The 65,935-nt window shown below is 43.6% G+C and overlaps 2 protein-coding genes across 2 annotated transcripts; one reads left to right on the forward strand and one right to left on the reverse strand.

The window, feature by feature from the left end:
• Window positions 1-1,374: 1,374 nt before the first annotated feature.
• Window positions 1,375-58,819, reverse strand: LOC138752967 (uncharacterized). Its single transcript, XM_069915567.1, has 12 exons — window positions 58,671-58,819; window positions 58,039-58,171; window positions 57,628-57,733; window positions 55,770-55,930; window positions 50,411-50,473; window positions 47,448-47,561; window positions 45,514-45,629; window positions 44,654-44,751; window positions 44,350-44,509; window positions 25,800-25,975; window positions 20,665-20,781; window positions 1,375-1,668 (listed from the first exon to the last, which is right to left on the reverse strand). Exons 1-9 carry the CDS (start codon window positions 58,817-58,819, stop codon window positions 44,355-44,357), a joined length of 1,095 nt encoding a protein of 364 aa, XP_069771668.1. The 3' UTR covers window positions 1,375-1,668; window positions 20,665-20,781; window positions 25,800-25,975; window positions 44,350-44,354.
• LOC138754400 (tumor necrosis factor receptor superfamily member 9-like) lies at window positions 22,078-37,789 on the forward strand. The gene is made up of 7 exons (XM_069918627.1): window positions 22,078-22,223; window positions 25,156-25,266; window positions 26,063-26,206; window positions 28,622-28,709; window positions 30,077-30,213; window positions 32,738-32,872; window positions 34,102-37,789. The coding sequence occupies exons 1-7, from the start codon at window positions 22,145-22,147 to the stop codon at window positions 34,218-34,220; spliced, it is 813 nt and encodes a 270-aa protein (XP_069774728.1). The 5' UTR covers window positions 22,078-22,144; the 3' UTR covers window positions 34,221-37,789.
• Window positions 58,820-65,935: the final 7,116 nt, after the last annotated feature.

Consider the following 65,935-nt stretch of genomic DNA (forward strand, 5'->3'; position numbering starts at 1 on the left):
AAGGCGCCCAGTGTCAACGACCACACGGGCAGTAATTAGGTTAATTTTTTCTGCTATTTTCTTGAAATTTCAATCTAAAAACCATAACTGAATGCTGTCAAAACCCAGTGTTTCACAACATCTGAAAGGGTATGATGAGGCAAATATTACAGTTGAATCCAAAGGTAATCAGTAAACATGGGTCTGCATGAACAGCTACAACATGGTTATCCCTAATATTTCTGTCCAAATTCAGCCATATATACAGCAAGCACTTTATTATTACTGAAGGGAAATCAAGCTTATATTACTAAAGTCACCTCAACACCATTCTCAGAAACAGCTTCAGATAATTTGAATAATCTAAATCACTTTAAACTGTTCTCACAATGAAGTTTCTATTCATCTTCTTCACAGCAAATGCCACAGGACAATGGCTCTCAAATCTTTTTTTCCACTCACATAGCACCTTATGGCACAGATGTTCTATGGTTAGTAAGGGATTACTTATAGTGGTATGTGAATGGAAAAAATAGGTTGAGAACCACTCGCATAGGATCAATGACAGATAATGGCAAGAGAGAAAATCAAAACAGAAACCAAAAAGCAAAACTGAAAACACTCAGTGTACCAGGCAGCATCTGGGGAGAGAGAAAAACAGGTTAAAAAAAAGATCATTTGTCAGAAAGCAAGCACTGCATTCATGTTATTTCTTTTACATAGAAATTCCCCAAATACTTTTCAATGAATGGAGCAAATGACATAAGAAATAGGAGCAAGAGTAGGCCATCTGGCCCATCGAGCCTGCTCCACCATTCATAGCTGATCAAATGACAGGCTCATCTCCACCTACCTGCCTCTTCCCCATATCCTTTAATTCCCTTACTATGCAAAAATACATCCCACCTTTTTTAAAATATGTTCACTTAAGTCGGCTCCACTGCTTCAATGGGCAGGGAATTCCACAGATTCACCACCCTATGGGAAAAGCAGTTCCTCCTCATCTCCACCCTAAATCTACCGCCCTGTATCTTGAGGCTATGCCTTCTCAGTCTCGTTGGAGAATGATGACTCTCATAATCTTTCTGGAAGACCTGAGGAGTTGAGGATGACTTGCTTTCATTCCAGGGAACACCTTAGAGACAGCAGACGCTGGAATCTGTAACAAAGGGTAAACTGCTGGGCTGGAACCCTTCATCAAGACTGGGTCAAATCTTGATGCAGGATTCTGACCTGAAACGTTGACCATTCTTTTTCTCCCACTGATGTTGCTCGACCCACTGAGATTCTCTAGCAGATTGTTTTTTGCTCTTTCTTTGACTCAAATTCTGTGAGTTCTGACTGTAGAAATTTAGAAATTGTGTTTTAAAATAACCACACAGAAATCGTTATAAGTAAGACTCAACATGAGTTTATTCAGTCAAGAAGCTTCCAGAGAGCAGGATACAAGTTTAAGGCTATCAAAAGCCACTTTCAGGTGCTCAGATGCAGATAATGCGCTGGCAGACACAGCTGGGGGAGTGCAGTTGGGACGTTCAGGTGGTCGCGGAGAAGACGCCTTTCTGTCACCTGAATGTGCCAGCTGAAGAAGAGCCACATCCGAGTGAACGCCGGCTCCTGTGGATTACGGCCGTAGTCCCACTGCTGCTTTCAGGTGCAATGGGAGATTCTCGGAGCCAGAGATTATACCTACAGGAGAAGGGATAGGTAAGTACTCCTCCTGGCCGGGTTCTCCACTTTCAGGTGGCCACCTGACACCCGCCTTGGAATACAATAGGCAGCTTTACATCAGGGTATTTTGGCCTCCTGAAAGTGCCTAAACTCTCAGACAGGAATCAATTCTCACATCTTCTACTGAGTCATATCCTAATGCCTGACTACGACCTGTTAGAAGCGATCTAAAGGCTGCCATAAGCGTCCAGAACCACTCAGTCCCTGAATGGCATTGTTTCTGTTTTGAAATGTTGCCCACTATTGTTAACTTCAAGAATTTAAGATTACTATGAAACTAGCCCTTTACATGTGTAAATTGGTACCAGAAATCAGACAGGCAGAGAATAGACACTGATGTGTACTGTGAGTAATCCTTCCAGACTTTTAATTTTTTTGTATACCAGAAGGATGTTCTTAATTATAACTGGTACATGAGATTAAATGACCAACAACAAATCATTTTCCTGTCTTTAGGAAGAGGATATGCAAAATGTAAAATGTAAGCTGTAGCAATACCTTCAAAGAAATGTTATCCAATTTGTATGGATGAAAATCCCTTAAATATTGTACCCTATGATTGTGTTCTTTGAATGAGGTTCAAACAGTACTAGTGAGGTGACTGTCTACCCACCACTGGTACCCCTCATTCCCGCTGGCGTGACTCAATAAAGACTGTGATTTGGATTTTGTGGCTTGGTTGTATCTTGACAGGAGCTCGACTTTAACATGACATTGTTAATGAAACCAATGTGGGACCGACAAACTCTGACACATTGGGGCAGGAGCTGTTTTATGGGTGGGTAGTTTGGGAAAGGGTTCTTGGAAAGCCTTCTGCCATATGCGATTCTCAGAGTCATCCTAAACAGTCCTTTTTGAGCAGAAACGGGATTATCGTGATTCAGTGGGGATGTTAAACTTTTTACGAAAACATCCTTGAATTGTCCACCAGGTTATGGTGGGCCTCAGATTAAATGTTTGTTTCTGGAGGCTGCAGATGATTTGGCCCCACTGTGCAGATGAGTGGTAGAAACTTAAGGGGAGTTCATGCGAAAGGGGGGGTGGAGTTTGGAGTGGAAAGTTTCCTGGTGATAATCTCCTTGACCTTACATGTGGCTCATTAGGACAGAGGTGGTAACATCCTGTTCTGAAGGGATTATTTCTTTACCGGTATGAATATGGAGCCAGTTGATTTGACAATGCAGCAGGTGTGAAAAGATGTTAAAGCCTTTTTTTTAATTTCTTCAGCAGGACATTGCAAACTTTGTATATCATTCAAAAGTATGACGGGCTGCATTAAAAACTGCGACCAACACCTGACATGGTTTCCAGGTAGACCAGGTGAGAGGAGGGGCCAGTGAGAAGCGTACACGAAACTAAGCAAAGCAGAAGCAAAATGATTGTTAATTTTGGGAATGTGGTTTTGGCATAAATCCAAGCTTTCAATTAGAGTTCCTGCAGTCAGGCAGGTGAACTGGTTGGTTGGCAGCAGATGTTGGCCAGGTGGGTCTTTGAGGAGATCAGGAAAACAGGTTGGTCACCAGAATTTGTGCCTCATGGGATTGTTGTTAGATTGACAGCCATGAATATATGCATAACTCAGCTTGTAATAAGGAGGGCTGGAGAGAAAGGGAAGGTTGTGTTAACTCTTGTCTCAAAATAAGGATATTTTGTTTGACGTTTACTGATTAGAGACTCAGGCAGAACCAATAATAATTTAGCTATCTGCCTGTTTTAAATTTAGAGAGCAAGGAAAGACATTGGGAATGACCTTCACCATCAGAGTGGGTCAGAAGTTCAGAGACCTTTGCTTGATAAAATGTTTAGTACATTAAAAGGACCATTCTCTTGTATGCTTCTACAGATGACTTGAAGCTCAGACTTTGAATGGGGGCCATTGGTTCTGAAATGGGGGTCTGTAGAATGAGCAATCTATGACAATTCCCATTTGTCATAGATTTGTTCAGTTCTCGCAGATGCTTATTGAGGCTCAATACGGTAAGAATGATTGAGAAGAATTTTGGGGTGATTACACAGTCATGACAAGCCATGCAACTGCAGAGAAATGCAGGAGGAACTCAACAAGTCTCACAGCATCCAGAGAAAGTAAAGATATGTAATCGGCATTTTGGACCTGAGCCCTTCTTCAAGGTATGAAGGAGGCTGCACTCTCCATGCACCAACCCCAACTAAAAAAATTCCAATCTCATCCCATTGGAACGCCTGGCCTTCCACGCTAATCCCAACCAAAAAAGATCACAATCTCCCCCCCTCCCCACCCTTGGAATGCCTGGCCCTCTACTCTCTCTGCACTAACCCCAACCACCACTTCTCCCACTTTAAACCCTCTTCTGCCTACTCTGGACATTTATATTTCCAACTGCCGCCGAGACATCAACTGTCTCGACTCCCCTCACTCATTTCAATCTCACCCCCTTGGAATGCCTTGCCCTCCACTCCTTCAGCATTAATCCCAACTAAATATATGGACTCTGTGAGACCTGCCGAGTTTCTCCAGCATTTCTGTGTTTTACTACAGTGTCTGCAGACATTTAGATTTTAAGCCATGCATTTGGTTCAGATCTCTGCATTTTTTATGGTCTATTTTTCTTCTTCAGCAGCCAAATTTGAGGAGGATGCTTCAAGTCTCATTGAAGCCATAAAAGTCTACTTCTTGCTCTTCTCTTGACCTTCATGTACCATGAAAATCATACCATTGTTCCACTAAGAGGACAGAATCTATACTGAGATTTGAGGATTACACCTTCAGCCAATAGCAAGAGATGGCATCTGAGGACTGTAGCGATGACTATTCTAGTGTCTTACAGCAGTAAGACCCTTTGTTGAACTGCAATCAGGTTTGTCTCCCTTCTTGAAGATGGTCATAATCACCATGTCTTTGACATGTGCACACCTCCCCAAACCTAGGAGGTTGAGCTCTTGTCAGATGAATTTCCCTCTGCCATGATTTAGGACATCAGCTGGGATAATGTCTGGATGTACATCTTGTATTTTTTCCATTTGTTTTTTTGAGTTCTTTTCAGTCTGTAGCGGTAGTGAGAATGGACTGGACAGTTTGCCACGAGGTATCCGTGTCAAGGACAAATTTATGGTTGGGATGAATGGGTACTACCTGACTCTAAGGCTTTTAGCAGGGTGGGCCTTAGGTTGGACCAGTGATAATGTGGTGCCCAGTTGCTGGACTTGCTGTGCTTTGTCCACCCACTACATTGTTCACAGTGATTCTACTAAGTTTGACCTTCAAATGACTGCAGAGTTTATTTCCTTGTTTATTCAATCCAAAAAAACTTGAATTTGTGGTTAAATTAGTTCTCAGATCTCTTTGTCATTCTTGTTAAACTTCCCCACATAGTCTTAAATTTAAAAATTCAGGGCTTGGATGTTGTGTTGCAATATAGGAAATGTCCAATTTGCTTCATCATCTTCTCAGATTATCTGATTATGACAAGATAAAGTATTTTAAAAGATTATGACTGAGAGATAAGTAGAGACCAGGATGCCAAGAAGATTATCTGATTGATTTCAAGGTACTTTGATAAGATCTTTCACTTTCACAATTGAATGTCTAATCAGAAAGGAAGATCAGCGGCATCTGTCACTCCTTCATCCTCATTAGAATTAATTTTTGTACACATTCTTTTTGTTGGATTACTCACTCTGTCGCTCTTCTAAAGGTGCTGACTCTGTTTGAGGTTTTGGACCATGCTGTGGGTGTGGCGTAGATGGCAGGACCTCCCAGATATACAATGAATTTCTGCCCAGTTAAGGGTCCTGCAGATGAACTGGCCCTCGTTTCTATAGAGCACATGAGCAGAAGCCCTCATCCCACTTTCCTTCAACAACCCATCTGATAAGGTCTTTCAAACTTTCTTCTGGCACTAACTATAATTTCTGGGCAGACTCTAGTAAAGAGAGGCTGGATTTGTTCTACTTCCTTAATTCTATATTTACTCTATATGTTTCCCCTTCCCCTGGAGATGGTTTGCTTCTATTTTCTATTTATCATCACTTCATGGTTTGAAATAGCCATGATAATATCATCCAATCTGTAACCTTCATTCAATCTATCGCTCTGCAGCAAATAGTATAGACGTACGATCACTGGGAATCAGGTGCGAAGTCACGGAGGTCATTCCTTAATCACCAAAGCATGACAATGACCATACATTATTGGCAGTTTAAGGATGATGTCAGCAGAATACATGAGCATTCTTTATTGAATTTTCTTTGCTTCAGATTTCAGATTCAGATTTATTGTCAGAGTACATACATGAGATCGCATACAACCCTGAGATTCTTTTTACTGCAGGTGAGGCAGAATTACCATTTACTGTAGTGCAAAAAAATAAACTGTACAGCGTATACATGTAAGCAAATAAAGAACTGTTAACAGATAACGAATGTAAACAGATAACAAATGTAAACTGACTGTGTTACAGAATTAAAAAATCAATAAAGTGTACAAGTAAAAGTCCTGAAATGAGTCCCTGATTGAGTTTGTCGTTGAGGAGTCTGATGGTGGAGAAGGAGCACCTGTTCCTGAATAGGTTTGAGTCTTGCGGCACCTATACCTCTTTCCTGATGGCAGCAGCGAGAACAGAGCATGTGCTGGGTGGTGTGGATCTTTGATGATTGCTGCTGCTCTCCAATGGCAGCGTTCCCTGTAGATGTTCTTGATGATGGGGACGGTTTTGCCTGTGATATCCTGGGCGGTGTCCACAAACTTTTAGAGGGCTTTAAGCTCAGGTGTTCGCATACCAGACCACGACAGCACACTTTCCACCACACATCTGAAGAAATTTGCCAGGGTTTCTGGTGTCATACCAAACCTCCGCAAACTCCTGAGGAAGTAGAGGTGCTGACCTGCTTTCTTCATTATGCCATTTGTGTGTTGGCTCCAGGAAGGATCCTCCAAGATTGTGACTCCCAAGAACTTAAATTTGCTCACCCTCTCATTGACATTCATGGAATTGGTACAATAAAAGTTCACTAAGCCAATGTCAATTTGTTCAGAACTTCTGAAGGTTGGGCATCTGGCTCAGATATTCTAGAGGAGCCATTTTCAACCTTTTATTTGGCTATAGCCCCCTTAGGATTCTGCTCAAAATTTATGGGCCCTTTTCCTTTGAAGTAATCAAGTTTAGTTGGTTCCTTTGTAATTTATGCTGACCACAGTCCATGCCCCCCCCCCAAATGTGCTGTGCCCCCCCCCCCCCCGGGGTGTCCTCCATTGAGAATGGGTGGTTGAGAGCAGGAGATCAGAGTGCAAGCAGACAGGTGGCCATTGTGGGACATTCGGACTATGTAAGGTGGCTGGAATCTAGATTTTGAGCTAGGTGCACATCAAGAGCCCGCGTTCAATTCCTGAACATCAGCTGGCATGAAATATGCATAGGTTAGCACTGGACTCGGGAGCCGGAATACTTGTATATTTTTCTGCTCCCTTTTATGAGTTCACTGGAAAATTTGTTTAATTGCTGTTTAACATGTAAAAAAAAAGTGAATTAAAAGAGTTTTTTGGAAAGATATATATATATATATATATATATAGGTGTAACTTACAATAGACCAGAAAATCTGCTTGTCCTTCATGGCCGAAATTGCAAGGCTTGCCGCAATGTTGTTCACAGGTAAACCCCCCCACTACCATCGAGAACATCGATAGGGAATGCTGCCATCAGAGAGCAGCAGCAATCATTAAGGATCCACACCATCCAGCACAAGCTCTGTTCTCGCTGCCATCAGGAAAGAGGTATAGATGACACAGGGCTCACACCACCTGCTACCCCTCCACCATCAGACTCAATCAAACTCAAATCAGGGACTCACTTAAGGAATCATACTTGTGCATTTTGTTGATTTTTTTCTCTCCATATTGCAGTCAGTTTGTTTACATTTCTTTATTTGTTTACATTTTAACACTGTGTACAGTTTTTTTTTGCACTGCCAATTAGTGGTAATTCTGCCTCTCCCACAGGAAAAAGAATCTCAGGGTTGTATGTGATGTCATGTATGTTCTCTGACAATAAATTTGAAATGCGATAAACCTTCCAGATCCTGACAAATAATAGTCATGGTGTATGATATTTATGGGTCCATAATACATGTAGAATATACTTCATTACACTGATGGTGTCCAATAATGAAACCTTTACCTTTTACATTAATAGACTGACTCGCCAAGGCAAATAGCACCTTTGGAAGACTACACAAAAGAGTCTGGAAAAACAACCAACTGAAAAACCTCACAAAGATAAGCGTATACAGAGCCGTTGTCATACCCACACTCCTGTTCGGCTCCGAATCATGGGTCCTCTACCGGCATCACCTACGGCTCCTAGAACGCTTCCACCAGCGTTGTCTCCGCTCCATCCTCAACATCCATTGGAGCGCTTTCATCCCTAACGTCGAAGTACTTGAGATGGCAGAGGTCGACAGCATCGAGTCCACGCTGCTGAAGATCCAGCTGCGCTGGGTGGGTCACGTCTCCAGAATGGAGGACCATCGCCTTCCCAAGATCGTGTTATATGGCAAGCTTTCCACTGGCCACCGTGACAGAGGTGCACCAAAGAAAAGGTACAAGAACTGCCTAAAGAAATCTCTTGGTGCCTGCCACATTGACCACCGCCAGTGGGCTGATATCGCCTCAAACCGTGCATCTTGGCGCCTCACAGTTTGGCGGGCAGCAACCTCCTTTGAAGAAGACCGCAGAGCCCACCTCACTGACAAAAGGCAAAGGAGAGAAAACCCAACACCCAACCCCAACCAACCAATTTTCCCCTGCAGCCGCTGCAACCGTGTCTGCCTGTCCCGCATCGGACTTGTCAGCCACAAACGAGCCTGCAGCTGACGTGGACTTTTTACCCCCTCCATAAATCTTCGTCCGCGAAGCCAAGCCAAAGAAGAAGAATAGACTGACATGAGGAGAAGGAATTTACAAATAGTTTCTGCTTGTGAAACTCTTTCATTCTATTGAGATCTAACAAAGTTCCCAGTCTTCAATCTCCCAGAGCTCCTGTACAGGGGGAAGTTGGTTGAATGCTGAACGAGTTCTGAAGAGGGACCTCAGCAAAGGAAGGGTCTGGTGGTCAGAGACTGCAATTTGCGGCAGACCATGTTTGCAATATGAAGGGGTTATTCTCACAGTACAAAGTGCAGCCTCCCTCCGCCGCACTGCCCATGCTGTGACTTCACGAACAGGTCTACCTTCCCCTTTGCAGTGGCCTCCTCTCAACCCAGGCCCACAGCTCAAATAACTCTGTACGACTTTCCTGTTTGAAACCACAGTGGAATGGTTTCTCTCTCTCTTTTTTTACACAAACAGGAAACTAAATATGTCTTCAGAGCTGATAAAAATGAACACGAGGCATCTGACAGAGCAGTTGATCCACCCTGAAGATATGTTCCTACCATGTCCAGGGTTGCTGATTCACAATGATCCACAATTTGCATATCAACCTCCTCCACTACCCCCACACACCACCTCTGTCCTTTTACATCACACATAATTTCTGTTTCGTTGCTGCATTCATTACATTGCAACGTCAGAAAGTGGTTGCAGTGGGATGACGTCATGAGGCTTCAAGTTGTGGATTCAAATCTACCCCAGTGTCATTAACATGTTGTCTATAAAATAACCACCTTATAAAATAAATTAAAATAGTGCAAGAAAAAAAGGTCAAAATAAGGCAGCGCATGTTATTCGTTATTCATTCAGGAATCTGATGGCAGAGGAGATCTCTTTGCTCCTCTGCCCTCCTCAGTGCCCGACCATTTACTGTAGATCTCCTACCTTGGTTTGCCCCTCCAAAATGCATCACCTCACACTTGTCTGCATGAAACTCCATCTTCCATTTTTTGGTCCATTCTTCCAGTTGGTTTAATCCCTCTGCAAGCTTTGTAAACCTTTATCGTTGTCCAGAACACCTCCTATCTTTGGGTCATCAGCATACTTACTGATCCACTTTACCACATTATCATCTTATCATCCAGATCATTGATATGCACAACAAACACTGGCCCCAACACTAATCCCTGAGTCATACAATTAATCACAGGTCTCCAGTCTGAAAAGCAACCATCCACCATCACTCTCTGTTTTCTCCCACACAGCCGATTTTGAATCCAGTTTACAACCTCTCCATTGATACCTTTTGAACAAACCTCCCATATGGTACCTTGTCAAAGGCTTTACTAAAGTCCATGTAAATGATCTTTTATTGAATTTAGCATTTTAATCGCATAATGATGCTGACACATTACGATTGTTCAACTGACCTAAAAATGTTATGCAGTTGATTTTCGTTTGGACTCAGCATCTGATGCCTCTTGTGTCAGTGTCCAATAATAGTCGGTCAGCATTGATGGATTCCAGTTGCCCTGATATTGGTTTTCCATGGTCACAATGACTTGGTAAAACCTTTCACCATATTCATTACTGTCTGCACCAAGATCAGCAGGGAAGGAGTTCAAGTGCGAATATAGAAAGTGAATTTTCAATGACACGTTGCACTTTATGGTTGTCAGTATGTTTGTAGTAGCGAGCTCTCCACTGGCCACTGAGACAGAGGTGCACCAAAGAAGAGGTACAAGGACTGCTTAAAGAAATCTCTTGGTGCCTGCCACATTGCCCACCACCAGTGGGCTGATATCGCCTCCAACCGTGCATCTTGACGCCTCACAGTTTGGCGGGCAGCAACCTCCTTTGAAGAAGACCGCAGAGCCCACCTCACTGACAAAAGACAAAGGAGGAAAAACCCAACACCCAACCCCAACCAACCAATTTTCCCTTGCAACCGCTGCAACCGTGCCTGCATGTCCCGCATCAGACTTGTCAGTCAAGCCAAGCCAAAGAAAAGAAGTAGACTGAAAATATGACAGGAAATTACAAAAATGGGTTATCTATAGAATGGTACATGACAGGAACATTTTAAGGTGATTTTTTGTAATCACCCAAAAATGTTCTGGAAGCAAACTCTCCGTATACAGTGTAATTACACTTCTCTTGTAATTCATCAGTTGTAAGGAAAAGTGAAATGTTTAGAACCTGAATTTCTTTCCTGTATTAATGAGTGCTTCATTCTCTGAGTATTTAGCTCACCCAGGCTGCTAGTGCCTGTAGCTTCCACTGTGCACCCGATGCACACACTGGAAGGATTCATTCATCTTTTATAGTGAAAGCACAATGCTGGAGAAACTCAGTAGGGAAATGTATCTTTATCTTTTCTACGTCTGGGCACTCTCCAAATGGTTGGCATTAACATCAATTTCTCTGGTTTCTGGTAGCCTACTCCCTGTTCTCCCTCCCTTCCCTTTCCTCCAGCTCTCCACCCCCTTCCCTCTCCACTCTCCCTCTTTCCCCTGCGTGCTGGCATGCCCTCCTGCCTATGGGACTGTGTTCCTCCACCTGCCCTTACCCCCTCCCCCCAGTTTTGTTCAGGCACCTGCCCACATTTTGGTGATGTATCTTTATCTTTGCTCACTGCCTCCTGCTTTGTAAATTTATGAAGCTCTCCTCATATTGGCCCATGCAGTACTGTGTATGGGTCAACTACCTGGACTGGTCGCAAAATGAACATTCTCTCTGTTCTTTGGTCCAAGCGATAATAAATTTGAAAAAAAAGGTTAAAATATTTATGTTTCCCAGACATGGACTTTTGATCCAAGAATTGAATTGGTATCTCTAAAGCAGTGGTTCTCAACCTTTTTTTCCATTCACATACCTCACACGCCATAAGTGCTCTGTGGTTAGTAAGAGATTACTTAAGGTAGTATGTGAGTGGAAATAAAAAAGGTTGAGAACCTTTAGAGCACACATGTCAAACTCAGGCCCGTGGGCCAAATTTGGCCCGTGATATAATTATATTTGGCCCGCAAGATCATGTCAAATATGTATTAGAGCTGACCCGCTGGCCGCCACGCCAGTATAAGCGCATGCACAGCTAATACTACAAATCCCAGAATGCTTTGCAAATGCGTTGGCGCCGGCCCGTCAGCCCGCTAATCGCCCCCACCTCCTCTCTTTTCTTTCATTAGCATCTGCGACCTGTCGCCCAACTCACATGTAATAAACCCCTTACGAAAAATAGCCAAACGAAAGACAGAAAACAGGACCTTTCAAGACAGGTGGGAGGCAGACTATATGTTCATCATTTTAAAAGACAAACCTGTTTGTCATTGAAGCAAGTTGTTATTTTTTTGACTTGTTGGCTTGTGAAAAAAAAATAAATTTAAAAGGAGCTTAAAGGCTATAGAGAAATATTATTTATTGAATATTTTATTTCTCATTTGTTAATGCTTCTTCTGGAAAGAGTTTAACCAAAACTATGATTAAATATTTATTTTAATAAGAAAAAGTTTAACATTACATATGTTGAAAGAAGAGAAAACATGCAGATGTTGTTGAAAATTTTCAATAAATATTTAGTTTGGCCCACGACTTCGTCCAAGTTTTTAATTTTGGCCCTCTGTGAATTTGAGTTTGACACCCCTGCTTTAGAGAACGGGACGGAATATCCCAAACCATCACAATCCTCTTGCCTCCCTCTGTTCACTCCCTGAATCTTCTTGTCATCCAAAAAGACCAATTAGTGGATTCAGCTGCTCAAAAAAGAACTGAGTGGTCCTGAGAATCTTTCATAACTCATTCGTAAAGTGGCCATAATTGCAATGTTCATTATTGGATGCATGGATGGTGAAATATCTTAGAAAAGATATAGCAAGGTTGGAGAAGGTACAAAGGAGGTTGACCAGAATGATTCCAGGAATGAAAGAGATAACATACAAGGAACGCTTAGCGGCTCTTGGACTCTATTCATTAGAATATAGAAGAATGAGAGGGGATTTCATAGAAACATTTCGAATAATGAATGGATTGGACAGAGTGGATGTAAATAAGATGTTTCCCCTGTTGGGTAATTCCAGGACAAGAAGGCACAGTTTAAGAATTAAAAACTACTAATTTACAACAGAGATTAGGAGAAATTGCTTTAGCCAGAGGGTAGAGGAATTGTGGAATTCATTACCACATACAGCTGTGGAGGCAAGATCATTGGGGAAATTTAAAGGGGAAATTGATAGGTATCTAATTAGTCAGGGTATCATGGGTTACGGGGACAAGGCCAGAACTTGGAACTAGATGTGAGAATAGTTTGGCTAAGGGAGGTTTCACAGAGCAGACTCGATGGGCCAAATGGTCTGTTTCTGTTCCTTTTTCTTGTAATCTTGTGAGGGCATAGACAAGCTGGTTGAATGAGCTGTTAAATGATAAGTCATATTCGATACAGAATATTGTGAAATGGTATACTTCTGCACAAAGAATAAGGAGACACAATGTCTAAATAACACTGGAAGACAGAGGCCTAGGTTTATACAAGTCTTTGTGAGAGAGGTTAATAAATTTCCTGGGATCGTTTAATGAAGGGAATTATTAAAACAAAGATAAATTATGTTGAAACTGTGTAAAATATTGGATCTCTATGAATGAAGATTTGTGAACAATTCCTAGTCAGTATCCACAAAAATTTCCCTTTGGGGCAAAGAAGATTAGATAGAGACGGTCGGGGAAGGGCAGTTCTGCTGTTGATATAAGAACTGGCATGGGAACAGGTTTCAAATTTTCGACAAAGAATACTGTAATGGTATGGATAGTATATGCTAATTGGCTTGGGCTGGCCCGCCCCTTGACGACACTCTTACCCAGACTCCTCCCCTGGGACCCAGGCCATAAAGGTTGGGCCACCTTTCCCTTCCCTAGTCTGGATCTGGGCCAGCTCAAGTCTTCTGTGCAATAAAGCCGATCGTTCCCCTCGAGTCTTTGTCATTGCAATTTTTGGGGTCACTTTGTTGGAGCAACTGATAGTGCCCAACAAATACAAAGACAAGATTTTAACTCAGAGAACACCTGTGAAACAGAGCTTCAAAAGGAAATTAGAAAGAGACACGAGAGTGAATAATTTGCAGAATTATTTGAAAATAGGATTGCTCTATGAGACAGATTAGACTCAGTGGGCCAAACAGCCTCAGTATGTTCCTTGACAATTCTATGATTCAATAGATTGTGAATTGTGCGTATCAGTCCATTATTTGAGACTGGAATGCAGGGTAGACAAAGGAGCAAGAGGTTTTGTAGGCAGTGGACCTAATGCATTTTGACTTCTCTAGTTTCAAGGTTACTTATGACATTTGCAGCCCTATGACTATTTCTGCTGAGGCTGAAATTGGAATTTTCTAATTTACATACACATGCATACACACATGCACAACAATGCACAAACATGCATGCGCGCATCTCACACTCATACACACACACAAACACGCACGCGCGCGCGCACACACATACACACACACACACACACACACACACACACACACACACACACACACACACACACACACACACACACACACACACACACACACACACACACACACACACCAATCCATTCTCAGGTCAATTAGCACCTCCTACTCGTACTTTTAAATTTATATCTAAAGCAGAAGTAGGTCAAAAGTTGTCTTTTTTTAAGATTCTCACTTCCACACACAGAAGACAATTAGTGTTTGTGACAGGCTATAGGCAGGGGTTGACTGTGAGAACATACACATTCACATGACAAGCATCAAACTCTACATTGATTCCAGTTGATTGCGCAATAACCATGGCAACAACAAGCACTCTGTATCTGAGGGAGTACTGGGGATGGATAGCTGGAAAGATTTGGGACAATAATGGAGAGGAAGTATCACAGATATTAATTCAAAGATGGGGACTTCGAGGTTCGCTCCGAGACTTTATGAACATATCACGGAGAGCCTGCAGAAGTCTAAACCACCATCAAAACTCTAAATTTCAGTGGTTAAAAGTTCATATTTAGACATGAGAAAGCAACAAGCTGGCCTACTTGTTATATCTTCCTTGTTAAGTGTCTGATGAATCCTTCAAATAGGAAGGGTCTAATGAATCTTTTAATGGGTTAACTAACCATACTCCCCAGTCTTTATTCAAATGCTTGCCTGCTTAATTATACATTGAATAAGGGTTCAGGCCTGAAATGTCAGCAATATATCTTTACCTCCTATGAACATTGTGAGGTCAGCTGAGTTCCGCTAGTGTGTTTCTACTATATTTAAGTATTTTATCAAGATTAGCTTTATCAGGACTCAGGATCAATCAGTCATTTAACATGTTTAACAGTCTTTCAGTCCACCTTGGATGGTGACTGTCCACCCGGGACAGTGACCACCCGAGATTGTGACCACCCGGGATGGTGTTTGCCTACCAGGGTCAGTGATCTCCCAGGATGGAGTCTCTCCACCCAGGACAGTGACAACCCGGGATGGTGACTGCCCACCGGGACAGTGACTACCCAGGATGGTGTCTGTCCACCCAGGACCATGACTAACTGGGATGATGACTGTCCATCCAGGACAGTGACTACCCAAAATGGTGACTGTCCACACGATACAGTGACTGTTCACCCGGTACAGTGACTACCCGAGATGGGAGGTGTCCACACGGGACAGTGACCACCTGGGATGGCGACTGTCCAACCAGGACAGTAACTACCCGGGATGGTGACTGTCCACCCGGAAGAGTGACCATCCAGGATGGCGTGTTCAGCCAGGACAGTGACCACCCGGGATGGTGCCTGTCCACCCAGTACAGTGACTACCCAGGATGGTGACTGTCCACCCAGGACAATGACTACCTGGAATGGTGCCTGCCCACCCGGAACAGTGACCACCTGGGACAGTGACTTTCCACCCAGGACAGTGACCACCTGGGATGGTGTCTGTCCACACGGGAGAGTGAGTACCCGGGATAGTGCATGTCCACCCAGGACAGTGACTACCCGGGATGGTGCCTGTCCACCCGGTACAGTGACTACCCGAGATGGTGCCTGTCCACCCGGTACAGTGACTACCCGGGATGGTGACTGTTCACCCGGGACAATGACTACCCAGGATGCTGAGTGTCCACATGGGACAGTGACCACCTAGGATGGTAAGTGTCCAACCGGGACAGTGACCACCCAGAATGGTGTCTGTCAACCAGGGTCAGTGACTACCTGGGATGGTGTCAGTCCACCCAGGACAGTGACTACCCGGAATGGTGACTGTCCACCCGATGCACTGTCCACCCAGGACAGTGACTACCCGGGATGGTGACTGTCCACCCAGGACAGTGACTACCCGGAATGGTGACTGTCCACCCGATACAGTGACTGTTCACCTGGTACAGAGACTACCCGAAATGGTAGGTGTCCACACGGGACAGTGACCACCTGGGATGGCGACTGTCCAACCAGGACAGTGACTACCCGGGATGGTGTCTGCCCACCCGGAACAGTGACCATCCAGGATGGCATCTGTTTAGCCAGGACAGTGACCACCTGGGATGGTGTCTGTCCACCAGGGATAGTGACTACCCGGGATGGTGTCTGTCCACCAGGGACAGTGACCACCCGGGTTGGTGTCTGACCAGCCATGATAGTGACCACCTGGGATGGTGTCTGACCAGCCATGACAGTGACCACCTGGGATGGTGTCTGTCCACCTGGGACAGTGACTACCTGGGATGGTGACTGTCCACCAGTGACAGTGAGTACCCTGCATGGTGCCTGTCTACCTGGTACAGTGACTACCCGGAATGGTGAGTGTCCACACAGGACAGTGCCCACCCGGGATGGTGACTGTCCACCCAGGACAGTGACTACCCAGGATGTGAGTGTCCACATGGGACAGTGACCACCCGGGATGGTGACTGTCCACCCAGGACAGTGACTACCCAGGATGGTGACTGTCCACCCAGGTCAGTGACTACCCATGGTGGTGTCTGCCCACCAGGGACAGTGTCTACCTGGGATGGTGACTGTTCTCCCAGACAGTGACTTCCCGGGATCGTGACTGCCTGCCTAGGATGGTAACTGCCCAGGACAATGACTGACCAGCTCAGTGACTCCCTTCTCGAGAAGGTGACTCTCTATTCGGTATGGTGACCACCTAGAATGGTGACTACCGGGATGGTGACTGCCTTCTCAGGATGGGGACTGACCTCTTGGGACAGTGACTGCCTGTGTAGTGATAACCCAGGACAGGGACCGATCACTCTGGACGGGGACTGACTGTCATTTTGGGGATTTACACATTTTCGTTGAAAATAAGTAAATCATTGACGATGTTGTCATTTTGAATTGACTGTAAATTACATGCTGAAGAATGGCTAAGCAACCTGATATCATACCAAAATGGACACAAGGTCAATCAATTATGTCACTAATTTTACAAGATGCAAAGAGAAATAAAAATTAGGCTATTTACTAATTGTATCTCCAACCTGGTGAAGAAGTGCAAAAATTATATTTTTATTTGATCAAAGATAGAATGAAAGTGCATGGACCAACTGCTCGGGACAGAGACTGACCACATTATATCAAAACTTGTACTGTTCAAAACTATTTTATGCAGGATATGCTGTAGAGCAGGGGTGGCCAAACTTTAATTATTAATTTAGTCATACAGCCCATGAGTCTGTGCCGCCCAATTAACCTACACCCCTGGTAAATAATCATTGCCCGAAATGGCCCGTAACCATGCGAAATGTCTAAATTAAATATTAAAAGGTTGGCCATCCCTGCTGTAGAGGATGGCTACTTAATATGGAGGACATCAATTATGGCAGCGACTGACAAGGAAATTAACCCATTCTGATCAAGATTAATGGCATCATACTAACACATTTTCATGGTAGGTGCAGTAACCAGGGCTGTGCCAGTATCACTTCTACTTTCTCTCTCAGCAGATAAAGTGGGAACATTCTATTGTTAGTAGGTTCCACAAACATTATTATACCAGGAATAAAGGTGTGGAGACTCCTGATCTGCATTCACTCAGAGCAGTGAGATATACTGTATTCAGAAGATTTTTCAACACCAGGAAAATTGCAAGAAAGAATGACCAACCACAGTCCTTTCCTCCGGAGAAGAAAAGGCTGAGGATGAATAGATGGGGATAAACCATTTTTTTGTATCAACTAAGCCCAGGTCATGACAGCTAAAATATAAGATAAAAACTATCACATTGAATAAAGGATTAAGAGCAAGTCAGTGCCAACCCAACTGGCCAGTGTTCAAAGACATTTTCAATCTCTCATTGCTGCAATCGGAGGTTCCCATCAGCTTCAAAAGGGCAACAATCATACTGGTGCCCAAGAAGAAGAGAGTGAGCAGCCTCAATGACAATCACCCAGTCGCACCCACATCCACTGTGATGAAATGCTTTGTGAGTTTGGTCATGGCCAGAATGAACTTGTACTTCAGTCAAGATCTCGATCCGGTGCGGACTCGAAGGGCTGACATGGCCTGTTTCCGTGCTGTAAATGGGTATATGGTTACATCTATTGCAATTCGCCTACTGCCACAATTGTTCGACAGCAGATGCAACCTCGTTGGCACTCCATTCAGTTCTGGATCACCTAGAGAACAGCAATACGGGCATCAGGCTACTCTTCAACAACTACACCTTTACTTTCAACACCATCATGACCCTCAGTACTGGTTAACAAGCTCCAAAACCTGGGCCTCTCCGGCCACCCTTTGCAACTGGATCCCTGACTTCCTTCCTCATTGGAAGACAACAGTTAATATGAATCAGAAGCAACATCCCCTCCTGATGGACAATCAACAAAGGCACATCTCAATGATGCTTGCTTAGTCACTGCTGTATTCATTCTACACCCATGACTATGTGGGTAGGTGCAATTCAAATGGCATCTAAAATTTGCCAATGTCACCATGGTCAGATACCAATGACGAAGCATACTTGAGTGAGATAGGTCAGCTAGTTGAGTGGTATCACAGTAACAACAAGTTTGCACTCAACGTGAGCAAAATTAAGGAAATGATTGTGGATTTCAGGAAGGGGAAAGCAGGAGAACTCAAACTAGTTTTCATTGAGGGGTCAGAAGAAAGGATCAAATTCCTGGATGTCAACATCTCTGAAGATCTGACCTTACTGCAATCATGAAGAGGATTGCCAGCAGCTGTATTTCATGAGGAGTTTGAGAAGATTTGGTTTGTTTCCAAAGTCTCTTGCAAATTTCTGACTGGTTGCATCTCTGTCTGGCAATGCACAAAACAGACGAATCGACGGAGAGTTCTGAACTCAGCCAGCACCATCATGGGCATCAGTCTTCACCCAACTGAAGACATCTCCAAGAGGCGGTGTCTGAAGAAAGCAGCCTCTATCCTCAAGGACCCTCACCACCCAGCTCATGCCCTCCTCACATTGCTACCATTATGAAAGAGGTACAGGAGCCTGAAGATGAACACCCTTCAGTCACCAGATTTATGAATGGACATCGAACCTACCTCACTTTGTCTTCTTTTGTTTATTTTTAAAATGTGACTTGTAATAAAATTTGGACACATGATGCTGCTCCAAAATGACAACTTTCATGGCATGTTCATGACAATAAATTCTGATTCTGGTGATTATTACTTGGAGAGTAACAAACATGTTGAGCTCACACTTGCAACAAGTGGCTGCAGCAGAGAACTATGATGCATTTAAGAAGAAAGCATAAAGAAGAAAGAAGGGGCAGACAAGGACAAAATGGGAAGAGATCAGAACAAAGTGCAGAGGGTCATCTGGTTTTTTTTGAGCCACTCAACTAATTAACCTAATCCTGGTTCCACTTGACATCAACATGTTCTTATTAAAGCAGTGAGGGAGGGCAGAGATGTCGAGGATGTAATGGATTCACATGAATTGTGATCACCACTACCTTGGGCACAAATCATCACTCAGTTGTTACCAGCTGATTAATTGCTGGATATTTCATTCCCAATTCTTAATAGCAAGTAAGCCTCAATTTATTAAGTTCCTAATTGTGCTAACAGACCACGTAGGAGTAACAATGTGACAGGAACAAGAGATAAAACAGACTCAGTGTTTACTGGAGTATGTCCTGAAATTTTCTGACTGGGGGATTTGACTTCACACTCTCTCACTCTGTTTAACTCTTAGTAGGACCATGGAATAGGCTCACACCAACACAGATATAAATTCTGCAAGATTGCATGGAAATCAACTTCAGAAGAAACCACAACAATGAATTAACTGATTTCAGAAACCACAGTCTTAAGGTGCCATCTATAAATACCTTTTATCAAGAAGAATATCTGGAAAGTAAACATCTTAATTAAGGCATGTTTTTCATGCATCTTGCTAAAATTATACAGAATGGTGCCCCTTAGCAAAGAAACTCCAGATGAAGGGAAATAAATATGACACCAGAAACCCTGGTAAATTTCTGCAGAGGTGTGGTGGAAAGTGTGCTGACCGGCTACACCAATACCCCTGAGTGTAAAGCCCTCGAAAAGGTAGTGGACACAGTCCAGGGCTTTGCAGTCAAACACCCTCCCCACTATTGAGAACACTGCCATCGGAGAGCAGCAGCAATCACGAAAGACCCTCACCACCCAGCACTGGCACCTGTTCTCACGGCTGTCATCAGGAAAGAGGTATAGGTCCCACAAGACTCACACCACCAGGTTCAGGAATAGCTGCTACCCCTCCACTATCAGACTCCTCAACGACAAACTAAATCAGAGACTAATTTAAGGACTTTTACTTGTGCACTTTATTGATTTTTAAAAAAAATTCTCTCTGTATTGCACAGTCAGTTTGTTTACATTTGTTATCTGTTTACAGTGCTTTATTTGTTTACATGTTTATGCTGTGTACAGTTTATTTTTTGCACGACCCATTAGTGATAATTCTGCTGTGCCCACAGGAAAAAGGAATCTCAGGGTTGTATGTGATGCCATTTATGTACTTTGACAATAAATCTGAACTCTGAATTACATTTAGTATACTTCTTGATGAATTGTGCTTTTAGGCTTATGAAAGCTATTAAAATTGGAATCAAGAATAAACTCAGGAAGGACTTACCCGCACACACAAATAGCTTGAAACCTAGAATTCTTTCCCTGAAGGATGTTGATGCTGTTGGTAAAACGATTCTCTTCTGCAATAGACTTCACATCATTTTCTTTTTGGTAAAGGTATCTAGGGAAGTGCAAGACAAATTGATATATGTCATTAGAGATTTAATAAGATGTCAGGGCAGGTTCAAAAGGCTGAACAGTTTGGAATAATGCCATCCTATCCACAATATTCAGATTTCAGACTTATTGCCAGAGTACATACATGACATCACAAACAACCCTGAGATTCCTTTTTTCCTGCAGATGTGCAAGAATTACCACTAATTGGTAGTGTAAAAAACAAACTGTACACAGGGTAAAACATGTAAACAAAGAACTGTAAACAAATATGACTGTGCAATACAGAGAGAACAAAAAGAAAATCAATAAATTGCACAAGTAAGAGTCCTTAAATGAGTCCATGAATGAGTTTGAAACAGGTGGGCACCATGTCCTGCTGGAATGCGATATTGAAGATATCTCTGAATACTTTGGTAAATTGGTCCGCATAGACCTTTAATACTCAGCCAGGTACTCCATCTGGGTTGGATGCTTTCCTAGGGTTCACTCTCCTGAAGGCATGCCATTTTGCTACATATTTTGTAGCACATGAATTAGGACAGAACAGTGTTGCAGCTTGGAGGGCCGTTGGCTCACAGTTCCAGTGATGAAGGAACCTTGGGTTCTCTACATGTTGAGTTTGCACACTCCCCCTGTGACCTCATGGGTCTTCTCTTGGTGCAGCAGTGTTCAAGTTCATTATCATCTGACTGTCCTTCCACAACCCAAAGATGTGCAGATTGGAAACACACAGGAGACTGCAGATGCGAATTGCAATCTGCTGAAGGAACTCGTCTCCAGCAGCCATTCTCAACCTTTTTTTGGGCTCTGACCCCTTCTTAGATCATCGGAATGGGGATGGGAGATGAATAGTTTACATAGAAAATTACTGAGAGAATGGAGTTGCACTGTGCCAACACAGGCAGGATGGGCCGAATGTCCTACCCCTGTTAGGAAATGTGGGGTATTTTTGGAAACAGTAACTGCTGCAATTTCACTCAGCGAACAATTGGTCATGCCTGGGGATTGAGGGTTAGCTGCGGACCGTTTGATCTTTTATGGATGTCACGGGAGCAGGCGGAATCCCGAAGTAGGGCAGCTCAGAGCTTTCTCTCTCTCTCTCTCTTTTACCAATGTGTCTCTCGGCCTGGAATTGATGGCATCTTCTTCCCGTAAACTCCACAGAAGACTCGGGGAGGGGGAGTCGAGGACGTTCAGGGAGCGAGTCCGAGCTGATACTGTGGGGGCAGATAGCAGATCTGGTGCTCAGACGCACGTAGCCCTCACGTTTTTGGGAATCCCCCTCTTCGTGTACGTCACGCCTGGCTTTCCACGTGGAGAGAAGAGGGTTCTGTCAGTGTGGAGTGCACCAGCGTCCGGGCAGCATGGGGTTGCGACTGGGACTTCTGCTGGCTGTGCTCACCGCGTTGGCCACCGTGTCCGCTGGCAGCAGTTGCTCTGCAGGTAGGGACCGAGATCAGTTCTGTCTGCAGCCACTGTCCTTTGATCTTCTGGTGATTCTCGCTGTATGAATGAAGTGGTTCTGTCAGGGACTCTTACTTTTGGACTTTATTGATTCTTTTCTCTGTATTGCACAATTTATTTACATTTCTTTATTTGTGTGCGTTGAGAATTTTTTTTTGCATTACCAATAAGTGGTAATTCTATTTTGCCCGCAGGAAAAAGAATCTCAGGATTGTAGGTGATATCATGTATGTAGAATTCTGAAATTCTAAGATTGGCACTAAACTGTAAATGCAGATTAGTGCTGGCATGGACTGTAGATGTGGATTGACACCAAGAGATGCTGCTCATCTCAATGAAACACCTCAGGCAACTCCTGTAGAGAGGGAACTTAGTTAATGTTTAAAGTAATTTTTCATCAGCTGCTTCTCTCCCCACAGATGTTGGTTGACCTGCTGAATATCTTCAGCTTCTTCTGTTTTAATTGCAGATTTCTAACAGCTGCCATCTTTTCTCAACCTCACTTTGTTCCCGTCTTGCCTCAGCTCTTTCTCCACACCACCCTTGCTCTCTCAAGGAAGACTGAGTTGAAACATTAACTCCTCTCTCTGCAGATGTTGCTGAGTGTGGCTGGCTGTTTCAATTTTATTTCACTCATTGGAAGATTTGGGGTTTCTACTTTTGTGTAACGAAAATAGCAGAGGAAATGTGCACTGTTGGTTCAACACTGGAGAACTCATTTTGTAAAGTGCCACAAGAAATCTAACCCTTTCATTCATAAAAGATAAGTTTATATTCAGAGAGGAAGAGAGCAAATAGAGGTGAGGGATAATGGAGTGAGGGTTTACAGAGAATCTGAGGAGGTTGTAGGGATCACATAGGTGTGAGAGGTTCTGGAGGTTGCAGGTAGCTGAGAGATTGCAAGGTTGGAATAGATAAAGTGGACAGCCAGCACATGTTTCCCAAGGTGGGAATAGCAAACACTAGGGAACATCTACAAAATGAAGGGAGGAAAGTCTGGCAGAGACAACGGGAGTAAGATTTTTACCCAGAGAGTTGTGGGTGCCTGGAATGCCTTGCCAGGAGTGGTGGTGAAGGCTGAAACATTAGGGGCATTTAAAAGACTCTTAGACAGGCACATGGATGGAAGAAAAATAGAGGGTCACAGGGTAGGAAAGGTTTAGTTTTTTTTGGGGGGGTAGGAATATATAGGTTGGCACAACATCAAGGGCAAAATGGTCTGTACTGTGCTGTAATGTTCTATGTTGGGGGAAAGAGAGGGCTAGGGGCAGGGTAGATGAAGGGGGCCCCAGGGCTGAGGAAGGGTCACAATGTTGAATGTTGGGGAATTTGTGGAACTCTTCCACAGATAGCTGTGGACACTGTCCATTGAGAAAATTTAAAGCAGAGGCTGATAGGTTCTTGATTAGTAAGGGCATCAAAGGGTTGAAAGGAAAGTACATCAGTCATAATTTGACTGATGGAGCCAAATAGCCTAATTCTGCTCCTAAATCTTAGGGTGCTTTGGTTAATGTGCACCATGTTTGTTGGCAAGAACTTGCTGCAGCTGAGAAGATTAATCATGTACAGAATGGGCCTCTGAGCAGGGAATTTTCAGGGTTATTGAAAAGTGATGATTTGCATATCTTAAGAACTATTTTTAGTCAATTGGATTTACAAAAAATTTTGAAACTTTTGTCATTTGTTTTCTAAGTTGGGGATCCAAGTCTTCAATTTCAGGGAAAAACAAATTTACTTTTCTGTGGTGCCTTTTAGAGCCACTTCAATTCCCAGCCAATGCAGCACTACCTCGTGTAATGCAAGAAAGACAGCTACCAAATTGTGCACAGTAGGATACTACACATGGCAATGTAGTGGCCACACAATCTGCATTAATATTGTTGGTTCAGTGATGAATAGGAGTCAGGGAACTGGGGGAAAGCATCTTTGAAACAGTCCACAGTGAGACATCTGCCTCTTGTCTGTATAACTCTAGGAATGGGACCTCTTGACAGTCCAGCACTCCTTCAATATACCTTGGGACTTCTAGCTGAGATTGAATCCTCATGTCTCCTCCTATACTTAATGCTTCTCTGTGAAATAATTTAGGAATAATACATTATTTTGGATTCCCAGCAACTAACCTCCCCTCCTCACAGTTGATGAGGTGGTGGATGGGAAGGAGAGATAAAAGTTGAGAGAGAGATATATGGTATGGACGTGCTGGGGGAACTCTGCTGGTCTCGCCGTGCCCATTGGAGGTAAAGATATATAACCAATGTTTTGGGCCTGAGCCCTTGTCCAACCTACCTTGAAGAAACATTGATTTGGCAGCATTCAAATTATATAGCTGTAGCCTGACTAAATGTGAATTGTCACAATTTCTTCCAAGTAATCAGTACACATGGATAAGCATTTCAGACCAGGACAGTTCAGAATTCCCTTACAGTATATCTTTTCCTTCAGTGGACACTGCAAAACCTGTTGGGTTCCTCCAGCATTTCTGTGTTTTTGATATTTTCCTTTCTGTGTGGTCCTTGCTAGAGGAGGATTAATTTCCATTTTCAGATCTAAAAGAGCACTCACTGCCTCAGGACCAGATCCTGATTTGTTGTAATCTAGTCTCGTCACCATCCAGTGCCAGTATAACTAGAGAACCTTTGAGCTAGCTATTCACACAAGAGCAGGGAGGATTGATTGCGGGAGAGGGGCGATGCAGGTGGCCCACTCTGGCTGTGACAGCTCTCTGACTGGTACTTTCACTCGATCCTTGGGGTCTCCCCTGATATCCTGGCAGAGGCTCTCCATTCTTCTGACATGGTGTTAAGGGAGGATTTGGGGAGGAGCTGAAAAGCGGTAGGGGAGGTTGGTGGTGGGGGATATGCTGGGTCCTGATAGGAAAACTGACTGTAAATGCCTTTCCCATTAACAGGCTCATATCGGAATGCTCAAACTGGGCAGTGCACACCTTGCCCAGCAACATCGTACACAAGTACCCAGAACAACCAACCCCAGTGCAATCGGTGTCGCATATGTTCAGATGGTAGGTCTCTCAAGCAGATGGACGGTAGTATCAGATCTTGATTCTAATGGAGGGTACAAGGGGAAGAAAATGGAGAAAAGGAAATGTAAGAAATGGGAAAGAAATGGAAAGAGGGAGAACAGGGAAGAGATTAACAGGAGCAAAGTTTTTTTAAAAATTGGAGCAAAGAAAGAGAGGGTAAAGCAGAAGGGGTGCCAGGATGGAAAAGGGAGAATTGGAGATAAGAGAGTGAGAGGTGTCCCTGTCTTGGAAGGAATTGCTACACAGGACCCATATCCCAGAGATACTCACAATCTCTCCCACCCAGGTGTGCCCACCACTCACTCCCCTCTTTAAAAAAACTGATAGCAGTCCAGGTAAATTGTGGGATATCAATGGTCTCTGTTATGCTTTTCGTGGATCCGTTTCTTTCAGCACCCATAATGAGCACCACTGGGCCACCAGCTCACCTTACAGACTTTATTGTCAATTTGTTTTTCTCACTCTCTTTCACTCTCCCTCCCTCTCTCCATCCAGCTCTCTATCTCACTTACTTCCCATTCCTTTGGTTCTCTTTATTTTCCCTTTCCAATTCTGTTTCAGTAGCTCTGCACTTTTTCTGTATTCTGCTTTCGTTAAAAATCATTTTCCTCTCATCTCTCACAATGTTTCGGTGATATATGAAGTTACAACAGAATACAATGGGAATGGTCAGCAGGTAGGGCAGCAACTGTGGAGAGGAAAACAAGAGTTAACATTTAAGATCCATCATCTTCCGTCGCCTCCTCTGCTGACATCTGTTTTTTGTTTGTGAAAGGTAAATTTTCCATCCAGTTTCCCTGCTTGGCAACCTCCAACACCATTTGTGGATGTAAACCAGGATATATGTGCACAACGAAAAATTGTAAATCTTGCAAGCCACATCTGAAATGTAAGAAGGGACAAGAAGTGAAACAAGAGGGTAAGGGAATTCTGAACTGTCCTGGTCTGAAATGCTTATCCATGTGTACTGATTACTTGGAAGAAATTGTGACAATTCACATTTAGTCAGGCTACAGCTATATAATTTGAATGCTGCCAAATCCAAGCTCTGTAACTGGGAAGATTAGCGCACCAATTCTCTTTTCTTTTTAAGATTTTTTAAATTGAGGTTTACAATAGTACAGAAATTAAACAGTACAATTATGAAAGGTATACATATTGTAAGAAAAATTTTTAAACTCAATTCAAAGCCCCTACCACTATACAAGGTTAGAAAAAAAGCTAATGTGTGGATATCAAGTGACGACAACCTGGAAATAACCAGCACAGCATTGAAGGGTATGACAACCCTAAAACTTTAGATTGTAATAATGATCCATAAAAGAGCCCCATGTCTTTAGAAAATTAGTATTTGAATCTTTAATGGCATATTTAATTATTTTCTATATATAATTTAATTTAACCATTGTATGTGTGTGTAGGTGGAGTGTTATCTTTCCATTTGATCATGAAGTAAAAGATAAAATTCGGTTTTGAATTGAAGTCAATAAAATATCATCATCTTGAAATGATCCAAAAAGAGCAATTAAAGGGAAAGGTTCCAAACTAGTCTTTCAAATCACTGATAATTTTTTAAAATACCTTTCCAAAATTTTTCTAAACTAGGGCAAATCCAAAACACGTGAATCAATGAAGCCTCAGCAGTTTATTACAAATGGAGTTCCAGACCTCATCAGAGTATTAAAGATTCAAATCCTGTTCCCAGTCTCTCTTGATCTTAACTAATGAGGCCATTCTTAAATCAAGCAAATTGTTAAAAATCACCTTTTATGAGAAAGGTGTAAATCAAGAATATTTGCCTCGGGAATTTGCAGAAAGTCAGGGATCTGAGTTTGAATGAAATGTAAATATCTAAAAAAAATGTGTTTGGTCATTTAAATTTAATCACCAATTGTTTAAAAGAAGCAAACTTACTTTGAATAAAAAGGTCTTTAAAACATTTAATGCTCAAGCTGTATCCTGCAACGAGGGTAAGAAAAAAGGAGCACCAATTCTCAATGGTGATCCTATACCCCACCCCACCCACCCCCGCCCAGGGGCAACAGGACATTTAAGTAAAAGCCTTATCTGATCTTTTTTTAAATTATTTTTTTACATTGCCTGTTGGAGAGAAGTACAGAATAAATCAAACCTTGACTGCCTCATGGGGAAGGGAGAATCATAAAGGTTGAGAATGGTTGGGTTAGAGCACAGCAGATGCATGGAAAAACTTGCAAATTCTTCACCAAATTTTAGACCATCCTAACATGGAAATACTTTGGAGGTCCTTAAGTCTGAGTCATGGATTCCCTATCCATTGGTATTCCCCACAAATAGTTCAAAAATGTGACTTACATTCACCTTCTCGAGGGTGCTAAGATATGGACAATAAATGTTGGCGTTTTCAGTGATACCACATCCGTAAGTGACAATATATAAAACAGATATAATTCCTCATATCCTGAGGATTTCCTAGTCAATTTATTGGAGTATTTTCCAATTGATACAATCAATCCAAACAGTGCTGTTCAATCACCATCCTCCAATTGATTAATACACCAGGACCATGTCTGGTCGGTGTATTCAGTACCACACTTTATAGGATTATAGAGCCAGAATCCAATTTGGGATATTATAGGTCCTCTATTCATTTTTGGGTCATCCCAACAGCACCTAACTTAAGATTCCTATCAATGGCCCCCTATCACTGATTGCATGAGGGAGAATGGACTCCCGAGGTGCTCTATTAGTGCTGACATCACAACCAACTGAGTCACCAGAGGAAAGATTCTGATAAACCACATTGACACCAAACACTCTTCATCTCTGGCCAACTGCTCATGTGAGTCAATGAAAATATTCCACTCATCTCACTTCTGTCTGTTCTATGTCGCCTGAGATGGGTTGTAACTCAGTCAGAGGCTGGTGGTTTTTGATACTCACCTAGATAAGGGCTGGGAATAGACCAAGGAACATTAAAGCACAATACAGACCCTTTGGCCCTCAATGTTGTGCCATTCTATATATTCCTACTGAAAAAAAGTACCAAATCCTTTCTACCTTGTAACCTTCTATTTTTCTTTCATCCAATTCTGGTCTCTGGGCTTGGGACTGAACATGGGCTAAGGGTCTGGGCTCTATTAGAAACAGGTCCCCAGTACCCACTCCATCTCCTCTGGCCAATGTCACAGATTATCAGTTATTTTTTGCACATGTGATTCCTGTTACTTTGATCTGTAGTGTATTCATTTTAATACCAAATGTAGCAATGCAGGGAGTTAATATTCCAAATAAGACTGTGTCACTCGGTCCTGGAGACACAACAAAGTGAACTCTCCCTGTTTTTCTCCATCAGGCCACTCGTTCAGGGATACTCGGTGCAAGGACTGTGAGAGCGGCACCTATTCTGACAGAGAGAACGGTGTCTGTACACCCTGGACAGAGTGAGTTCCTGGTCAGACATGTACAGAGAACATGAAGAAGGGGATATCAGAGTGGTGGAGGAAAATGTGCTTGGGACAGATTTCCTGAGAGAGGTGCTAGTGACTTATTTAGTGTCTCTCTTAGGAAACCTTATAGATTTATGTAGCATTAAAATGTCCTACAGATCTCTGAAGAGTTGCAGTGACATTGACCTTCAGCCAGAGAAGGAGGTGATGATGAGCTTGCTGATGAAGTAGTTATTGAAGGGCAGATGTTATGAGTCAGGAGAGGGAGGAGGGGAGATAATTTAGGAAGAGAACATGGGGCAGAGGTGATGAACAGTTTGGCCAGCCACTCTGGAGCGATTCGAGATAAGAGGATGGGACGAGGTAGAGAATGGAATCAAATGGCTATGAAGGGTGAGTCCTCTCTGAATAAGGACATTCAGACAGTAGTGGAGCTGATGGTGGGTGGTGGGGGTGGGGGAAGACTGAAAGCAGGGTCATATTTGGTCTCGAGATCAACCAAGATGATTGAGAATGTTGGAATTCAAGCTGAGCCTGAAAGACCATCAACCTTGGGTCCAATCAGGGCTAAATTCATCAGCTTCTGCCTTGAACTTTGGGCAAAGATGCAGTCTCCATAAATCAGTGGCTGAGCGACCTATGAGAATGTTGTGATAGGCTATCCGCTGGAACAGTTGATGACAGAAAATAGCCACTTATGCCCAGCGGAAGCCATGGCATCTGAAAGAAAGAGAATTTGGATCCTTTTTCTTTAAAAGGTATGGGACTTTTGCAAAGGGAACTGATATGGCAGTGTGTGTGGACTAAGTGAAAGATAATTTTACTTGGATGTCACTCTGGTCTCTAAGTCAACATTGTGTATTGGTTCACGGTACAGCGCACTTTGTTCATGGGTGGCCTTACTCTACTGCATTGTCCCTTCAAGAGGGTCTCTGGGGGGAGCTTTAATGTGGGGTGGAGTTGCTGTCCCTTCAAGCACCCGCATTGTTGTTAGATGTATGTGAATTGGCAGAATAGAGCCTGCACTGCTAATGGAAACTTAAAAGATTCCACTCCAACCCACAGGCTGTAATTGAACTCATCAGAGCCTCCCTCTTTCAATATAGAGAAACATGGGCTGAACTAAACCGCTGTCTGAGTCAAGCATGGCTCACTTGTGATACTGTAACTGTAAGGCCAGGAAACGCATTTTGCAGTGTGAAAAAAGTGACTGATATCAGTAAAACCACTTTACACACAGGCCTTCTACAGATAAGCCCAGTTATTGCGTAAGTTTCCAGTGGGAGGGTTCAATGAACAAGTGGTGAATGAAGTCACTGGTACCGTTTGTACATGTAATCTTTCGCTGTTCATTATTCTAGTTGTTCAGCCAAAGGTCTTCAAGTGGTGAGGAATGGTTCCCGGATAGAGGATGTAATATGTGGGTCTTCCCTGATAACTCCAGTGGCTGCAACCAATCCGAGATCACCCAAACTCAGAACTCCCGTGCATCCCAAAGGTAAAAACTTTCAACAGCTTTCCCAAAAGTGAAGGATACATCTCCTAGCTAACTGGACAGACAAACTGCATCCTGCTTTGAGGTTGAAAAGTTCACCAAAGTTGGAAATTAAAATAAAATGTTTAGAAGAGATCAGAAAAATTACAAAGGAGGAGGGGAGGCATTAAAGCATTGGAAAGAAAAGGCTTCAGTCAAGACATTAGATCAGCTTGAGTGGAACCAAGAAAGAAGAGAGGATAAAATGCTGTTGAGAGTTGTGTGCAAGTATTGAAGCAGCAGAGTTAACATTAGAGTGTGGAATACATGAGGATAATAGGAATTAAAGGAAAAGCAATAAACCTGGGGAGCTTCAATTTGCATGGAGTGTACAGTACGTAGGAAAAGGCTAATTTAGATCTGATAAAAGATGAAGTAATATCTTATGAGATATTACTTCGGAGATAACTGGAGATATCTTCAGAGATAACTGTTGCTGCATAATATTTTACAAAGATTCAGTGATTTGGTTCAATTTGAAATCAGGTCCTAACTTTAAAGCAAACTGCTAAGGAATTGAGGCTTTAAGGCACTGGTGAGGCCTCACAGTGTATGCAGTATAGTTTTGGGCTCCTTATTGATGTGCTGGCATTGGAGAGGGTTCAGAGATGATTCACAAGAATGATTCTTGGAATGTACAAGGAACAGTTGGCGTGCCAGTTAGCACAATGCCTTTACAGTGCCAGCAATCAGGACCGGGGTTCGAATCCTGCCCTGTAATGAGTTTGTACGTTCTCCTCATGGATTTTCCCTGGGGGCTCCAGTTTCCTCCCACCATTCAAAAACATACCGGGTGCATAGATTAATTGGGTGTAAATTGGACAGCATGGACTTGAGAGCCAAAATGGCCTGTGTCTAAACTTAAAACATAAAAACTTTAAAAATGAATGTTTGATGAATCCTTGGAGTTCAGAAGAATGAGAGGGAACTTCATGGAAGCATTTCAAATGTTAAAAGGCCTGGACAGTGTAGATGTGGCAAAGTTGTTTCCCATGGTAAGGAAATCCAAGACAAGAGGCACAACTTCAGAACTGAAGGATGCCCATTTAAAACAGAGATACGGAGGAATTTCTTTAGCCAGAGACTGGTGAAACTCTGAATTTTCTAGCATGGGCAGCTGTGGAGGCCAAGACGTTGGATGTATTTACAGCAGAGATTGATAAGTTATCTGAAGTGTCAGGGTATTAAAGTTTATGGAGAGTGGAGCTGAGTTGGACAATGGTTCAGCTCATGATGGAATAGCAGACCAGGCTCGATGGCTAATTAGCCGACTTCAGCTCCTGTATTTTATAGTATGAGGTATAAGTTGGCTGGAGTTGATTTTGAGACCACATTAAAAAGGTATAGGAGAAAGCTGTGGAAAACATATAAAGAATTTGTACATCATTTACAACAAATATATATGCTCTTTTATGGTTCAAGACCCAGAGGGGTGGTCTAGCTGTGATTAACAAGGTAAATGATAGGAAAAGGAAATGGTAATTGTGTTACCTAACACAGCAGTATGGCTAAAGGTTGTGAAAAGTTCAAAATTCATCAAAGGAGGATCGAGGTTTCACCAAGGATAAAAACTGTGAAAGCTTCTGTTGATGTGATGTGCAGGAAAAGTCAAAATCAACTTGGACCCATTTCAAACTGAGACAGTTAGGTGATTTGAGCACAAGAAATAAAAGCAGAGGTGGGCCAATTGGTGCATTTTTTGGCAATTGATAGGATCATGGCTGACCTTTTGTCTCAGAGTCACTTAGTTAGAGTCACGATGCTCTCGATTCATAATGTCCAAAGATATATTGCTCTGTGTTGAACAAACTCAGTGACTGAGTTTCCACAATCTTCTTGGGTAGAGAATTCTAACAAGTCAAGTTTATTGTCATCTGATTGCACGTGCAACCCAACGAAACAGTGTTCTCCAGTCCTTGGTGCAAAACACACACACAACCAGACATAACACATATAAAGAGAAACAATACATATGCAGGACAAGTACTCATATACAACAAATATTGTTTCATGAATATGAGAGTCTCAGATGGCTAGTGTGAGCAGTTTCTTTGGTCGTTCAGCATTCTCACTGCTCATGGAAAGAAGCTGTTCCCAGCCTGGTGGTGCTGGCTCTGATACTCCTGTATCTCTTTCCTGATGGGAGCAGCTGAAGGATGCTGTGTGATGGGTGGAAGGGGGTCCTCATGAATTTTTGGTAAGATGTATATTTTTTTTCATTTAAGAATGGCTGGCATCTTATTTTGAGATGAAGACTGCCTGGCTGGAGAGATCATCATCTTTGAGTCTATCCTGTCAGGCTTGGGTGGAAAGCATAATCAGTAACCGTGTCTTATTGATGGGAACCAATCATGTGTCCTTATCCACTTGTACTTTAAGACTGTTTATAACTTGTTACAGAAAATGATTCTAATCGTTCCATCCTTCGTACTCAAAACGTAGATGACTTGCTGCTTTATTGGTGAGCTGATCTCTTTTCCCTCTTTAGACAACAAGAGTGATGGAATAGTAGCAATTATTGCCATCGTGTTGCTGCCATGTATCTTCATTCCGTTCATTCTGTATGTGATGATGCAGACCAGAAGAATGCAGAACTCCACCTCAAAGGATCTGAAAAAGAATGGTGCGTATATGTTCTGCACCTCGCCCCACCCAAGACAAAAATTGACTTAATGTGAACAAGGAGAAATCAGGAAATGCAATGAAACTCATCTCTTCCAAACACATCCTCCCTCCTTCCCCTCTCCCAATATCATTAGACAACAGAGTTTGCTTCCTGAGCATTTCTGGGTATATTTTAGGCTGCTGATCATGAAAATCACTTTAAAAATTCCTATCACGTACTGTTTTTTTTAAAGATACAACTTATTTTTGTGGTTTCCTGTCATATTTTGTCTGCTTCAAGCTACAAAACCATGAAGTGCAGCATGTCAGTGAAAATTAATATTTTGCATTCCCTCTTGGACTCTTCCCTGGTGATCTTGGTGCAGTCAGTGATGAACATGGTGAAAGATTTCTCCAGGACATTGCGACCATGGAAAATTAGTATCAGGGCAACAGGAATCCATCAATGCTGGCCAACTATTGTTGGACAGTGACATGAGTGGCATCAGATGCTGAGTACAAACAAAAATCAGTGGCAAAACATATTTAGGTCAGTTGAACTATTGCAATGCGATTAAACATGCTAAATTCAATAGGTTAGTTTAATGTTTCTCCAACTTCCTACTTGTTACAGCAAATCTAAAATGATCTTTGTGTTCAGTTTGAAGTTGTTTATCATAATCCCCAATTCTTTTCAGGAAGCAAACCTTGAAGAAAAAAATTGTTGTCCAGTATATCCTTCAGTACCACAAACAATATCCAAACCGAGTCCCTCAATCTGTGTTCCAAAAACAAGCATTTCACTAAGCCCATCGCTTTGGTTTGTATGATTTTAACCCCAAAGTATGGTGGCAATAATTACATTCTTTTAAACTCTGCACATATACTATACCAGTGTAGCAGTTACCTGAATGAGACAGGCACTTATGGGAAAGCGAGGTGAGCACGCGGTTAATGGGGACTGATGGGTGTGAGGAACTGGAAGGTGTGTGGAACAGGGACCAGTTGGAATAATTGGCCTGTGACTGTCCTCTACAATTCCATAATTGCAACTTGCCATTGGCAATAATAAACATAGGATTTAAGGGAACATCTTAAGAATGAAAAAAGTTAGGGAGGGAACCGGAGGTTCAAAAATGGGGAACAGGGGAGTGTTTGGATTTCTGGAATTAGGAAGACCTTGGGAAGTAAAGACAAGCAGCAAAGTGGAATCACTTTTCACAATTCTTCTTTGCTTTGCTATTTCAGAGGAATTTCTATTTGCTTTGACGGCAGACGATCGGTGCAGTTGTCACTGCCCAGAAGAGGAGATAGGAGACTGGCAGCTCCGGCAAGAGACAACTCCTAAACCTCCGGAGTGGTCCTAGAAAAATTTCCTGCAGTAGAACCAGACACTGAACTATGAAATGATTGCATGAGCATTATGTAATAGTGGACGAAACACAAGGCCAACAACTTTGCTTGTTACTCTTCAGATGAAATTTCCCAGAAAGTTGGTTAAATACTTTGCAGTAAAGAGAGAGAGAATGTGTGTGTGTGTGTGTGTGTGTGTGTGTGTGTGTGTGTGTGTGTGTGTGTGTGTGTATATGTATGGTGTGCGTTGGACACACAGAGGGCATATATAAAATCTTTTCATATACTGTATATGTGAGAATGTTTAAATGTTAAATTTTAACATTTTTGAAGGTTATGGACAATAATTCCATTGGATTGAAATACAATTAAAAAAGCCCCAGGTATCTGGCACCTATAGGGATTGGGAGATGCTGGATAAGTGAATTTTCCGGATGCTTGAGATTGTGTTGCACGATTGATGAACTAATGTCAAGGTGTACCAATTTTAAACCCGGATTTTTCACCTCTTTATTTTCCATAATCTTTTGCTGGTTACTGAGGTTGCATGAATCCTGGATAACAGGGGTTTTACTGTAATCACAAAGTACTGGATTATGCCCAACCCCCTTCCTTTCCCTTTGGTCTTAAATTACTGTCAGTTTCCCAAGAACATGAGATTGTGTTGCTGCAGATAATTTTATTAAAGGCAGGTCCTTAAATGTTTCTGTTTCTGCATGGGAAGTGAGTTAAGAATGTCCCACATTTAAGACCATAGCAAAAATTCCAGGGAGAGACAAGAATCGTGTGTTTATTCTGATGGACAGTATACTGTTTGAGAAGTGGTGGAAGCAGGTTCACGAGTAACTTTCAGTACGGATATTAGATCAGTATTTTTAAGTGGAGTATTTGAAGGGTTGTGGAACAATTTTGAAGACCAGTTGGATGATATTCAGGATAGGCAAGAAGGAATGGATTCGGAAGTGAATGCAGGTTTAGGCTTGAATGAGCTGATGACAAGATATTGCAAATTTTGTGACGCGTTTGTGGCAATAAATTCTGATTCTGATCCACATGTAGCAGCGGAGAAAGGTGACGTTCTTGGTATTTGAGATGCAGCAGTAGGATCAGGTCTTGCATCTTGCAACTGGTCACTGTGCTGTGGCTTGCTTAGTTTTGGAGGAGGGAGAGATGGGGTCATTGGGCAAAGGGAAAGGTTCACCCAGAAAGGAAATGAGAAGAGAGAGAGAGCAGAGGAAGGCACTAGATTAGAGAGTAATTGGAGGTAGGGATTGCTGTGGAGTGGAAAAGAGCAACTTTGATCACAATGCTGATTTGTCATACCTCAAGTCTGGGAGGCTGACACCAGTCAGGAACATTGCCAAGACTGGAGAGCTTGAATTACGAGTCTGGATAGATGGGACAGTTTACCCTCAAGCATAGGAACCTGAGGGGTTACCTTAGGTTTGTAAAAGATAAACAAGGTAGATTGTCTTTTTCCCAGGTGGAGGAGTTTACAACTGGTGGGTAGAGGTTTCATGAGAGGGGACAGACCTGAGGAACAACATTTTCACATGGAGGGAGATGTTGAGGCAGCTACCATCACATCTATAAACCATCTGGTCAGGTGCATAAATTAGAAGGATTTAGAGGGATAGGGTCCAAATGCAAGGTATTTAGACATTAAATTTAGACATGGACATACAACATTGTAACAGGCCTCTTTGGCCCATGAGCCCGCGCCACCCAATTATATCCAATTGACCTACACCCCCAATGTATTTTGAATGGTGGGAGGTAACCAGAACACCTGGAGGAAACCTATACAGATTCGGGGAGAACATACAAACTCCTTACAGACAGTGCCAGATTCGAGCCCCGATCACAGTGTGGGGCTAACTGGTACACTAACTGTGCTGCTCAGGTTGGCAAATGAGACTAGCTCAGGAAACACCATGGCTGGATGGGCTGAAGGGCCTATTTCTGTGGTGGATAATTCTGATTCAGATAGTCAGGGTCATGTATTACTGTGTTCATTGGGCATTGTCAAACCAATATTTCTCTCGTGCCTGTAAATTTCATTTAATGGTGTAGTCATAGACAATGCATTTACTTATGTTTTAAAATGTAATTATGGGAAGTAAATAAAGCTGTATTAATTCTGTTATTGTGGTAAGTGGTGAGGGTGTGAAATGAGCTGCCAGCTGAATTGGTGAATGCAGACTCAATTTTGATACTTAAGAAAAATTTGGATGGGAGATGTAAGGAGGGATATTCTGGGTGCAGGGCACTTGGGACTAGGCATAAAAATAGTTTGTAAAAATACAAAAATTCTGGAAAAACTCAGCTGGTCTCGCAGCATCCATAGCAGGTAAAGATATACCTGTATTGCCAACGTTTTGGGCCCAAGCTCTTCTTCAAGGTATAAGCAAAAAACAGGCAGGGATCTTAATTAAAGGCAAGAGATCAAGGCAAGAGAATGGCAGGGGAGGAGTCCAGACCAACACCCAAAAGGTGTTAATTGGATATGATAAGAGGAAAGGTGAGAATTGATTTTGGCTCTGTGAAAGGAGACAGAGGGAAAAGGGGAGAGAGAGAGAGAGACAGACAAATCTAGAGGGAAGGAAACAGGGAAGGGGGGAGGGGATTCTTAACAAAAACTGGAGAAGTCAAATTAATGCCATTCAGTTAGAGGGTGCCCAGACAGAAGAACGTGGACTACAATGGCCTGATACTGTGCTGTAGTGTTCTATGGTTCTATTTAATTAATATTAATTTGTATTCCCCACACCTCATTGTGTGACCCAAACTCAAGAGTTTAGATTAAAAGTCAAGAATTCTAGTGTTAATTCAGCAAGTTAACTGTTCATTGAGATAACTTCATTTGGATCTTTGACACCCCAATGCACTTGGGGAAGTACCTTAGTACATAAACCTAGACAGTAATAATCAAAATTTACTATGGGTGTTCCTATTCGATGCAATGACTCCAGTGTGAATGGGAATTGAAATGCATTAAAAAATGGCACATCTTGAAAATCTGAAATAAAAACAGTGCTTAGAATGTTATTGGGTCAGTAGACATCTGTGTAGAGGGAAGCAGGTTAACATGTTTCAGGTCAGTGACCCAATGATCAGGGTAATTAGGACACATGTGACTGCACTTTCAAGAAAATGGCAATGAGAAAAAAACTGAAAGATCTTAATCCTAATGTACAGAGCAATTGTATAAGATACACATTCAATATAACAAATAGAAACAATAGGGTCAGATCTGAATGGCATTGAAGTAGTTACATAGGAAATATGTAAGTATTGTAGTTGCAGAATGGTCAAAACTAGAAATGGACATTTTGGAAACATGGGCTGAAAGGAAAATGAGGTTGATCAATTCTAATGAACAAAGGACGAGATTGACACAATGGTGTAACATGTTCTTGACTCAGAAGAAATGAGAAATAGCAGGAGACAGGTGTTAGTGGTAAGAATATATTCTGACCCTCCCTAACAGTTCTAGCTAATAAATTCTTGTGCATAACTTGAATCTTCATATAAATTGGTCAAATAAAATTGGCAAAAATAGCCTTGAAATCATGTTGAAGAATGTGGTTGGCTTAGTTCCTTCAAACTCGGTATGGAACAAACCAAAGGTTAAATGGTTTTGGTTCTAGTCATAGTCCAATTAGATAGGCTTAATTAATGATGTCTTGAGGAAAAGTGACCAAAACATATAGTAAATGAATAATAACTTTTATCTTTCCTAATTAATCTCTCTGTCGAACTCTGAATTTCTCCCAGTCCTCAAGAATACTGTTTTTTTTTCTGGCTACTCTATATCCTGTTTCTTTGGAATTGATCCTCTCCCTGATTTGCCTTATTAGCCACGGATGCGCTACCTTTCTTGATTTATTCTTTTTCCAAACTGGGATGCACAATTGTTGTATTTCATCCAAGCGATCTTTAAATGATCGCCATTTCATTTTCACTGTTAGTCCTTTAAGTATCATTTGTCAATCTATCTTAGCCAATTCACGTCTCATATTATCAGAACCTTTTGTATTTGAATTAACTGTCACTCTCTATCTCAATGAAGAATTCCACCATATTATGGTTACTCTTGCCCAAGGGGCTTCACACAACAAGATTACTAACTAACCTTTCCTTATTACTCAATCTCCAGTCTAGAATGGCCTGTTCCCTCTTTGGTTTTTTGACATGCTGGTTGAGAAAACAATCCCACATACATTCGAATAAATCCTCTTTCTCCTTACCCTTACCAATTTGGTTCACCCAATCTACATGTCGATTAAAGTCATCCATTATAACTACTGTCCCTTTGTTGCATGCATATCCAGTTTCCTGTTTAATGCTATCACTGCTATTGTTAGGCGGCCTGTGCACAACTCTCACGAGCGTCTTCTGCCCCTTAGTGTTTGGCAACTCTACCCATATCGATTCCACATCCTCCAAGCTAATGTCCTTCCTTTCTATTGCGTTTACCTCCTCTCTAACCAACAATGCTACCCCACCTCCATTTCCTTTCTGACTATTCCTTCTGAAAATCTAATACCCCTGGATGTTGAGTTCCCAGCCTCAGTCCCCCTGAAGCCATGTCTCTGTGATCCCAACGATATCATGTTTATTAATAGCTATCTGCACATTTAATTCATCCATTTGCTGTTTCTTGTAATGTGTTATGTTATTTGCAGTACAGGCAATCCAACTTACGGACAAATCGTATTTATGAACGCACTGCACGCAGCTTCAGTGTTTCGTCAGCTCGAGGAAGAAGAACACTGTCTGGCATTTTAAGTCAGATCACATTACCTCCCTTGATACCTACTTCAAGAAATTGACTCCAGTAGTTTTATATGCATAGAAAAGTAAAATATATACCAAGACAAACATTTTACTGACACTAAACCACATGTACATGTTCCGACTTACCTACAAATTCAACAAAGACAGATATAGGAATGGATGTCGTTTGTAACCTGGGGACTGCCTGTACCTGTATATGATTTTACTTATATTTAATCAGTCTTAACTTTTAAGTGGACTGTTGTTATGAGGATGGAGGCAGGTGACAAGCGGTGTACCTCAGGGTTCGGTATTGGGACCATTGCTGTTTGTCATGTATATTAATGATCTGGAGGATGGAGTGGTAAATTGGATTAGTAAATATGCAGATGATACTAAAATAGGGGGAATTGTGGATGATGAAGAGGGTTTTCAAAGATTGCAGAGGGATTTAAAAGACTGCTTAAAGGAGTGGGCAGAAAGATGGCAGATGGAGTTTAATGCTGATAAGTGTGAGGTGCTTCATTTTGGAAAGAATAATCAAAGCAAGACATATGTGGTAAATGGGAGGGCATTGAAGGATGCAGTGGAGCAGAAAAATCTAGGAATAATGGTGCATTGTTGCTGAAGGTAGGAGTGCATGTGGATAGGGTGGTGAAGAAGGCCTTTTAGTATGCTTGCCTATATAAATCAATGCATAGAATATAGGAGTTGGGAAGTAATGATGAAACCATACAAGGCATTGGTGAGGCCAAATTTAGAGTACTGCGTGCAGTTCTGGTCACCGATTTATAGGAAGGATATTAACAAGATAGAGAGAGTGCAGAGAAGATTTACAAAAATGTTGCCTGGGTTTCAGCATCTGGAATACAAGGAAAGATTGAACAAATTAGGTCTTTATTCCTTGGAATGTAGAAGGCTGAGAGGGGATTTGATAGAGGTGTTTAAGATAATGGGATAGATTGACAAGTTGATGTGGAAAGGCTTTCCCATTGAGAGTAGGAGAGAGTAGGTTATGAGTTGAGAGTTGACAGGCAAAGGTTTAGGAGTAAAATGAGGGGGAACTTCTTTACTCAGAGAGTGGTTACTGTGTGGAGTGGGCTTCCGGGAAAGGTGGTGGAGGCAGGGTCAATTTTGTAATTTAAGAAAGAGTTGGGTAAGTATATGGATGGGAGGGGGATGGAGGGATATGGGCAGAGTGCTGGTAAGTGGGATTAGAGGAGAGTACTTGGATCAGTGTGGACTAGAAGGGCCAAATTGGCCTGTTTCCGTGCTGTAATGGTTATACATGGTTGCACTGAAGCCTTGATGATTTGCCTGGCCAGAGGAGTACGGGCTGAGAACAAGTGTAAGGGACAACTATCAGCTGAATTAATACCCAGGATAGAGCCTAACTGGGGAAAAACAGGATAGGGTGGGGGTGGGGGAGGGGGGAAAAGAAGGGGAGTTTCTGTTTAAAAGCTAACATGTTCAAGCTGAAAAATGGGAGGAATTCCCAACAGCTCAGATAAAAACTGTGTACTTGTCAGCTTCTGGGCTGAGAGCATGGTCAGTAGTGGAGGAAGACAGAAAGAAGTAAAAACGAGCAATGTAAAACTGCAGGAAACCATGGAAGGGCAGCAGTTCCAGCAAGATCAATGAGAGAAAGTTCAGCAGTCATTGAAAGGGCCAAAAATGGATGCTATACACACGGACCTCTTAGTTCAGCAACTGACCTACCACATCAGTGTGGCAAATTGCCACCGGTAGCAGATAGTAGAAAGGAAAGACACCAGAACAATTACAATAGAGAAACTACTGGAAAGAAGAAAGGAATGACAGTGAAGCAATGGAGAAGCAGAAACAAAAATACAGAATTGGGAAACCTCAGCAGATCAAAGCTTGATCAACTGATCCAGTTGTCATGAGTCAAACCACTTCCTTCTGTGTCAGAAAGTATCAATGAATCCAAGTGATTGCATTGTTTGAGATCTATTCAAATTTCCTGGAATTTTAAAATTTAAATCCCCCACTAAAGAAATGCAGATAATTGAAATCCAGAAAAAGAATAGGCTGGAGATCAGTGTCGGCTTTGCAGATCTGATGCTGTGTCACATGACTAAGTTCACCAACATTCAAGCAGTTACCCTACTCTGTTCACTGTTTTCTCTTTACCTCCTCTCTGTAGGTAAAATGGTGGCACTGCTGGAGCTGCTGCAAGGGCAGGGTTGCCACTGGTGCGGACCCAGGAGAGCAGGGTCCTACCGCCCAGTCCTAATGCTGACGGCTCTGTACATGCTTTAAACCACCTGTTAAAGGAGTTGGTGGTGTTTTTTTTAATCCTGCAATCATGAAATGCGTGTCCAAGATGGCTGTGGCAGGACACCAGAAACAGAGACCAAATCCCACCTCCCCCCTCATCCCCTACCTTGAGAAGAATAGGAGATAACCTCACAAGATGGTGACCATGACAGTGCGCCAGCGAGTACTCAGTGGCTGCAGGACCCACACAATCTGGAGGCTGCTGGTGACTTGCAGTCAAAGGACTCAATAGGCTGTGGTGATGCGGTTGAAGGACCCACACGGGCCGTTGGAGACTGGCTCATGGGAATAGAGATTAGAGAGGGCTCCTGAATAGCCTTGGGTGCTGAAAGCTTCCTGATCATATCGGAGGTTTGGATCTGGAGCTTGGGTTGTCTGTGTGATTATCGAGACTGCTGGAGCGATGGGGGTGATTCCACAGACATTCAGTGTCTCTGAAGGAACTCACTTTTGCTTCTTTCTCTTGTTAGGGGCTCCAGGAAATGCTAACGGCAACTCTTGTTTGCCTTATGGCAGATAAAAGTTCAAGTATATAATGTAGATTACATTTCTAATGTATTATGTGACAATAAAAGGAACTTTTGGAATAAAATATATTACCTACCCAAAATTGGCGACACTACAAAACTGTGGAGGTTTCTGCAAGATCAAAATTGATTCATTCACCATCTCAGTAGTCACTTATTTTAACTCCCTTTCAGGGAAATAGCCAGGGGTATCAATCTTTAATTACATCACTACTCCCCATTTATTAAATATTCTATTCTTTCATCTTTTCTCTCAAGCTGCAAGACGCAAGGCCAAAAGAACATAGTTATTATACAATTATGACCATAGATTTCCAATGTGTTGTGGAAATATTGCCAGGTCCAATACCCGTGGAATCAAGGTGAGGACCTGCCTGGAATAATTTTGCTGCTTTTGGTTTTGTTGCCCGGCCCTCAGCGTAAAGTACAATAAATGCTGGCAGGAGGAACTCAAGCCAAGCTTCAGACTGGGGCTTTTCCATGCATTCTAGGTTAGAATAAATTAAATAAGTATTGGGATTTCCAAAACAAAAGAAACCCAAAACCACAGCTTACTTGAAACTTTCCCCAGAACTCCCCTTCCATACAGATTCTGGCCTTCCTGCCAGCTGTGACTGGATAGCTTCATTGCACAGAGCCCCCTGGAGATGGTTTCAATAATGACAAAAATTAAGGCATCCTAAGGGTCCACAGCCCAATAAAAGAAAATCTCTCTGAGACGTTGAGACTTTCAATGGAAGTCAATTGCTGGTTTTTGTATGGTAACTAGCTTAACTATTATTTAGCCTATGACAGGGCAGTGGCAGCTCAGTGATCAAGGAGGAAGAACACCACAAAACCTCTTGGGGAAACTGAACTTCTCACCCTCCAAATCAAAGACAACCTGCACCACGAGATACCTTAGCAGCACCAGAGGTGTCTTTAAGGGGCCTGCTGTTGACTCTAATTCTTCATCCCAAAAAGCTCCTTGTTGCTGATGTGAAACTGCTGATTGCTTCAAAGATGAATGTGTCCGAGACACTCTCCTGGAGCCTATTGTCCTGTTGCACTGATTAGGTAATCCCATGGAAAGTATTACGGAATGTAAATTTAGCCTGGCACAAAACATTAAAAGCAACGCTCTTAAAATATCAGGATGGGCTGTGACATTTCCTCATGCGGACATTTTTAAATTAGACAATATTTCCTCTTGTTAATATGTGTTCAATCCTCCAAACTCTTTAATGGCAGTACTAATAATACAAGACTTAAACTTTTGAGAGGGGCTACCCAAAATGCTGGTGCACATGATTAAGTTAATGTTTCTGGAAAGGAGTTAAATAAATAGATCTAACAGCTGCAAATACGAACAAATAGAAATCCTGAAAGGTCCTCAGTTTTATCAAACATTCTCAGGATCAAATACAGAGATTGGTTACAAAGCAAATCTTTCCTTGTACTGTCCCATCAAACACCCCTGGGGCAAGTACAACAGGAGTCATGTGTAAATTACAGCTCTCTCTTCAATGAGCAAAGTGGCAGTCAAGAAAAAAAAAGTTCTAACGTGATTAAATACATCAAAATAGGCAAAGCTTTAATTCCTGGAATGTTCAGCCTTTTCTTCACAGCCAGGTTCTTTGGATAGTAATGTGGAAGGAGTTACTGCAAACTGCTCACTGACAATTGATACAATTTGGCAATGCTGGTGAACCACTTAACCACTAAAGCAGGCCTGGGGATAGTGGGATGGAATGCAAAACACAAAAATGCTGGAATAAACTCAGCAGGTCACACAGCATCCATCAGAAGTGAAAGAGGACCAATGTTTCAGGCCTGAGCCCTTCGTGGATGGACACCTGAGCTGGTGTGCCCTCTAGTGGTGAGTATGTTTTGTGTGATGAGGCCTGGAGTGAGATCATTGCCCCTGGCATCCACCATCCCCTGCCTATGCAAGAGCGGTGAGGAGCTTTAAGAGGTGAAGTCATTCTTCATCTCATTTAGGAAGGTTTAAGGCCAGAGGTGAGAAGGTGACATTCTTAGATCTCACCTTCAACCAATGGATGTTTCACAAAGACTACATACAAGGAACGGTGATGGAAAGCATTCCTACCCAGGCCAGAGAAGCAGTACCCCTTTGATCAAGCTCTTTGCCTCAGCTCTGTGTATTCAGGAGGAGGAAGGAGCACATACTTGTTGGCTTCATCACTGACCCTTTCTATCTTGCTGGTTATTCAACCCAGATCCTGCAGGCCCTGGCAGCATCTCACTCCCTTCCTCTCCACGGCTTCCTTTGCTGAGGGCAGCAGATAGGCTGCCAGGATGCAGGATCAGAAGCAGGCCCTGAAGCAGCTGCATCTTGCCCTCTCCAGATGTATCAATGCAGCTGGAGTCTGTAGGTGTCGATGTCCCAGAATCAGTGAGATGTGATTCAGCTATATCAACATCCGCAGGCTCCAGGTGCATTAATACAAGTATATTGAGTGCTTCCAGCAAAGTGTGCAATGGAAACCTGGAACTTGTATGAAGGAAGAAAAAAATGAGAGAGAAACAGACCGACCACTCTCACTGCTGCTTGCATCCTTCCTTCTTCTCCTTTGATTTCTGCCTCACTAACTTCTCATCCTGCCGCCTAGTTGGTGGAACAAACATGGGCTCAGAGGACTCGTCCAAGCAGTCGAAGAAACCATCTGGTGGCACGGCCAGGGAGCGAGGCAAACCTGCAGTAGGAGGAAGAATAGATATTTCCAGAGCCAGGCGCCTGGTCAGAGGGACGTGAAGGAGCTGGCAGCGAGCTACAGGTTTGAGTTGGACTGAGGGACAAGGCTGGTTTACAACATGGCTCTTGCTCAGGAAGACGTTACCTGGTGGAACAGGACGGAGTGACCCAGATGAACACCCTGCACTTTTGGCTTTAAAAGTTGGATCTAGATCCTCTGCAATATTTCTTGGAAAAAGATACCTGCAGCAAAATGAAAGCATACTTTAAGAGACACTGATGAATACCTCTCAGAGCAGTAACTGTGGAAACTATGACTGTATGGACAGCCCCCAACACCATCTATATTCAGACAGGCGTGTTTCTCATTTACTCTGTGGGTTGAATGCCTTGCTTTTGATCTCTTCTTTCTTTTAGCAATGATACTCAAAAAGATCCCCACTCACTAGCTGCTCAGTGAGTTTACTCAAAGGAACAAATATGTAGAGCACTCTTGGCCCGTCCTTGGACTCTCGACTGGACCAGCATGTGGGTCATTACAGCAACTATGAGTGGTGATCATGACAAGGGTGCATTTGGTGTGACATTAGAGCCACTTCCCCCAATTTTAAATATAAATGTTGACATACAGCATGGTAATGTGCCCTTTCGGTCCACGAGCCTGGTCTGCCCAATTAACCAATAACCTCCCATACACTTTGAATGGTGGGAGGAAACCAGAACACCCAAAGGAAACACAGGCAGACACAGAGAGAACATACAAACTCCTTACAATCAGTGCCAGGATCACTGGTGTTGTAACAGCATTATGCTAACTGCTACATTAACCATGTCCCAATCACCACAATTACATGGTTGTAAATAACTTGGAGTACTCCTTGGGAGAGAGGCAGTCAACAGCTTCAGGAAGAACACACAAGGATGGGGCAGAGGAAGCTGATGTACTCCCCCTCAGATGCTCCCTCCCTTCCCACACTGGTTGGATCTAGACCGGCGAGCATGTACCTGGCCTGCTGGAACTGTTCTGTGGGTGATGCCCCTCTCACTGGGGTCTGCTCTCCACTTGGAGATGGGAATCCTTCAGATTTTAGCCGTTCTTGCTGAGAGGAGCCCAATCGACTCTAAAGATAGAGAAGGTGATCCAGTCAAGAAAGGTGAAATAAAAATGGCGGCTCTGGCAGAGCTTCTGCCACAGCAGTGCAGTCACTGGAGCAGACCTGGGGAGAGGGGAGCAGAGACGCGGCCTTCCCTTGCAGGGTCCAACTGCCCGGTGATGACAACTTTATAATTGGCTTTAAAAGGCCTGTTAAAGGAGCAGAGTGTTTTTATTTATAATCTTGCAATCGCCAGGTCTGTGCCCAACATGGCAGAGCCTGTGGTCACAGTGGCCTTAAGGGGCTGCAGATGCTGGGGGAGCAGTGGACTGGCACAGGGCACCAGAAATATGGAGGAAAAACCCCTATTGTGGAGGAGAAGCATGGGAGATGACCCTGAACAGCAGCAGAACTACAATGGGTTTGGAGGCTAAAAGACTCATACAGAGTGCAGGCTGCTGGTGACTGTGAGGTGGAGGAGATCGACTCATTGGAACTGGAATTCAAGATGGTGGTGATGGCAAGAAGGGCTCCCAAAGGGCCTCGGGAGCTGAAGGCTTCCAGATTGTACTGGAGGTTGGATCTGGAACTTGAGTTGTGGACAGATAGAACTGGAGTTTGTGTGGCTACAGGTGAATCCACAGACATCCAGACTCTGAAGGGACTCTCTTTTGCTTCTCTATTCTTACTGTAAAGGTTGACGGCAACATAATGATAACTCTGTCTGCCTTACAGCAGGGAGAAGACAATTTTGTGCAATATTACATGTTCTGTACCATTTCATGACAATAAAGGAATCTTAAAAAAATAGTAAAAATGTGACTAAAGCCATTCAACAAACTAATAAAGGAGCTATGTACAAACCTCCAGAGTTTTTCTAAATGCAGAAAAATACCAGCACAAGCGGATGTAAACGGTTGTGATATTGTTGTCTGGAGACTGGGAGACTCAGGCCGGCTGCCCAGTGACTCCGGCTATTGTTGGGAGTCCAAGGATTCTTAACATTTAGGAAAAATTGTAAAAAGGAGGTGGTGTTGGTGGGCTTGTCAGTGAAGGAGGAAATCAGAGCAATGGTGATAAAGAATATAAGCTCAATCTTGACTCAGTCTGGATGGAAACAAAAGACACCTATTGTCTATTGAGTTTCTCTGGGTGCTCTGATTTCCCCCACATCCCAAAGATGTGCAGGTTGGTAGGTTAACTGGCCCCAAGTTCCCCAAGTGTGTTGGTGAGTGGTAGTATAAAACATAGATCAGTACAGGCCCTTCAGCCTTCAATGTTGTGCCAACCCATATATACCTTAAAAAAGTACTAAACCAACCACACCCCACAACCCTGTTTTTCTTTCATCCATGTGCTGTCTAAGAGTCTCTTAAATCCCTTAATGTTTCATCCTCCACCACCATCTCTGGCAAAGCATTCAAGGCACCCACAACTCTCTATGTCTGGACAGACTTGATGCGAATGTGGAGAGAATTTTAAAAATGGGATTAAACGTAGGATTGGTGGTTGACATGGAGGTGTTACTTGACTAGATCATGTTATCCTTGGCTGTGTGATTAAGAACCTGGTGACACAGTCTCAGGAAGTGAGTTGACATTTAACGGAGGAGAAAGGTCTTCACCTCAAGCTTGGAGAACTTATGAGATGCTCTTGAACAGAAGGTGGTGGAGCCAAGTGGCTAAGCGTATGGAAGAAGTGAACAGATTTCCCGATACAAAATGAATCAGGATTTGAGATCGAGGATGTCATGACTGCACTGAATGGTGGTCAGTTCCAATTTTACCAAGTTTCAATGTTTCTTCTGCTGGACTTGTTTCTTTCTTCTGTACGGCATTGCCTTACCCATTTCTCACACCTTGCCGGGGGGTCTTTGCGATCTCCAGGATATCCATTCTTGTGTTCTTTGGACTGCCTGTGAGCTTTCAGCTCCTGTCTCTGGATGTACCGGGCAATTTCCTAGGAGAAACAAGTTTGTTTTTTTAAGACTTAGCTCTTGGCATCAAGTCAACACAAAACTAATAACTACTGCCGATACACTGGATTTCCCCCTGATATAAAGTGCTAAAGGGGTTTTATATGGAGCTCTAATGCCAGGTTAGGGACCACCAAAACCATGGTTAAAATTCAGACAATCATGTTTTGGGAGAGCAATGTTGAATTCCTCCACCGTTTTGAAGTCACAGGAACAAACTGCACATCCCTCTTCATGACAAAGAACTCAGGCCTGAAACATTGACTGCCGTTTATTTCCTATGGATGCTGCATGACCTGCTGAGTTTCTCCAGCACTTTTGTGCACTGCATAGTCATGACTGGCAGCATGCACACGTGCATGTTACTGTGGAGTCAGAGGAAATGGAGTGAGGGAGAAAATTGGGTGGGGTAGGCCAAGTGGAAAACTGAGTTGAGGGAGAAGGGACAGGGCTTTCCTGTCCCTCAAGGGAAACCCAAGAGCAAGGGAGTCTCATCCCATACTGTGACAGATTATAGATGTTTTTGGGAGATAAATTGGGGCAGGTTTTTAGTGTAGGTTACAAACACTTTAAAACAGATCTTATTTAAAATATTGGAGCTCTCCTCATGCTAGACAGGCTGGCTCCAAGAGCCTTTGCAAAAGCCCAAGAGACTTTACTAATGGATTGTTGTTTACAGAAAGACAACAGATGAAAGAACTCGTCAGAGCCGCAGGTTATCTGGAGTGGAACTTGCTGTTCTGAGAGGGTCATATAGTTTAGCAAGCAGAGAGAGAACTAGCTGCCTAATGTTTCACTTGAAATAAGAAAAACAAAAAGGAACCTGTAGTGACCTAAAAGAAAGAAGTTATCATCTGGAGAACCCTGATGGGGCAAGTTTCTTTGACAAGACACGAAGCTGAAGTGCCTGGTCACAAGGAATCAGTTGTGGGTGTCCAACGAACAACAAATCTCTCTCTGAAAACTGACAAGAACCTTCCTGAGTGGTAACTATTTACCTTTCAAGCACCAAAGCCTGGTGAACTTCATAAATGTTATATTCTGTGCGCAGTATAAGAACTACCTGTAACCAGTGAACTTGGAGGAATGAGAAGTGAGATTGGACTGTGAATCAAAGAACTTTTCTGAACTTATACACACATTACATACATGTGCACTTAGAATTAGAACGGGGTTAAGTTAGGTCGGTTAAGTTAATAGTGATAAGATAAAGTGTGATTCTGTTTTTATGTTTTAAGATAATTAAAAGCACAACTTTTAACCATTTGTCTTGGTGAATATCTATTGCTGCTGGGTTTTTGGGTCCTCTGGACTCGTAACAATAAAATCAAAATGACCAGCTCAGTGCAGATGTACTTTGATTTGCGGTTAGTCCTGATAGCAATTACATCATGAGAATAAAATAACTTGAGGGGAAATCTTAATTTAAAATCAGTATTCCAGAGAAAACACTCAAAACAACATCTTATTTACAACTTCACGTGCTGCTTGCTTCTTGACATGTTAAAATTAGACCCCAAGATTTTGACAGATACATTAATTTTTGTTGGCATGATTTTAATGAGCATATTGGTGATGGTCAACAATGAGTGTCAAATACAAGAGGGAAGTGACAGTGTGTCGGGGGAAATAGGAAGTCTCTGGTGTACTCGTCTGATGGGCCACATGTAACAGAATATGGACATGTATTCCTTGGACAGAGACTAGGGAACTGAAGTTTAACTTGCCATTAAAATCAATGGCTCTTAAACTGGCAGGGACTGTGACATATTCTCTTGCAAGATATTTTAAAATTTCACAATATTTCCCCCCCCCCCAATGACTCCAAAATCTTAAATTTTTGAGATGCAACACAAATGTTGGCACACACAACTAGTTTACAGTTTGAAAGTGAGGACTAGACCCCAAATGTCAACCATCCCTCTGCCTCCACAGATGCTGCAGGATCTGCTGAGTTCTTCCATCGGTTTGTTTTTTTGCTATAGTTTGTAGTTGTTGTTTCCAGAAAGGAATTTGTAAAAAAAAAAAATGGAAAAGCTGCCTTCGAAAGACCAGAAATCCTGCAAAGCCATCTGTTTTAGGAAAAATTCACGGGGCACAGCACAAGTTCAGTACAGGGATTGAATACAAACTAATCCATTCAAACACTCCTGGGGAAATTGCATCATGGGCTGGATATAGGGCAAATATCACTTTAAAATGTACCAGGCAGTGATTAAGAATGAAGTTCTCAACTTTTCAAATAAACAAACTAGGTAAAAGTTGCATCAGTGTTCAAAACTCTGCAGGCATACTGGATCTGAGCCAGCATTACCATCTGGGTTAAGGCTGGCACCTACCATTTTGTCATGGGGAAAGCTACGAGAAAGACTCCTCAGCAGCAGTTTTCTCACTTTACCCACATTGGAAATCACAAGAACTAATCCCAGATTCAATGCCTGGGAGACAATTCTAAGGTGAGTAGTGTCCATACCTCCCAAGTAAGAACTATCCACCTGGACACATGCCACCCAGGCACTGTCTTGTCCCAGACCCTCCTGGATGTCTAGCACTCACCAGCTGTCTCCGAGAGATACCCATTGCACAATTCAATCGAGGGGCAGTACCTGGTGCGGGAAGCAGTGAGGGCTCCGTGTCTCATATTCACCCCTCCCAGTCTCAGCACATCCATTAGTTCAGGTAATGAGGATACCAATCAGAAGCTAAACTCACCCTGGCCAGAATGTGGAAACGCCAGTAGAGCACTGCTCCTGACCATTAACTACCCTTGTGCCACAAACCACACAAACAATTCCCTTCGCCACCCTGCCGTGCTCAACTTGGTGAGATTTACCTCATCCTGTGCAACTTGCGCAGTGCGAAAGTCCTCTTCTTGATTCCTTTCACTCCTTGATTTCTGTAAGAAATTTTTTTCTAGAGCATGAGCTCGAATTGATGAGGGACATGCAATCAGCATTAAAGACAAACACGATAATAAATGCAAACCTCTCCCACGATGGACTGATTGGCTCAAATCCTGATCGGCACTCCGAGGAATTGTAACCTTCCTGACTTGTTTCTCTTCAGTAAAAAACCTGAACGCGGATTACACGCCATCTGACCTTCCTCTGAAACCTCATAACTTTCCCTCAAGGGACTATCTCATTGGCCTGGAGACTAGGTGGAGACTTGAATCTCCGCGACATCACCTGGAGACCAGCCGGGTCTCCGGGGAGTCGCGGGAAATTCAAACATGTTCGATTTTTTTTGGAGACTTTTTCCAGTCTCCAGCAGGTCTCGGAGACGTCGCAGACAAAATTAGTCTCCGCGACGTCTTTATCAGTTGCAGCGACGTCGCGGAGACTAATTTTGTCTGCAACGTCTCCGAGACCTGCTGGAGACCAAAGAGACTGAGGAGACGTTGTGGTACATCTCCGCGACACTGCTTGACTTAGAAACCACGTGACTGTGCGCGTGCTGACATTATTGAGGTGCCTTCACTCCTGGTCCAAGTCACAGGGACATCCCGGTCAAGGTCTTCATCATCTGGTACTTGTTCCTGTTCCTGCTGCTGCTGCTGTTCCTTGTACTGCCTTGGAAAAGGCCCCACCATCTTGTCTTGCCAGGGGACAGCTCCAACCCCAGAGTAGTACTGGGTCAGGTACTCTCTCTAGTTCTTGGCAACACACGGCATGTTACTTCCTCTTCTCTGCATCCCCTCCAACTGGTTGGTATGCTGTCTCCACTCTCCAGGGGCAACTTCATGGGTGCGTGGGTCCTCTCTGTCAGCTGAGAGTCTGATGTCTGTCATCATGTTGTAGAGTGTACAGGCAGCAAGGACCACCTTTCAACCGTCTGTGGGCACATTATCGTCATGGTGTGGAAGCATCTGAATTTGGAAAGAAAAGTATAGAAGTACAATTAAAGTCATTGTATTTGCTGTGTTTACAATCTGGCAAATCTGACTGTCTGTGTGGCAGGAAAAATAATAATAAAGTACTGCACACCTGTTTGCCAAGATGCCAAAGCTGTTCTCCACAATAAGCCTGGACCCGGACAGCCTGTAGTTGAAGATTTTCTCTGCATGGGACATCTGGCGCTTAGAGTAGGGCTTCATCATCCAGGTCCTCGGGGCAAATGCATCGTCACCAACCAAGAAGTAGGGGACATCTTGATCTCCACCAGGAAAGGGTTCACGAGGTGGCAGGTTGGCTTGACCTTCATCCAGTGCCTTGAACAAACTGCAGTCCCTGAAGATGCCAGCATCTGAGTCAGCCCCAGGAGTCCCCATGTTGAGGTACATGAACTTATAGTCAGCATCTACCAATGCCAGCATGATGATGGAAAAGTGGCCTTTGTAGTTGTGGTAGACCCTGCCTGACCCTGGAGGTTCAAGAATTCTGATATGTTTCCCATCCAGTGCTCCATGGACATGAATTAAGTTCCACTTTTCAGAAAAACCCTTGGCCACTTCCTTCCACACCACTGGTGTAGATGGACACTTGACGGCCTCCTCATGATACTCATCATAGATGGCTTGGCACACCTCTGGGACAATACTGACAATGGTGTTTGGAGCCACATGGAAGCCATAGGACAGGCTCTTGTAGGAGTTTCCTATAGCAAGGAACCTCAGAGTGATGGCAACCTTCAAACCGGGGCAAAGGCCTTCCTGAAGTTAGTGTCTTGCTGCCACCAGCTTCCTGAACATCTCTGGATCCACCCTCAGGAAATTCTTGAAGGACCTCACACCCCCTCCTTCCAGGTGTTTTATCAGCTTCTCATACCAGCCATGGTGTTGCCGTTGAAGGAGCCACTCATGTACCCACACTGTCTTTGCCTTCCTGGCACCCTTTCTGGCCCTATTCCTAGCCCTGGCCTTTGCCTTGTTCATGGCCAGAGCTAACAGCATGAGGGCCAAGGCCTCCTTCTGCTCATCCTCCAGGTAGGGATTCTGCTCCAACAGCAATAACAGCCCCATTGCAGATGTCCATGATGAGAGTTCTTGACTGTCTGATGTCTGAAAAGCGAATGATAGATCTAGTTGTAGATCTAAGTATATATAGACAGGGAGAAGTTGCGGAGACCCATGGCGACCTATCGGTGACTGCCGGAGACAACACAGCAACAGCCGGAGATGTCCCCGCAACTTCCGGGTGAATTGGTTGCCACCTTGTCTGGAGACATCTCGGACGTTGCCCTGGCATCGCCTTGGTGAGACCGCAAGCCAGTTTTTGGTCTCCTGAGTCGCCAGAGTCGCCGCCGCGTCTTATCAGTCGCAGCAGTGTCTCCACCAATGAGATAGGCCCTTTAGAGAACAACAAAGCAACATGCAGAAATCAGGTTCAAGGTGGTTGTGATTGGGTTAAAGAATGAAGCAGTGAAACAATTTAATTCATCGAGGCTCAAGAGAGCAGAATTGGAATGCAGGGATTTCATAGGGTTATTTATCTGTTTCTTGGGATCAGGTTCTCTCTGACAATGCCAACATCTATCGTCCATCCTGAATGTTCATTCGGAAAGCCATAATCTCGAACACTGCAAGTCCTTCTAGTGAAGGTAACTCTGCAGTGATGTGGGGAGGGAGCTCCAGGAGTTAGTCCCAGTAATAATGAAAGACAGTTGATATGCAATCTGGAGGGGAATTGTTCATTGTTACATGTACTGAAATACACGGTTTATACATGGCAGCACGATTAGCGTAGCGGTTAGAGGGTGGTACGATTAATGTAGCAGTTAGTGCAATGCTGTTACAGCGCCAGCAACTGGGACTGGAGTTTGTACATTCTCCGTGTCTGCTCCAGATTCCTCATACTGTTCAAAATAAACCATGGATGTAGGTCAATTGGTTGTAATTGGGTGTCATAGGCTCGTGAGCAGAAAGGGTGAATTACTATGATGTATATCTCTAAAATAAAACAAATTAAGAAAAAAAACAAGTAAAAAGTGTGTTATCTAAGCAAGTCAACTCATTTAGTGGGTAAGAAATAAATAAATAAGACAACAGTGCAGGGAATAGCTTTACAGTAGTCAAATTGTGCAGAGCATAGAGACGTGCAGGTAAAAGAATGGAAGAACATAATCTTTTGCCAGTATGAGAGCCATTTAAGACTAATAACAGCAGGAAATAAACCTCTTGAACCTGGAAGTTTGTGTTTTCAAGCCCACTTGAAGTGGAGTTAGGGGAGGCGGTGCAGGAGAGCATAGGATTTCTCATTTAATATATTGGCAGCTTTTTCTAGACATCAGGAAGCGCAGACGAGGTTGGTGGAGGGGAAGTTGATGGTCCGAGCTGCGACTGCAGTTTCTTGTGGTCTTAGGCAGAGAATTTCCTGTACCTACAAGTAGAAACTACAAGCGGTGATCTTCTCCGGTTCTCCTCAGTGGTTGTTGGGACAGGTGAAGTAATCAGCAGAGGTGAGTAACTGTGGCGTTGATGGCATGCACTGCAGCTGTGGAGTGTTGGAGGTAGAGGAAAAAAATACTTAAGAGTGGCAGATGTGGAGCAAACCACACAGGCTGCTTCACTCTGGATGGTATAATGTTCCCCAAAATTTCACTCCAGTAAGCCTCAAAGAAAGACTCTGGCAGTTCACACCAAATGATGTCCAACATTTGACATGCTTTTGTGGCCATAATACTTGTGAGGCTGGTTCATTTGAGCTTTTGGTCAGTGAAAACATATAGAATGTTGGAGAGAAAGAGGGTGAAATGCCATTAAACATTAAAGATGGGTGATTAGAGTCTTTTTTGTAGGAAATAGCCATTGCTTAGCACTTTGTGACACTTAACTGCCCGTGGTTGAATGCTGTCTGCCTCTTGCTGTGTGTGCAGACATGGAGTAAGCTACAACTCCAGCTCTGACCTTTCTGCCCTTTGATTCCCACTGAATTCATATTCATCAGGGATTCTTAATGACATATTTCATCAAACGCTGCCTTTACAGTAAGCACGGTCACTCTCACCTCACCTCCAACATTCAGGCCTTTGGATCATGTGCATGACCAAGGCTGTGATAAGATCTGGAGCCAAGGGATCCTGGCAAAACTCAATCTGGGCATCAGTGAACAAGCCATTAGTAAGTATTGTGTGGCAGCACTGTCAATGACAATTTCCTTCAACCTTCTGTGGATTGAGAGAAGACTGATTGGATGATAATGATGGACAGGGCACACTGGTCAACTTTACATGTTGTCAAGGGAATGCTGGTATTGGAACTACTGTACACCAAAGAACTGCCTGGCAACTGGTGTGGCTAGTTATAGAGAGACTTCAGTACAGCAGCCATGATGATGCCTGAAGTCAGTGCTCTGGTGTAGAGATAATTGAATTGGCTGGTGGGGATAAGAGGATCCCAAGACAGTCAGAATAGATCACTTAATTGACAAATGCTCCAGTTTTTTTGTTAAAAACCACTCTGCTGCTGGACTTCAGTTTTTCTGAGAATGGGAAGGTCCTTAGAATCTCCTTCTCCTATTACACTGGATAACAAAGATTTTGCTTCCTAAACACTTTTGGATGTATTTTATAGATTTTGGGACCTATCACGTACCATTTTCTTGGCAACTACAGAGTACCAAACTACATCTAACTGATTGACAACACCCTTCAAGTATACAAAACTATGAAGTGTAATGTATCATTGAAAATTCCTTTTCTGGAATTCACTCTTGAACTTCTTCCCTGCTGATTTTGGTGATGAACATGGTGAAAAGTTTCACCAGGACAATGCAACCATGGAAAAGCAGTATCAGGGAAACTGGAATCCATCAAAGGTGGCAGATTATTGTTGGACACTGACACGAGAGGCATCAGATGCTGAGTCCAAACGAAAATCAGTGGTAAAACATTTTAGGTCAGTTGAACTAGTGCCCAGTGTTTATCTGTTTCATTGCCCACCACCATTCGTGACCACAGGGCTTCAATCTGATCCAGTGGATGCACCATTGTTGGGTCCTGATTAATGTGCGCAGCTTCACCTGTGAGTTGTACCTCACTGCCAGGTTTCCATGGTGCTGCTCCCAGCATGCACTAGTGCTACCCACAGAAATAATCTTGACCCTCTGTGAGTGGGTCTGGAGGAAGGTATGGGGAACTTCCAGTGAGTGTTTAATGACCACAGCAACTATCACAGATACCAGCCCAGCACCTAATAACTGGCAATGGACCAGTGGATGGTTTTAAACCCCGAGCGCTCCAATTAGCCCACGTACCAACTGCACCATTCTCAGTTCCTCTTCCTCCTGCAGTAGTTGGGCCAACGCTTCATCTCTCTGGAGCTGCTCCTCATCACCGCTGGAGGAATCTCTGATATTCAGCTCTGCAACTTTCCTATCCAGTGAGGTCCCTTCTTGCCCACACCACAATTTTGCCTCTATTTAAGACAAAAAAAAGCAATTTAGAATCTCCTCTCAAACACAGGGTTGTGCAGGTGTCACAGGATGAAGGATCACAGAGCATAAACCTGATCAACTGCTCCTCTCACACACATGGAGCCTAGCAGTGGACAGTTTCCAGGTGGAGAAGGGGAGAGCGGGGACAGGGTCTGTGGGCTGTGCTGCGGTTTTCTGCAGCACTGGTAAGTGGCAAGATATGCTACATCAGAGATTCTACTGGTTACTTGCAAGTAGGAATCGTGCATCCGAAGAGCGTTGCTGACAGGAACTACATCACGCATTTCCACAGGGAGTCTGTTGTCAGGGACCTTAAAGCCCAGACGATTTCTGTGGCAGTTCTTGGGCATAGCAGCCCAGTTTAAAGTGTCCCTGACTGAAGCAGGTCCCATGTCCAGCCCAAATCTTACCCCCACCATGTCTATCACCTCGGGGATTCTTATACCCACCAACCATCTGACCCACTGCTCCAACATCACCCTCACTCACCCCTCCTCCATTACTACATCCCCTGACCTGATGTCCTGACCTCTCCACCAATCCCTTGTAGCTGACTCCCCCTCGCCCTGGTCATACACTCCACAGCTCAATAGACAGCTCAGTTTGCTTCAAGCCACAGACTAATGAGTAATAAACTAGGTCTCAAGGATTGATTCACTTTGTCACCTCCCCATGTAACCTGCTCCTCGGTAAAGTGGGGGGGTGTAAATGTGTGGTCAACGGCCCAGTTCACATCAGAGAAAACAATGGCTACGTGACTTCAGATAATCATATCTGAGCTGAAAACCATTCGTAGGCTCCCTCTGCTCCTTCTGTCAAACCAGCCAGACAGAGCACAAGACCCCCCTTCTCCAAAAATATCTGGGTGTTGGCATCAGAATGGAGGATGCTTGGTGTGAGATGATTTCTTATAAAGGTTCAAGTGATTATCACCAAATCAAAGAAGGAGATGACAAATTCTCCTCAGGGAAAGGAATTCTCGATAGATTTTGCCCTTATCACAATCATCTGGGCTTTTATAAATGAAGTTAGTGAAAAGTAAAAAAGATTTGAGGAAAGGACTGGTGAGGCTCTGCTGAAATGGAGCATTAACCTTCTCTCAATGGGAAACATGCAATGAGTGGACCTTCACACCCTCTTCCCACCTCAGCTGCAGATCTGTTGTCAGTCCTGGTGCAGCATCTGGCCTCGAGACAGGGAGTCATGGACTCTTGGATCAGACCACGAACATCGGGAACCCAATTGTGCTCAGGGAACCCTGCACTGTTGGAGGTTCTCTCTTTTAAACCCAGAACATAAAATATCCAGTGGCATAATTTTACAGACATCTTTTCACCCAGAGGGAAGGAAACCTTGGGAATTCACTGTGGAAGAGTTCATTCAAAGCAGAGATTGATGGATTTTTTCAGACATGAGAAGAATGATGGGGTTCATGCAGGAAAGCAGAGCCAAGGTAAAAGGCCTGTCAGAATCTTGTTGAACGATGGAACAGGTGTGAGGGGCTGAGTGAGCACTTTTTATGTCAGAGCAGACACTTGTTGCTGTTTGCGGGATTCTGCTGCATCCAACCTTGCTACTGCATTTCCCTCGTTATCACAGATAACATTGAATGCATTTCTTTGGGTCAGTGCTCTCAGGCGCGACATTGTTAAAGGTGCTAAACAAATGCAAGGATTACCCCTCTGCAATGCCTCCTGCCCAGCTCCATACACCTCAGCCTCCAGTGTGAGCTTTCTCGGGTTCCTCAGCTCTTCCTCCTCCTCCTGTAACCTCCTGGCCACTTCCTACAATAGCAACACAGGAAACAGATTAGTCACAGCACTGCCCCAGGGCACTGCCAAAGAGCCCCTTTGATTTTCTCGATAAAAGCATAAAAACCCCTTGAATATGGACCGAGTTGAACTGTGCATGAGGCAGGCAGGGAGGTACACAATGAAATCAGTGAGAAGAGACCGAGGTCAGGCTGATGGAGCACAATCTGCTGTCTGAGCTCAAGTTGCACAACCACAATGGATGACCAACTTTTACACTCAGACACATGGGGCTTGAACCCCAGGGGGAGTCAGCACAGTCAGGGGAGGGACTGGACCCCGAAGGGAGTCAGCACCATCAGGGGAGGGACTGGACCCCGAGGGGAGTCAGCACCATCAGGGGAGGGACTGGACCCCAGGGCGGGGTCAGCATTGTCAGGGGAGGAGATTGAACCCCAGGGACAGTCACCACTGTCAGGAGAGGGGGTGATAAGATCATACTGAGAGTCAGCACTTTTGTCAACATGCTAGAAAAAAATGCTGGAAATGCTCCGCTGTTTCAGTTTATGATTTTCATTTCCAGCATTTACAAGGAAAGATTGAAGACAGGGTTAACTGCAGAGTGATCAGGACGGGGACTCCAATTCACCCAGAGTTCATTTCCTAACAGTTGTGGGAGGATGTGAGGTAATGATAAAGGGCAAGTGTTGGGGTTAGGGGGAGGTGGTGGGAAAGGACGTGGGGGGGGGGGGGAAGGTGGTGGGATAGGACAAGGGTTAGAACAAAAGGTAGAGCTGACAGTAGGTACTAGTAATGAAGTTGTTGCTGGGAAATTTGATAGGAAATGAAATGCTGACTAACTTCTTTACCAAGAAGCAGACTTCAGTAGCTGTCCTTTCACCAAAGAACACCAACACTGATCGAATGGACTAGAGATATCTCCCAAAGGTCGCAGAGAAGGGAGCTTTACAGTAAGTGGGCAGACAACCTCCACTTCTCATCAGCAGTACTTATCAAGATTACTAACTGGCTGCAAAATACAGAGAACCTCACCTCTTGGGGCCTACATGATCTGTGGTAAGTTGAAAGCTTGGCCTCCTCACCCTTCCAGATCACCATGACCACCCTTCATCCTCCTGGCATCAGAGATCTCTGAAGTCTGAACTCTTCCTTGACCATTCAGCTCACTGTTTGTTGCTGTGTCCTAGGATCCATCTCCAGAGCACCTTCTCTAATCCTCTCTGGCTTTACCCACTTCAGAGATGTCGGTTAACACCCACTTGGTGGAAGCTTTGTGCATCTTTGATTGGAATGAGTGACTGATCTCAGATGGGGAACACTAATGGCAACCATTTTAACTCCAGTTTGCTTTGGGTGGGAAAACAAAGTCACAGAGTTGTACAACACAGAAACAGGCCTTTTGGCCCATCTACACCAATCTCACTTGCCTGAAGGTCTGTATCCTTCTGCCTATTGAAGTGTCTGTCTCAATGCCTTTTAAAAGCAGCAATTGTCTTGGATTCTATCACCTCCTCTAGCAACCTGTTCTAGATATTAACGCAACGAGTGGCATGGTTAGCGAAGCAGTTAGTGCAATTCTGTTACAACACCAGTGACCCTGGTTCAAATCCTGTACTCTCTGTAAGGAGTTTGTATGTTCCCCCCATGTCTGTATGGGCTTCCTCTGGGCGCTCCAGTTTCCTCCCACCCTTCAAAATGTCCCGAGGGTTGTAACTTAATTGGGTATAATTGAGCACCATGAGCTTGTGGGGCAAAAGGGCCTGTTACTGTATTAATGTCTAAATTATAAAAAAATTAATTTTAAACCCAGATCCTGGACCAAATTAATGACGACAGTGAGATCCCAAAACTTGGAGATTGGTCCAATGACAAATGCCACAGGTCTCAGTGAAAAGGTTTACAATAATATGGGGGCTGACAGCTTCCACTTCTGATCAGTAACAGTAACTACTCACTAAGATTACCAACTCATCCACCCAGGGCCTGTGGGATCTGGAGTGAACAGAAATGATCATCAGGAATGGGAAACTGAAGTTTAAGTAAAGAAGAGATTAGCCAATGTTAATATCTTTGAAACAAATGAGGAATGCAGACAAATTGAGATAAATAGAACTGGGCATGGGGGGTGGGGGGGGCAGAAAACAGATGGAGTAAAATATAAAGGACCCTTTTCCCTTTGTGGGGAGGTTAAAAACAAGGGCACTTGTAGGTGTGGAAATGTGGAAAATCTATGTCAACCCTGGTAGGGCTCTGGAACTCATTACTTGAAATGGCAGTGAGCATCGACCATGTTGATTTAGTACTTGGATGAGTATGTCACGAGCTATGACTCACAACCCTGTGATCATGATCACTGGCGTCACTGAGGGGGAGGGGGGGTGTGGACCACACCGAATGACATCAAAATGACTATCTATAAAATTTTTGTGTAGTGTTTCGGCAGAAAAGTATTATTTTTTGACATAAATATCCCTGTAGTTGGTTATAACAACAAAAAACATTTTTTGGAAGCCTAACTGACGTGTATCAATATACCTACAAGGTTACAATTCTGCTAATTTTCTTTTTGAACCTTCGAATGCGCTCTGGCCAGAGCTTTTGTTATTACCCAATGACCATGATGTTTCGAATCACGTCGTTTTGTCTGCCTGTTCTACAAGCATACACTTGTTTTCGTTGCTGCGGATGTTTTTAAGGTCACTGCTTCGGTCCATTTTACAATATTGTAATTAAAACAGCAGAAATTAGTATTTGTGAACCCATATCAATAACTTTTTTGAGAATGAAGTCGTATGATATTGCAATTTAAGGATGTAACTTTAATTTTGCTCGTTATTTATCTCACTATTCAGCGATGTACAGGAATTATGATTTACGAATAACATTAGTACAAAAACATTAAGAATGCTGTATGGTCTGGTGCAGGCGGAGGTCCTTAGGGGTGGGGGGGAGTGATGCCAAAGATCACAATTCAAGAAGGTGGGTTCAGGCTGGGTAGCTCATTTTCCACCAACATAGCTATGATGGACAGAAAGGTCTTGTTACGCTTCATAAACATTAAATGACATTGTGATGCCATGAACAGTTCATCTATCCTTTGGTCATGCTGGGGATGTATTGGAGGTAAAGGTTCCATTATTGTCATATAATTCTACATTTATAATATTACATACATGAAATTCTTTAACTTTTGTCTGCCAAAAAAGCAGAGATTCACCACTTTGTCCAGCACCCCTCCTGGAAACCTACAGCATCTGGTGTTCCTAGGTGGTCTCCCCTCCAAGAACTGACCAGGCCTGAACCTGCTTTGCTTCTGAGATCAGACAATCTCAAGCGAATTCAGGCTATTAGTCTTCTTCCCAGCTCTTCTTCCACCCACACCACAGAATCTTCCACTTCCACCCAAGCAGACAGTCAGAGCCAGGATTCAACACATCACTGGAAAGGTAGCCCGTTTGTCAATGTTAATGGTGGTTGAGGTCTCTGGTGAGGGTCTAGAATTGAGTATGGCACAGAAGCAAGACTTCACCGAACTGGGTTTCTATAAGTAAGTCCACGTGTATAATGACGGCCTGATTATAGCCCACACTGTGTCTGTTCTTATTTATCAGAAGGCAAACTTCACCAATTGCATCATAAACTGTTCCAGGATTCAATACCCTTGCAATGCAACCTTCTACCACATGGGGGAGTGAAACACAGCAACCAAGCAACCTGTGTTCAGCTCCAAGAGTTTGCACCCTCTCCACCTGTTCCTCACCCACAATCCATTCTTACAGGCAAGCATTGGCCAACATATTTAAGGCTAATGTTTGTTGCAATGTTTACAGGAGCAGGTTAACACCTCTCCTAACCCAATGGTTCCCTAGAATGTCAGCAGGGGATTCTGACACAGAGGTGAGAGTAATTGACAACATCTGTTCTTTGCGGACAGAACTTCTATCAGGCGCTGGAACACTGCCCCGAGCTAATGCACTCCAGTAAACGATGAAAACCCCAACCCCTCTCCTGTCCCCCAGCAACTTTCACACTCAGACAGACTCAGGAGTTCATGATCAAATCCACAAGTGAAAATGTCTGAATAAATCAGTGATTTAAACAAATACATGGAATATAACCATATAACCATTAACGGAGCGGAAACAGGCCACGTTGGCCTTTCGAGTCCGCACCGGTTCACTGCTTTTGTGCGCCCTCTTCAGGCATTGGTCCCGGTAGATCTTCATTCAATAACGATGGGCGAATTCAATGCAGGTAGAATCTTATTGAAATTGAAAGCAAGGCAGTCTCTCTTGTAGAAGTCCTCAATTTGGAGCATTTTAAAGTCAGATTTAGTCACAACATTCAACAGGAGGAGTTTACAGGCACCAGAAAGAGAAAGAGGGGTGGGATTAATTAGATCATCTTTCATAAAACTGGCACAGTCCAGATGGCTGACTGAGCAAAATCATTTCACGATTCCGAGTGTTGGGATAAAAATTAAAAAAAAACATTCCCAACAGAACTTAGGCCAATTTACGAAAAAAAAATCCAGATGTTAGAGAAAAAAAAGGAAGAAAAATAGAGGGTTATGGGGTAGAGAAGGTTTAGTACTTTTCTTTAGAAGGAGTATATGGGTCAAAGGGCCTGTGCTGTAGTGTTCTATGTTCCACACACTTGTGCTTTGGTGTGGCTTGTGTAATGCTTGCAGAATTGAACAGTTCAGAACATCTGAAAGGGTTCTCAATCCCTTTCTTTCCACTCACATACCACCTTAAGATTTTAAATTTAAATATTCAGCATGATCATGGTCTCAGCATCAGCATGGTCTCTGCTGAATGGAAGTTGATGAAGTGAGTGATTGAACAAGGAATCCCTGAATCTGCAGACAACAGAGGTGAGGCTAAGGGTCCCGACAGTGGAGCTGTGGCAGGGTAGGACTGGTCTCCAGGTGATGCTGCTGAATTGGGGGGGGGGGCTGCCTGCCTGAGCTTTGGCCAATTTCCAGGGATGGGAACAATGAGCATCAGTGAGTCATGAGGGTCCAGCGGGTGAGTTGTGGGGGTGGAGTGGAGGGTGCAAGGACTTCAGTCTTCCCCATGTTTCATAGCAGAAAATAATAGCATTCTTATGGCGAAAGTAGCAAATACCAGAGGATGTCTGTACAAGGTGAAGGGAGGAGAGTTCAGGGCCAAGGTCAGGGATAAGATTTTTTTTTTTTCGACAGAGTGGTGGGTATCTGGAATCCACTGCCAGGGTTGGTGGGGGAGTCTGGTAGAATAGGGACACGAGATTCTTAGATAGGCACATGAATGCAAGAAAAATAGAGGGCTATGGGTGTGAAGTAGGAAAGTTTATATAGGTGGCACAACATCGTGGGCTGTAATGTTCTATGTCGAATACAGGATGTCAGATGACCAGCCTGACAGAGGGTGTGGCCTGGACAGGGGTTCAACCAGTCATCATCCTGGGATGCAGGGAGCCAGATGGCAGTGAGTGAGACAGGATAGGTTTGGGGAACAGGCTCAGTGTGGCTATAGCAGCAGAGACCTCTGTGGGCAATTATCTGGCTGCAATTGGATAATGGGGATGGCATGAGGCATGGCAAAGGAGGAGAGAGATTGGGAGGGGGGGTAGGAATGGAAGGATCCAGGTCACAGAAAAGCCTGGAACCAGGAGAGATTCGGTATAGCCAATTTAACTGGAAGCAGAACCAAAAAGGTGGTGGAAGAGATTGAAACCACAAGACCAAGGGAGAGATTGGGCAGTTCTGAGTCACTGGTGAGGGGAGTTGGGGTGGAGAGGAAATAAATGGCATATTGATTTGCAAGGGCATTGGGATCGGGGAGGGGGTGGAATTTTCAGACGAATATCAATGGCTTTTGTAAAGTTGGAGTGCCCTTCACCCGAGAGGGGCCACTAGCATCATTATTGAAGATGGCACCCAGGAAGATAAGCCACGTAATCAACAGTTGGACTGCAATGAGGTCAGGACTAGAGACAAGGGGATGAGACACACCAAGAAGCAGATGGACTCAAGGTTAAAATTACATCAAGGGGGTGAGGTGGCAACACGAGGGGACACCCTGCAGCAAGGTCTGCATGACCAGCTCTATGAAGGTGGGGTCATGAGGTGATGAAATTGTGGGGAAGAGGGTAATAAAGGTGAAGTTCACCCCTCCAGCCTGAGCCGGTATCATCTCCCTGGTGTTCATGGTAAAAGTTTCTCATTCTCAATCCACTTAAAATTTCTCGTGTCTGAACCCCATGTAGAGATAAGCATTGTTTTATTTTACAGCTGTTCTATAATTGGAAACACATTCCATCAGCCAGGATAAAAGGCCAACAGATTCTAACCAGGACTGCGCCTCAATCCTGTGCAGCCCTTCCATGACACATCATATTAACTTCAAACATTACTTTAGTAATGGACAAACCATCTCGATTTTACATTTCCTTTGACACTTATACTCCAAGGTTAAAGTCAGTGCAGAGGATGAATCTGAGCCCCATTAAAAAGTCACTTACTGAGCAGCATACAGCAGCAGGGCTGGGGGTTAGTGCTAGAGGACAGTAGTGTCATGACCCAAACCACCTCCCTGATATGAGAGGGAGTATACCCCAGTGAGCACCCTGGATGGGTTAGGCCTCAATGAGAGTCAACACTCCCAAGGGGTGGAAATTGGAGGGTTTATACCCCAGTGAGCACCCTCAAGGGGTAGGAGTGGAGAGTTAGATCCCAGCGAGTACCCTCGAGGATCAGGAGTGGAGGACGAGATGTCAGTAGGAGGCTGCACTTTCGAGGGATACGAATGCAGGGGTTAGTGGGAGCCAGCACTCAAGGGGTGACACCTCAGTGAGAGCCAGCACTTGAGGGGTGCGAGGAGGGGTTAGACACTAGTAAGCACCCTCAAGGGGTGGGAGTGGAAGGATTAGACCCCAATGAGAGCCAGCATGCTCTCGAAGGATGAGGAAGGGAGTAGCTGATCCTTTCAGGGACAGCATCTCAAGAGAAGAGGAAAAGTAAAATGTAAACTGTAGACAACTTGACCCCATCAAGGACATACAGGCATGGTTGAACCAAATCCAGGACAATTTGTTTAATGCCTTGACTCATTCTCTTCAATCCCACATAACAGCATCAGCATTGAAAGATTCACTGCTGACAGAAGCTCCAGTCTAACGGAGCAGTGCCACGGAGAAGTCGTATATCTGTCCCATCTCTCACCCAGCTGCGCACCTTGAATCTGAAGCCCATAAAACCTGACTCAGGTCATCACCCTGAAGAGAATAAAAAGTCCATCTTACTTAAACAAAATGATACTCCAAAAGGTTGCAACACAGGAATAGAGGTTGAGCGTAAAAGGCAAATAATTTTGGTCTTTCTAAAAGTAGGATAGATTTGATACGTCTTTAGCAGGTGCTGGTGAGACATAGCTTGGAGGACGACACAGAGTTTGGTCTCGACATTTATGGAAGGATGTACAATCACTGGAAGTAGAAATGGTTCTGCAGGTTGATTTCTGGAATGAAGGGATTGTCACAAGATGAGGTTGAGTATCAAGTAATTCAGAAGAGCAAGAACTGATGTTGTAGAAATGACTATGGTTCTGTGGGAGAGTGCATGCTTCATGTCCTCCCTAGTGGGGGGAACTAGAACTAGGAGGCACAGTTTCAGAATAACGAGGTGCCAACCGAAGATAGAGATGAGGAGGAAGTACTTATTTCAGAGTTATTCTTCTTTGGTATTCTACTTTGAAGCTGTGGGGGGGGGGGGGGGGAGTGATTGATCACGCTGGAGAGAGAGGAGAGAGAGAGAGAGAGAGAGAGAGAGAGAGAGAGAGAGAGAGAGAGAGAGAGAGAGAGAGAGAGAGAGAGGGTGGGGAGGAAAAATAGAGGGCTAGAGGGGTCTGCTCCTCTTCAAGTTCTTACACTAAACAAGTAACACCTGCTGCAGACAGTCCAGTAATTGGGCATGTTCCCTCTGGTTAGCAGATGATCAACTCACACATACAACCTCCTCAGTTGGCACTGTCCCTCCTGACCCTCACCCAATGTGATCCCATTGAATGTCCCATTAGCTGCAGCAATTGGGAATGCGGGTTAGATGCAGGGAATGCGGGTTAGATGCAGGGAATGCGGGTTAGATGCAGGGAATGCGGGTTAGATGCAGGGAATGCGGGTTAGATGCAGGGAATGCGGGTTAGATGCAGGGAATGCGGGTTAGATGCAGGA

The sequence above is a fragment of the Narcine bancroftii genome, chromosome 2 (assembly GCF_036971445.1).
Source record: "Narcine bancroftii isolate sNarBan1 chromosome 2, sNarBan1.hap1, whole genome shotgun sequence".
NCBI lineage: Eukaryota > Metazoa > Chordata > Chondrichthyes > Torpediniformes > Narcinidae > Narcine > Narcine bancroftii.

Coding starts and splice junctions, on each gene's coding strand:
- LOC138754400 (XM_069918627.1), top strand. CDS start 22,145: ATGGGGTTGCGACTGGGACTTCTGCTGGCTGTGCTCACCGCGTTGGCC. Junction 26,207..28,621: donor ACAAGAAGTGAAACAAGAGG/GTAAGGGAATTC, acceptor TTTCTCCATCAG/GCCACTCGTTCAGGGATACT. Junction 32,873..34,101: donor AAAGGATCTGAAAAAGAATG/GTGCGTATATGT, acceptor TTGCTATTTCAG/AGGAATTTCTATTTGCTTTG.
- LOC138752967 (XM_069915567.1), bottom strand. CDS start 58,819: ATGGTGATCTGGAAGGGTGAGGAGGCCAAGCTTTCAACTTACCACAGA. Junction 47,562..50,410: donor CGCAAGTTGCACAGGATGAG/GTAAATCTCACC, acceptor TGTTTCTCCTAG/GAAATTGCCCGGTACATCCA. Junction 44,752..45,513: donor GAACAGTTCCAGCAGGCCAG/GTACATGCTCGC, acceptor ATTTTGCTGCAG/GTATCTTTTTCCAAGAAATA.